Source organism: Microcebus murinus, chromosome X, assembly GCF_040939455.1.
Source record: "Microcebus murinus isolate Inina chromosome X, M.murinus_Inina_mat1.0, whole genome shotgun sequence".
NCBI classification, from domain to species: domain Eukaryota; kingdom Metazoa; phylum Chordata; class Mammalia; order Primates; family Cheirogaleidae; genus Microcebus; species Microcebus murinus.
In genome coordinates this window covers 112107627-112179715 of record NC_134136.1, presented here as the reverse complement: position 1 = coordinate 112179715, position 72089 = coordinate 112107627, and the positions used below count along the sequence as shown (strand labels likewise).

The 72089-nt window shown below is 37.2% G+C and overlaps 2 protein-coding genes across 2 annotated transcripts; one reads left to right on the top strand and one right to left on the bottom strand.

Moving 5' to 3' along the window:
• The first annotated feature begins 16078 nt into the window (after positions 1-16078).
• Positions 16079-25711, top strand: DYNLT3 (dynein light chain Tctex-type 3). The gene is made up of 5 exons (XM_012736665.3): positions 16079-16198; positions 18369-18410; positions 22739-22862; positions 23532-23609; positions 23894-25711. Exons 1-5 carry the CDS (start codon positions 16169-16171, stop codon positions 23968-23970), a joined length of 351 nt encoding a protein of 116 aa, XP_012592119.1. The 5' UTR covers positions 16079-16168; the 3' UTR covers positions 23971-25711.
• Positions 25712-39402: 13691 nt separating this feature from the next.
• CYBB (cytochrome b-245 beta chain) lies at positions 39403-70957 on the bottom strand. The gene is made up of 13 exons (XM_012736664.3): positions 70832-70957; positions 67572-67667; positions 66128-66238; positions 60096-60180; positions 58327-58472; positions 55991-56181; positions 53187-53316; positions 50917-51009; positions 48121-48374; positions 47051-47213; positions 45859-46005; positions 43589-43713; positions 39403-42461 (listed from the first exon to the last, which is right to left on the bottom strand). The coding sequence occupies exons 1-13, from the start codon at positions 70874-70876 to the stop codon at positions 42335-42337; spliced, it is 1713 nt and encodes a 570-aa protein (XP_012592118.1). The 5' UTR covers positions 70877-70957; the 3' UTR covers positions 39403-42334.
• Between the last annotated feature and the right edge of the window lie 1132 nt (positions 70958-72089).

Here is a 72089-nt window from a genome sequence, read left to right as displayed (position 1 = left end):
ATTTTTTTTTTATCTGCGAAGGAAGGAAATAGAATTTTGAGTCTTGATATTTATTTAAAGTTTGCAATATGTGGATGAGGTAGGACATGTATTGGGCATAATACAAATAGAATTTTTAGTCAAATAAATGATTCAAAAACTATAAACTTTTCTAGAAATGGCAGGGACAAAGAGGGACCAAAACACACAAAAAATTAACTCTTCCAAACCTTAGTGGAAAACATTCTTATTATGATTAGATAATTATATTGTGTGAACAAGCAAGACAGTCCAGAGACATAAATGTAATTTCACCTTTATCTTCATGAATAAATACTAAATCATAACAAAGATGTATGACAGAGACAGGGGCAGGGGAAAAAAAGAAAGAATATAAGGTAGATATCTCATATAGTAATAGAATCTATGATAGTCTGGAAGAAAGGGATCAACCTATATGGAAAAGCCTTCTTTCTTATTTTTCTCTGGTGCCTGCTTACTTCCCCCTTACCTAATATGCACACTAGGCTTTGTACACAGCTGTCCCCCTATTCACACGTACTCATCACTTCGTATATCAAAAAGCCAGGAAAAAATATCAAGTCAAAATTATAGAACCTGATAGAATCATTTTTCCCCAGCTGACACCGATAAAAAGCTTTTTGTACTTCTCTCCTGGCTACAGTGCCCAGTGTGATATTAAAAGAGACACCAAGTAGGAGAGGATCCTCCTTGCAGCTTAGATTTTGGCTTCAAAAATATTTCATTTTCAATAATCAGAATTTCTGACCCTCACTCTTTCTCTTTCTCACTTCTAGAATCTTCACCCTAGTAATTCTCTGACCCCATTTGGACCTGGAATTCAATGATCCTACCATGTTTTCACTGTCCATAACTATTTACCCAGCTTAGAATCAATGATCTATCAGCCCAATCCCTCCTGTGAAAATGCCTTCAAAGCCCATGATCCTCAATCAAAATCACCTGGAAAAATCCCAAGCCCAGTTAACCTTACATATATTGTATTTGTGTATTGTCTGCCTTCCCTAGTAGATAATAAACTCCATAGAGATAGGGAAATTATCCTATTCAAATTCATCTTCTAATGCAGGATTTCTCAAACTTCCACATTATTGGCATTGTGTGCCTAATAATTTTTATTGTGGGGGACTGTCTTGTGCATTGTAGAAAGTTTAGCAGCATCCATGGCCTCTACTAAGCCAACAATACTCACCTTATTTATGACAATCAAAAAATATCTCCAGGCATTGCCAAATGTTCCCAAGGTGGAGGTTGGGTTGGGGGCAAAATCTGCCCTGGTTGAGAACCAGTTTTCTAACACAATGTTCGGCTATAATGGGTACTAAGTAAATGTTTGTTGAATAAATAAATGCATGGCCAATCCATAGGACACACAAAAGTTCCTAAGAAGCAACAGAATTTATTGTTCTAACTTCCAGCAGAACTGTGTGGATGCTAAAAAATATGTACAGATGAATGTGAGAGTAGAATGATAGATAATTGAGACTTAGAAGGCTAAGGGGGTAGCAGGTCTGATGAGAAATTACTTAATGGGTACAATATATGTTATTCATATATTCATATATATATATTTATATATGATGGATACCCTAAAGCCCTAACTTTACCACTATGTAGTCTATGCATGTAACAAAATTGTACTTGAATACCATATATTTTATACAAAATTGTGCTTGTACCATAAATGTATTCTCTGCCCCATTGTTGATCCATGTTCATCCCAAGTAAGGTAATTTAAGCCTTACCAACAAATGTGAATTTACCTTGTTTTAATGAGATCTGGGGGTGGAAAAAAATATTTTGTACCAAGGATTCTCAGCCCTAATTGTGTGTTGTAATCACCCACCTGAGGAAGCTTTTGAAAAACTACTGATGCCAGGACTTTCTCCAGACCAATTAAAACAGAATCTCAGGGGTGGGGTCTAGCATAGATATTTTTAAAAACCTCAGCCTGTGATTTCTATTTGCAGTCAGGGTTAAAATCCTGTTCTTTTCAATTCTCCAAAGACTAATTCCATAGCATAGCAATCCTCATGGTCAGAACATTTCTCCTCACACATATACATTAGTGATCAGTGCTTGGAAAGGGAAGAAAGCATATCTCAGCATAGAAACTTCCTGCTCCATTTATATTTTCTATTCCCTGCCCCATTGTTGATCTATGTTCATCACAAGTAAGGTAATTTAAAAAGTAGTGTTCTACTTTTGATAATTAGTTCTGGTAATGAGAAAAATTGTATTATCTTGCAACTTTCTTTTGTAATAATGGCTTGTGTTATAGAAGAAAACTCATTCTGTCGTACAGGGACCAGTCATTACAAAGGCCTTGAAATAGTGATGTGTGAGAATCTTGACTACAGTGGCTTACATCCTAGAAATAAAAGAATTATAGAATCAAGTGCCTGGAAAAGAGACTATAGGAAAGCAGGGTTAGCATTTTAATTTATATAATTTTATTTGTGTAAATTATGGAATACAAGTGCAATTTTGTTACATGCATAGATTGCACAGTGGTCAAGTTAGGGCTTTAGGGTATCCATTACACAAATAACGTTGTACATTGTACCCATTAAGTAATTTTTCATCATCTCTGCCACTATCTCACCTTTCTGATTCTCCAATGTCTATCACTCCACTCTCTATGTTCATGTGTACTTATTTTTAGCACTCACTTATGAGTGAGGACATGCAATATTTGACTTTTTGGGTCTGGCTTGTTTCTTGACCTCCAGTTTTATCCATGTTGTGGCAAAAGACATGATTTAATTTTTTTATGAATGAATAAAATTCATTCATAAATAAAATATGTTCTATTGTACATATATACTATATTTTCTTTTTCCAACTATCCATTGATGGACACTTAGTTCAATTCCATATCTTTGCCATTGTGAATAGTGATGCGATAAACATATAAATGCAAGCATTGTTTTGATATATTGATTTCTTTTCCTTTGGGTAGATACCAAGTACTGGCATTGCTGGATGGAATGATAGTTCTACTTTTAGCTCTTGGAGAAATCTCCATGCTGTTTTCCATAGAGGTTGTAATAATTTACATTTCCACCAACAGTGTATAAGAGTTCCCTTTTCTTTGTATCCTCACCAACACCTGTTAATTTCTTTTTTTTTTTTATTTTTTTATTTTTTTTTTATTTGTTTTTCTAGATTAAAAATGTCAGATGAATGTTTTTTTTTTTAATAATAACCATTCTGACTGGGGTTAGATGATATCTCATTGTGGTTTTAATTTGCATTTCTCTGATGATTAGTGATGTTGAGTATTTTTTTCACATACTTGTTGGCTGTTTATGTGCACTTTTTTGAAAAATGTCTGTTCATGTACTTTACCCACTTTTTAATGGGATTATTTGGTTTTTCTGTTGTGGTTTTTGAGTTCTTAGTATATTCTGGATTTAGTAGCCTGTCAAATGAATAGTTTGCAAGTATTTTCTCCTATTCAGCAGGTTGTTTGTTCAGTGTGTCGATCATTATTTTTGTCCCATGCAGAAGCTTTTTAGTTTAATATCAAATCTAAGAGTTTTTGGTAGATTCTTTAGGATTTTCCAGATGTAAGATCATGTCATCAGCAAATGGATAATTTCGCTTCCTCTTTTCCAATTTTGATACCTTTTATTCTTTATCTTTCCTGATTGTGCTGGCTAGGACTTTCGAGTACTATGTTGACTAGGAGTGGTGAAATTGGGTATTCTTGTCTGATTCCAGTTCTTAGAGGAAATGTTTTCAATATTTCCCCATTCAGTATGATGTTGAGGGTACGTTTGTCACATATGGCATTTATTATTTTGAAGAATGTTACTTCTATGCCTAGTTTCTTCTTTTTGTTTGTTTGTTTGTTTGTTTTTTGAGACAGAGTCTCGCTTTGTTGCCCAGGCTAGAGTGAGTGCTGTGGCATCAACCTAGCTCACAGCAACCTCAAACTCCTGGGCTCAAGCAATCCTCCTGCCTCGGCCTCCCAGAGTGCTAGGATTACAGGCGTGAGCCACCGTGCCTGATCTATGCCTAGTTTCTTGACAGTTTTAATCATAAAGCGATGCTAAATTTTATCAAATGTTTTTTCTAAATCTATTGAGATGATCATATGGTTTTTCTCCCTTATTATGTTGATGTGATATATCATGTTTATTTATTTGCATATGATAAACCATCTTTGCATTGATATGTTAAAGACCATATAATCATGGTGTATTATTTTTTTGATGTGATGTTGGGTTTAATTTGCTAATATTTTGTTGAGAATTTTTGTATCTGTATTCATCAGGATATTGGTTTATAGTTTTCTTTTTTGTCTGGTTTTCGTATTAAGGTAATACTGGCCTCATATAATGTGTTAGGGAGAATTTCCTCCTCTTTCAGTTTTTGGAAGAGTCTCAGGAACTTTGGTATTCATTCTTCCTTGAAAGTTTTGTAGAATTTGGCAGTGAAGCTTTTTGGTCCTGGGCTTTTGTTTTTTTGGGAGATTTTTAATTACTGATTTAATTTTGCTACTCATTATTGGTCAGTTCACGTTTTCTATTTCTTCCTGGTTCAATCTTGAGAAGTTGTTTGTTTCTAGGAATTTATCCATTTCCTCTAGGTTTTCCTGTTTATTAGCATGTAGTTGTTCATAATAATCTTTGACTAATCTTTTGTAATTCTGTGGTATCAGTATGATTTGTTTATTTGAGTCTTCTCTCTTCCTGGTTGGTCTAGCTAGCAGTTTATTAATTTTGTTTATCTCTTTAAAGAACAAACTTTTCATTTTGCTAATCCTTTGTTATTATTATTATTATTATTATTTTTAGTCTCTATCTAATTTAGTTCCGCTTTGACCATTACCTCTTTTCTTCTGGTAATTTAGGATTTGGTTTGCTCTGGCTTTTCTAATTATTGAGAAGCATCATTAGATTGTTAATTTGTGATCTTTCTACTTTTTTGATGTAGGCATTCAACACTATAAACATCCTACTTAGCACTGCTTTTATTGTATCCTAAAGATTTTGGTATCTTGTGTTTCCATTTTCATTTGTTTCAAAACATTTTTACATTTCCTTCTTTATTTCTTTGTTGACCCAATGGTTGGTTGTTCAGGAGCATGTTGGTCAATTTCCATTCATTTATTTAGTTGCCCATGTTCTTTTTGACATTGATTTTTGGTGTTATTCCACTGTGGTCTAAGAAGATGCTAGATATGATTTTGTTTTTTAAAAATTTGTTGCAACTTGTTTTGTGGCATAACATATGATCTACCTTGGAGTATGTTCCATGTGCTGATGAAAAGAATATATATTCTGCAATTGTTGGGTAGAATACTCTGTAAATGTCAGTGAAGTCCATTTGGTTTAAAGTCAAATTTATATCTAATGTTTCTTTGTTGATTTTCTATCTAGAAGATCTGTTTAAAGCTGCTGTGAGTAGGGTGTTAAAGTCCCACATTGCTATTGAGTAGCTGTCTGTCTCTTTTTTCTTTAGGTCTAGTACTATTTGTTTCATGAATTTGGAATTGTTATATCCTATTTCTGAATTGATCACTTTATCATTACATAATGACCTTTTTTGTCTTTTTTTTTACTATTTTTTACTTAAACTCTATTTTATCTGATGTAATATAGGAACTCCTGCTCACTTTTGGTTTCTGTTTGAATGGAATATCTTTTTTTATCCTTTTACTTTTGGTCTCTGTGTCTATTTACAGGTGAGGAGAGATTTTTTTTTTTTTTTTGTAGGTAGCATATAGTTGAGTCATGTTTTTTTTTATTTTTATTTATTCAACCAGCCTATATTTTTTAATTAAAAAGTTATTCCATTTACATTAAGGTTATCCTTGATATAAGAGGGCTTATGCCTGTCTTTTTATTAATTGTTTTCTAGTTGTTCTGTAAATTATTTGTTTCTTTTTCTCTGACTGTCTTTGTGGATTGGTGGAATTCTGTATTGGTGCCATTTTATTTGTTTCTCTTCCTCCTTTGTGTTACTGCTTTACCAATAAGTTTTATATTTTTGTGTGTTTTCATGATGGTGAATTTTTTCTTATTGCTTCTGAATTTAGGATTCTTTTGAGTATTTCTTGTAGGGCTGGATTAGTGGTGATGAATTTCCTCAGCATTTGCTTGTCTAAGACAGACTTTATTTGTCCTTTATTTATAAAGGTTATTCTTACCAGACATATAATTCTTTTCTGACAGTTTTTTTCTTTAAGCACTTTGAATATATCTTCCCATTATCTTGTGGCCTGTAAGATTTCTGCTCAGAAGTTTGCTGTTAGTCTTATGGAATTTCCTTTATTGATGACCAGATGTTTTTCTCTTGCTGATTTTATAATTAGTTCTTTCACTTTGACTTTAGAAGGTCTGATTATAATATACTATGATGAAATCCTTTCTGCATTGTATTTGCCTTGGATTCCTGAGCCTCCTACAGAGGTTGTCTATATGTCTTGCTAGACTTGTGATATTTTCTTCTATTATTTCCTTAAATAGTTTTTATAAGACTTTTGATCTTTCTTGATCCTTGGGAATGCCAAAAATTCATAAGTTCTTAAGTGTCTCAAGGGCTTTGTTCATTTATTATTTTTTTACTTTTTCTTTCTTTATTTTCTTTATTTTTATCTGACTGAATTTCAAAAGACTTTGCTTTAGATTCTAAAATTCTTTCTTCTGCTTGATTCAATGTATTATTAAAACTTTCAAATGTATTTTGTATTTCCTTCAATGAATTTTTTGGTTCCAGAATTTCTGTTTGTTTGTTTTTTCCTAAAAAAAGATATTTATCTCCTTGGTAAATTTCTCATTCATATCCTGAATTGATTTTTTGAGATCTTTGTATTGGTTGTTATATTTCTCTTGGATTTCATGGAGCTTCATTAAAATCAATATTTTGAATTCTTTATTTAGGATTTTTAGGATTTCTTTCTTGTTAGGATCTATTGTTGTAGATTTATTATGTTCCTTTGAGGGTATCATATTACCTTGTTTTTTGGTGTTTCATCTGTCTTTACATTGATCTCTGCACATCTGGTATAACAGTCACTTCTTATTTTGGAAATTTCTTTCCTGGGAAGAAACTTTCCTGAAGGTGTGGCTATGATGTTCATTGGGTAGGATCCTTTGTCTTTGCTTTTGTGTGCATGCAGTAGTGAATACTCGGTATGATTTTTTTAGCTATAAATAGCATCAGTGTTATCTGTGGTTTCCTTGGTGTGTTAATGTGCAGTTATTGGTGGAGGCTGTGGTGAAGTTGTGCTGGGAACTGAGATGTCTGGTGGGGCCATCTTCAGGTTTCAGTGCTGGTTGTAGTGGGCTTTGTCTAACCTTGTGTGCTGGGACAGAGTATGCTGGCGCCTGTGTTGGTAGTTCCAGTAAGGCCAATTCTTGGGCCTCTGGGTGGCTATCTCAGGTATCAATTTTGGTAGTGGTGTACCTGGCAGATGAGTGGGCTTTCAAGCTCTTGGGCATCCAGCTTGGTGTGGGCAATGGCAGTATCATTGGTAGTGGTATGCTCTTCTGATCCTCAAACACTGTGCACTTGTGTTGGCAGTGGTTGCAATGGAGGCTGTGTGGGCCAGCCTCCAGGCCATTAGGTGGCACTTAAAGGTAGGAGCCAGCTGAGGTGGTAGAAATAGGGTGTATATGTCTGACCTCTGTCCCCTGGAAAAAGTGCTAGGGGTCCTAGGAAGTGCATTGAGTTAGGGAACTTCCAGAACTCTGGATTTCACATTCTGTATCAGAGGATGGAGGAAAGCTGTGCAGAGCCAAGCCAGGCAAGCTTGCATTCAGTCTGTCCAATGGCATGTGCATGTACCAGCTATGATAAAGGGCAGGAAAATTCTCAGGTCCCTGGAGAATACTTGGTTGAGGGGCAACAACTGCCGCCCTAAGGTCCTGCAACTGGCAAACTTGAGCAGGTCCCAGTGGCTGCAGACCTGGCTAGTGGGTGGGATATTTGCCTCCCTCTCACACTCCAGTCCCAGTAGGGTTCCGTCCCCCCTCCCAGCTTTCCTAGCACATTTGGCTGTGCCTAAACTGTAACTCAGCCCTAGGCTGTAGGAGCCCAACCCAGTTCAATACCAAGTTTCCAAGGCAACTCTTGTCCTGTTCAGGTTTCGGGGGAGTTGCCAGCTTTCAGCACTGGCAGCTGCAGCCCATGCCATGCTCGCTTCTCAGTCCAGTTTGTGGAAGCTCACTCCCTGCTCACACTCTAGCATCACAAGCAGCAGCCCAAATTTCCCTAATGCCGAGGACTGGCGCCATTGGTTCCTAGGACCACGCACAGTCTGTCAAAAGCCAGAAAGGATGTGGGGCCCAGGGTGTATTGCCTCCCTGAAGCAATTTCTTCCCACAGACTCTGGCTGCTCCTGACGTCAGAATCGGGCTTGGGAGAATTAAAAAGTGCTCTCCCATAGCTTGGATTGTACAACTCCCCAGAGGGAAATTGCACCTAAGGAAGACTCTCACTCACCCTCTCCCATATTAGGGATTCGTCCCAGTTACCAGCCAATCCCAGCCATGCAGGCTGCCTGTTGTTCTTCTCCTTCCTAGATTTTAGTGTTTACTTTTCTGTTTAATTCTCATGTTCCCTTTTGGATAATGTATACATTGTGTAATTGTCTGCACACTATTTTGGTTCTTCTAAGTGGATGAGGTATGCCTGAAATGCCTCTAGTCAGCTATCTTAAACAAAAAGAGTTAACATTTTAAATTAGAGTGTTCCATTAATATTTAAATAACATATCATGGTCTGCTAGAGACAACATTAATTCCTGTGATTTTAAGTGTCTTATTCAAGTACACAAAGATAATCATTCCCAGAGTGGTCCTTGTAACTTGATAAAAAAAAACCAAACTCTGATTCTCAAAGATGAATAGTTCTGAAGCAAAATAAATACTTTCTACTTTCCAGTTCTAGCAAACGTTTCTTATGGGAGTATGTGTTTCTCTATGGTTTGAAACTGAAGGACTGTCAGCTACAAAACAGATATAATAATATGTCACCATATTAAAATCAATGTTCATAAAAATAATGCTGATTAAATTCCTCAAGCAAGATAATCTATTTCATGTAAAGTTATGTTTGTACTTCAAAAGAATATTTGTTTTGCAATTGTGTTCAGAGCTCTACACATATAAATTAGATAAAATGTATTAATCATGATGTTCAAATTTCCTATATTCTTTCTGTTGTATTTTTGCTAGCTTGTGTCATTTATTGTGAAAAGAACATTAAAATCTTCCATACAACTGTGAATTTGTTTCATCTTTTAATTGCATTAATTTTTACCTCTAACATTTTGAAGCAATTTAAGTGAAAGAAATTTGGGGCTGTTATGTCTATCTAGTGATTTGACTATTTTTTGTCATTTTGAAACTTATCTCTTTCCTCTAGTAATTGCTTTGCCTTAGATCCTACTTTACCTGTATTAATATATATCTCTCTATATATGCCAGCTCTGGATAATGTTTCATGGTATATATTTTTTTTATCCTTTTACTGTAAACTTTTCTGCATCCTTGATATTTTTATGTGACTTTTTAAATTAACATATGGGTGGGGTATGTTTTGTTCTGTTTTTGTCTTATAAGTGGAACATATGATTTATTTATATTTATGATATGTTTGGATTTAAATCTATCATTCTATTATTTTTACCTATTTGTCCCACTTTTACAATGTTCCTTTTTCCTCTCTTTCCTTATCTTCTTTTGGGTATATTGAGTAATTTTAAAATTCTCTCTCACTGCACTGTTAGCTTGGTAGTTATAGACTTTTTAATAAAACTTTTCCTTTAGCTTTTTTCCTATATAAGATGAATCCTACATTTATCAAAGTATAATATTAATTGGAGCTTTTACCCACTCTTTGGACAATGAAAGGACTTTTGAACACTTTAACTCTATTTATCCTCCTCTCTATTTAAATGCTATTGTTATACTGCATTTTAATTTACCATACATTTTAAACTCCGTAAGATGTCATTATCATTGTTTTAGGTAGTTCATAAGCATTAAATGTACCACCTTTAATTATACTTCATTTCCTTAGATATAACCCAAATTTCTATCTAGAATCATTTGTCTTTCGCTACAAGAATAAATTTTAATATCTCTTGAGGTGTACTTCTGCTAGTAACTAATTTTCTCCACTTTTATATGTCTAAAATTTTGTTATTCATCTTAATTTTTTTTTGAGACAGAGTCTTGTTCTGTCACCTCAGGTAGAGTGCAGTGGCACCGTCATAGCTCACTGTAACCTCAAAACTTCTGGGCTCAAGCAATCCTCCTGCCTCAGCCTCCTGAGAGCTGGGACTACAGGCGGGCCACCATGCCTGGCTAAGTTTTTATATTTTTAGTAGAGATGGGGTCTGACTTTTGCTCAAGCCAGTCTTGAACACCTGAGCTCAAGCAATCCTCTCAGCTCAGCTGCCCAGAGTGCTAAGATTATAGTTGTGAGCCACCACACCTGCCCTCTTAATTTGGGGGGATATTTTGCTGGCTAGACATTTTAAGTTCAGAATATTTTCTTTCAGTATTTTGAAGGTGTCAAAATATATAGACTAGAATACACACTTTCACCACTCCCATTCAACATGGTACTGAAAGTCCTAGTCAGAGTAATCAAACAAGAGAGAGAAATCAAAAGACATTCAAATAGGAAAAAAGGAAGTAAAATTGTCCCTCTTTGCAGATGACATAATCTTATATATAGAAAAACCTAAAGATTCCACCTAAAACACTCTTAGACTGATAAATGAATTCAATAAAGTTGCACGATATAAAATCAACATACTAAAATTATTCCTCATTTCTATATACCCATAATGAACTAGTTAAAAAATAAATCAAGAAAACAACCCCATTTACACTAGAATAGCTACCAAAAAAACCTTAGGAATAAATTTAACCAAGGAGGTGAAAGAAACAATCAGCAGAGTGAAGAGACAATCTGTAGACTGAAAGAAAATATTTGCAAACTATCGATCCAACAATGGCCTAATATCTAGAACATAAAAGGAATTCAAATGATTCAATAGCAAAATAAATAAATAAATAAACCCCCCCAAACAAACAAAAATTTTAAAAAATAATCTCATTAAAAAGGGGGGAAAAGGATCTGAGTAGGCATTTCTCAAAAATGCAGGCATGCAAATGGCCAACAAGTATATGAAAAAATGCGCAACATCACTAATCATAATGGAAATGCAAATCCAAATCATAATGAGACATCTTATCCCAATGAGAATGGCTATTATAAAAAAGATGAGGAATACCAGATGTTGGCAATGATATGGGGAAAAGGAAACTCTTCTACACTGTTATTGGCAATGTAAATTAGTACAGCCACTATAGAAAACAGTATGGATGTTTCTCACAAAAGTAAAAATAGAAATGCTATATGATCCGGCAATACCATTACTAAGTATTTATCCTCAAAAAAGGAAATCACTGTATCACTACGAGGAGTCAGATGTTAATGTTCTTGTTTCACTTTTGAAGATAATTTGTCTTCCTTCTTGAATTATTTATTGTATTTTGAGGGTTTCATCTGCTTCCTATAGAGATTCTGATTAACTAAATTCTTTATCAATTTTGGAAGCTCTTCAGCTATTATTTGATCAAATATTGCTTTTGTCCATTCTTTTTCATCTCCTTCTGGAAACTCAACTGTGTATGTTAAACTTTCTCACGGTGTTTCTTTGTCTCTGTCCTTTCTTCTGTATTTTACATGCTTTTATATCTCTGTGTTTCACTTTTAATATTATCTTCTGACCATTTTTTTTAACTTAACTAACTAAATTTGCAGCTTTGTCTGAACTACAATAGAACCCATCCATTAAGGTTTTTATAAATTTTGATTATTATACTTTCCACTTCTAGAAATTTGACTTGGACATTTTTTATATTTTCCAGTTCTTTCATAAAATTCTCAATAATGTCTTTTATCTCCTTGAATATAGTCAGAATAGTTACTTTAAAGTCTATTTCTGGTAACTTCCATTTAGGTCCCTGGGTGAACTGCTTTCATTGTCCTTTGATTTATGATAATATTGTTTTAGTTTTTTGTTGTTTTTTTATTTTTATTTTTTAGATCATCTCAGCTTCAGAGATAATGTTGTTTTATCTCTTCATGTGCCTAGTTTTGTTTTATTGTGCACTTGATGTACATGAAAAATTATACGTTTAATTTAAAGCCTAAGGTAACATTTTCCTCCTTCAGAAACAATTTACATTTGCTTCTGGAAGTTGACTAGAGCCATTAGCAATGCCAGACCATCTTAATTCAATTTTAGGGGTTGAAGTGATTTAAAACTGTGCTTCAGTCCCTGCAAGATCAAGTTTTGCTGCTTTACTCATAGAGCTACCCAAAGTATGATTGTTTACCAGAATTATCCTCCTTGTGGGCCATGGAATCTATTTTACCCCTTGGCCCATAAGCAAAAAGCTTAGAATCTTCTCACCCCTAGGTAAAATGCCATGCCCATCCTAGTTTTCATTCTTTTAGGTCTTAGATCCATAATTCTTCCTTACCTTGTTAAAGATCCACTTCCTTTGAGCAAATGTTTATTATGTATTTTTTAATCTTTCTAATTGTCAGTGAAAGGGATGGTCCTGATTACTTAGTCCACTATTACAGAAGACAGAACTTCATTTCGAAAGTGTTTTTCTCGTTCTCCACACCTCCCCAGACTGCCCTCAGCCCTCCCCGGGCCCAGCCCTGCTGTCCAGAGCACCCCTGGGCCGGGGAGAGGAGACAGGGAGGGAGGGAACGAGGTGATGTTGGGTTTTTCATTCAATAAACTGGTGGTTTCTTACAAAAAAAAAAATATATATATATATATTTTAAATAATTTGTGAAATGGATCTAAATGTGTTTTATGAGCTTCTTCTGTGGGGAGCATTTCTCAACAACATAATCTATTAAGAGTTTGGAGAAATGCTTATTAAAAACTCTTGAATGGGAATTTCCTGTAGCTATTTAAAACATAAGGCCGGATATAAAATGTTATATTCCTGGAATCCAGACCGAGGGTATTATTATAATATTTTAAAAGATTTTTATTTGGAAGTAGTCACAAATTCAATTGTAACACCCTTTCTATTTTATTTTTTCCTTACAATTGTATAATACAAAGAATATATTTTTAACTAAACCCCGTAAAGATACCCACAAAGCCTCTCCAGTTTACCTCAATGTACCACAAAAATATTATCTTGGATATGGGCCATGATTTGAAAAAGGAATGACCTACCAACATTTATTTCATATACACTTTTTCTTGTTAGCAAAACTTACTTTTCACTATAAAAGATGAAAACATCAAACATGTTTTTCCAGATGTTTTGCCAAGGGGAGAATCACGTGGCCCAATCTTGGCCAATGAGGCCTGAGGAGAAGACTCCTGGGGACTTGAAAGGTTTGCCTTCCGAAGAAAAAATTGACCAACCCAAGGAAACATTCATCTTCTTCATTGGGTGTGGTATCTTTGTTCCTTGTAATACTAGAACTGATGTGGCCATGTATGATCATGAGGCTAAATATTGCTGATGTGTTGAGGATAGTGGCATGGGAAGATAAATAGCACAGAGGTCCCCCAAATTTATTCAGCAACTAAACTAATCTGGAACATCTCTACTTCTGTATGTCTGGTTATACAAGTAAATAAATGCTCTTAGAATTTCGGCTCATCATATTTGAGTCTTCTGTTTCTTGCAACCAAAGGACCCTAACTAATAGTGAAACTTTAGTGGTTTTAAAATATAGACCTCAAATTATTTGACACTTCTCCCGTTGAGAAGGTGGGTCTTATGTCCCTTCCTTTTGAGTCTGAGTGGGCTATGACTGCTTCAATGATTAGAGTATGGTAGAAAGGATGCTGTTTGATTTGTCAGACTACGTCATAAAAGGTGATATGGTTTCTGCCATGGTAATTGGAGCACTTACCCTTGGAGCTTCAAGTTGCAATATGCCTGACTACCTACACTTGCCATGATGGTAATAAGCCAACCCACTTGGTGGAGCCATGTGTTGGTTCTCCAGTTGGCAGTGTTAATATTTGATTCATCCCAGCCCACACACCAGACATGTGAATTAACAAGACTTCAGATGATTCTGGCCCCCACTATCGAGTTCCCCCTCATCTCTGAATCTTCCCAGTTGAGGCCCCAAACATCATGGAGCAAATACAAGTTATTTCTCTTGTGCCCCGTTCAAATTTCTAACCAACAGAATCCATGAGCCTGATATACTAAAATAAATAAGCTGCTAGATTCTGGGGTAATTTATTATACAGGGATGGCAACTGGAACAACATTTCTTCATCTTTCTTTATATTTATCACGAGTTACCACATAACATAAACTTGAGATGTGATAATGTGGCCCTTGCAGCTTTAAGTTTAGCTAACTTAAGGTTTTAACTCACCTAGACATAGAAACAATTCTTTAGCGAAGTAAGATTAGTGTTCACAAAGACACTACTAATCCTCCTCATAAACAGAATGTTGGAATTGCTCATGGAATAATAACTTTGGTAAAAAAAAAATCTTCAACTAGCATATGCTTTCTTTATGAATTATAATCACAACTTTTCTTCAGTAATGTTTCATGACTCACAACTTAGGAGAACCAATAACAAACTTCATATTAATATTATCAAGTAAACAGCCCTATTTGTTTCTGTCTAAGCTCACAAAATGAGAGCAGGGAATGGAGGGGTCTGAAGTTCAGAAGTCCAGAGGTCCATTGACACGTATGTGCCCTTTACAAGTTACTTCACCTCTCTCAGCTCCAGTTTTATTTGTAATATAAGAGCTCTGGGATAGAAGACTAATGAACCTTCCAAATTTGATGTTAGAGAGCAAAATAGAAAAGTAGTATGGTAGGCTGAATAACATCCTCCCCCAAAGATGTCCACATCTGAATCCCCAGAACCTGTGAATATGTTACCTTCCCTAGCAAAAGGCACTTTGCAGATGTGATTAAGGATCTTGAGAGAGAGACAGGAGGATGAGAGTCATACAGAGGAGACATGAGGATAGAAGCAGTGGTCAGAGAGGAGAGAAGACACTGCTGGCTATGAAACTGGAGGAAGCAGTCATGAGCCAAGGAATGCAGGCAGGCATCAAGGAAACGGATTTTCCCCTAGAGCTTCCAGAAGGGATTCAGCACTATGGACCCATTTTAGACTTCTGACCTCCAGAACTGTAAAAGAATAACTTTGTGCTGCTTGAAGCCACTAAATCTGTGGTAATGTGTTACAACAATATGACACTCATACACTGATTGAAATCTTGGGTTCTGCTATCACACTACTTGAGTTCAAGTCCATCTTACTGGATATATGATCTTGGGTAAGTTATTTAGATTCTCTGTACCTCAGTTTCATCTTGAAAAATAGGGATGATAGATTACTTCTGGATTACTGTGGGGTTTTGAGGAAATCTTAGGATTATTTGGAATTAGTAATTTTTAAATAAATGTAGCCACTGTTCTCTTGTTGAGATTTATAACTTATTTGTTCCTTCTCTCTCATAAGTCGTATATTTCTTCCTACATAGTCATAGAGGAAGAGGGATGAAGGAGCATCTACTTTAGGAGTTGTGTATACAACATCTCATTTGGTCCTTACAACCAATTGTGAAATGGATGTGATTATAAGTTTTCATATGACAAAACTGAAACTGTGGGAGGTGCATTTTTCCAAAGTCATAGCTAGTAAGTGGACAAATCAAAGTGGCTTGTTCCCATTGCATTAACTACACTTATTGCTGGATGATGATGAATGAACAAATATGTACAAATAGCCACAGCAATATGCACTCAACTATTAGTGTGGAGTCTAAACCCACCGACACTAGGTCACCCTATCTGATCCACACTGGCACGATTCCCAGCTCTTTTAACATTCCTTCTTTGTTTTCAGAAAGGTTGGAAGAAGCAAGGAAGAAGTGCCTGGCCTACAGTGACGCCAGGCGTCGCCCAGGGCCCGCCTCGCGTTGCCAGGAAGGTGACGCAAGGCACTGCGACACAAAGGCGGGGACTACTTGTGGAAAGGCCCCGGGCCATAAGCGGGGCGGGGCTTCCCTGGAGACCAGTGCGCGGCCGCGGAGTTAGACACGCGCGTCGCTCCGCCCCCGGGGAGAGCCGGCGCCGCCATGGAGGAGTACCATCGCCACTGCGAAGAGGTACCGCCCCTTGATGGCCTGGGAGCGGCCCCCCGCCCCCGCCTGCCTTGGCTCAGGGTCTCAGCTGGGTGATGTCCCTGTGGGGGGCGGACCATAGAGTTGGGGTACTACATCCTCCTCTTTCCGCGGGGCTGCAAATCCGCCCCGCACGTCCCGGTCCCCGCACCCGGACGTCCTGAGGATGGTCTGAAAGTCTGGGTGGCAGGGGTGGACAGGAGAGCGTGAAAGGCGGTTGGTAGAGGCCGGGTTGGGTGGAGGCGAGGCCTGAGTTGGGGTGCCCGAGGCGTGGGGGGATGACAGGCACCGCCCGTCTGCTGGGCGGGCCTCAAAACCGGTCTTGACTCTGCTTCCTCCGCCCCTTGGCGTCCCTAGAGCAGGTGCCGCCTCGTTGCGTTCGCTGCTTAGGGCATGGGTGGCATTGCCATTCTCGCTCCCGGGAGCTCTTGCCTGGGTGAGCTAAAAGGAAGTGCTTTGTGGATTATGAGCCCCTGCTTACTGATTCAGGCTTCCCTGATCCCTACCAGAATCCCGTGATGTCAGTTGTCCTGTTACTGATGGCGACTCTGACTTTTCATGACGGCTAAGTGACTTGCCCCAAGTTAAAACTTACAGGAATGACAGATGCCCAGTTTGAACCCAGGCCTCTGACTACACAGCTACAGTTCTTACTTCACTTTAACCACTAGGAGAATGAGGCCTGTTGGATCCCAGCATAACTTGTGACAGCTTGAATAGACAAAGACATTTCCTATACAGTGGTGGCCACTGGTGAATGAAGCAGGAAAATAAAAGTAGGCACATGGTGGAGATGCAGCATATGATATATTATTTAGTTCCCAGAAGGGGTTCTGCTCTAGTGGGACAGTTTAGGATTTGGGCTTCTGCAGAAACTAAAATCACATTTAAATAAATTAATTCTGTGATATAGGGAGTGTAGGTATTTACAAGTCAATGATAAAGTGTTCTAATTTTAGAAATAAGGACTTGAGGCATAAGAAATTCCATGACTGGCTTCTGCTCAGGCATATCCCCCAACAAGTGCTCCTCACCTGACTCCTAAGAGGGCTCTTTCCTGCAGTTCTTCCTAAATACATATATTTATGAAGAAAAGAACTAAAAGTATGTATGTTGCCATGGCCACCCGGTGCATCCAGATTATTAGGTGACTTTCCAAATTGAAGTGAAAAGGGCAGTATCTCATTCATAGACCAATTTTGAAAGTAGACAAGAACCCATTTTTAAGGCAAATTGATTACTTGTAATAGGGTCCTCCTATCTAGCTATAATATTGTATCTTTTAGCAAATTTCTGCTTAGTCATCTCTTCCTCCTCCTCTTCCCAGCCTCTAGTATTCTTTCTTTTATTTTTTGCTTCCATGAGATCAACTTGTTCGAAGTAAAGTTAAGTTGTATAGTGGTTTTCACAAAAATGCTGATGTCATGAAGCACCTAAAAATGTCTCCATGGCAACATATCATGTATTACCTGAAGTATCTTAGTTTAGATTTCAGTCCTATCATGTAACCTAGTTCTGTACACTAGGACACTTGGATGTCATTGATAGTTACTGTTAATTTAGGATTCTAACAAGCTACTCCAAAGAAAAGACTAAGTTGTCAAACCAATTTATAGTATTACAGCGATACTAATTTTGAATGATCAGGTATTTTTATAATCTTTGATTTAGAAAAGCCACATTTTTGCCTAGCATAATTTAAAAACAAAATTGAAAATAATCTATTAAGCATTCTTTTCTTACAGACCACTTTATTCTTCCGCTTAGCTAAAACCATTTCTTACATACTGATAACACATATATCTTTATGGCTACTTCCTGTTTGTTTCCTGAGCTTTATAATATAATGATTCTTAATGTATGATGTCCATCAGAATTGCCAGTATAAAGCACTTTTTTAAAAGATGTAGTTTCTCAGGCTCTGCACCAAACCTAATGAATCAGAATCTCCAGGAGGTCGGTAGGGAGTGTATTCTGTACTGTTACATGTTTGGGGTAGGATTGGCAGCCTTGGTAGACCTAGTGCCTCTTGTCACTATGGTCTCCTATCACTAACACCTGTCTAAGCCAGCCTAGGATTTTCTGTGTAGTGTCATATCTACAAATAAAGGGAAGTATGTATTGAAAACAGCTTTACCTTTTGTTTTCCCTTTAGGTTGGCTTCAATGCTGAGGAAGCTCACAATATCGTCAAAGACGTAAGTGGTATATTTTGTTTATCAAGAAACTTGCTGCATTGATGGAAACTAAAAAAACAACAACAAAAAAAAACTTGTTTTGACTTTCAGTACAAAGTTAGAAAAAATAGTGTTAAAACAAGAAGATTTTAAATATGTGTCTACTAACTCTTTATATGGATGTTTCCATGTTTTGTTGTATGCTGTCAGGCATCTTGAGGCTTACTCTGAAAGAGATGCTTAAGGACTTTCTTGGTGTAGAAAATGGGTTTGCTGTTTTCTAAAATTGATTCTTTTGAATAAAAGAACTTTGATTCCAGTAGGCCAAACATTATTTTAAATGTTAATGGTATAAAAGTATGTGTTTATATGTGTGTGTCTCTACATATATACACTTTTTATAATGTAAAGTGTATGTGTAACATATATGCATATTATATCAAAAAGATGAAAGACCCTAGATATGTCTACCTTTAGACATTGTATGCTATTTTTGCCCAATATAATTGGAAAAATAATCACTTGACATCTTTTAGACACCAATATGATAGTAAATCAAAATCTTAAGAAAAATATTTGAAACATGAAATCTGGTCCTCCTGTTAGGAAAAATAGAAAAGAAGTTCTCTTTGGTAGTTAATTCTGGCAGAGAAACTTTCATTATTCTAGTGATATCACATACAGACTACTGTAGGTAAGGTATTTATGGACACTTTAATAATCCTGAGTCATCTTTAACTTTGCCAAATCCCAGACAAAGACTGAGCTGGCCCAGAAGGTAGGCTTGTATTGTGAGTATGGCTGCTGGAGCTTATGTCTTAGCAGGCCCTGGTTGCATTTAATCTGAGTTGGATCAGCTCCACCCTCTGGTCATTGTCCACGTCATCATTGCATCCTGAGACAGTACCTCACCTGCCTGAATGCTCTGGGGCACCAGCTCACCCAGAGCTCACCCAGGGCTCACCCAGGGCTGGTCTTGTACAACTAGGATTAATTCAAGGTCTGAGAGGGCTAGACAGGCACCTTGAAAAACATGCCAGATTTTAATAGTTCATGTATTATATAGTTCATATTATATAGTTCATGTATTATATAGTTCATATATTAATCATGTATTATATACATCTATGTAGCTCAGGAATAGTTAATTATTAAAAATAGAATGCAAATGTTTTTAATACTTGGACAATGTAAAAGCACAAACCAGAGAAACTGGGAGGTAGAAGAAGCAATGGAAACAATGAGAAGGGCAGAGTGATAACAATCTCATTTTTCAAAGTAGAAAGTCAGGAGAAACTGTCCTTAGTTGATGAAGCATGACAGAAAGGATGCTAGGGTCTTTGGGGGTCCCTTTAAATAGTACCTTCTTCCTTACCGAAGTTCTGAACCAAATGAAAAGACAAGTCATTAGAAAGAGAACAAAATACCACCTTTACTAATGATAAAAAGTAAGTTGGCAATTATATCTTGTTTTGTGAACTCCCACTCAGTTCTCAGTTTAGACCTTGGAAAAGGCATACAAAGGAAAGTTTGAGTCAGCAGAGAGAAACACTTACCCAGGCTTATACCTTTCACTGGTTTGGGTGAAGAGGGAAGAGGAAACCAAAACCCAAGTCCAAGACATTTGGGAAGTTGGCTCTCCCAAATGAGAATGTTGTAGCAATGGTGTCACCCACCAACCAGATAACTCACTCCACCTCCATGGGGAGGAATAACCAGTGGGACAAGAGGAAAGGAATGTTAGGAAGAAATCCTCTGTGTGGAAGGAAGCATTAGGAGTGGAAAAGAAACATGTTCCTAACAGTGCAAATATAATGATAAATTAAAATAGTGAATTCATTATTTTGACAGAAGTCATGATAGGAAGGTGGCACATGGTCTGAGGGAACCAAATCTTCATCTGTCATAGCAGGAGTTCTATAGATGTCTATAATTTATAATTCAAGAAATAGTGATATAAACATTTTTTTGAGATATGTAAGTAACCCTTAGAAGAAATAAGCACAAACAATTGTACACTGAAGGATTTCCCCTGGGAAATGGGGCTGGGATGTGAAAATAAAGAGTAGGGAGGAGACTTTTGCTTTTCATTGTAAGTTCTTCTGTTTGGATTTTTAAAACCATGTGCTTGTGTTACTTTGATGCGAAATTAAAAGAACCATGCTTCTTAAACTGGGATTTACACAGTTGACAGTGGCTAGGTGTGCTAGAAGCCACTGTATGCCTTTTAAAGCATCAATTTTACTTGAATATTTTCAATAAGGAGTTAAGTAATATAAGTAATTTAACTGAAAACATTTTTAATTAAAAACTCTGATAATAGTATGTAGTCAAAAGCAAGCGTCTCTTGATTTTTTATATGAAATATGAGACTTCAGAGATACATCAGGTTTGCCACGTGTTACTTGCAGCTGTATGTCTGTCTTCTTCTCTTCTCCTTTCTTCCTATGACCCAACTCTCTTCTGTCATCAAAACATTTCCACTGAGGCATTGGAAAGGCTTGAGTGTGAGTGATATTTTAAAACTTTCCAGTACTTCCTAGATGATCATATAATTTCAGCAATTATTTTTGTTTTACTTATCTCTTACTGATCTGATTTTCTTTCCTTTGATTCTTTGCTCTGAGCCCCTATGCTAATATAATATTTTTCCTGCTGAACTCTTAGAGCCACTCATTTATCAATAATATGCATACATTTTATTTAATGTTAATGATAGAATTTGTCTCCCAAAACATCCTCAAAGAAACAGTGAGTTAAAAATGAAATTAACTTGGAACTTAGTCTAAAGTATATTTGATTTAGGATACCCAGATAGTATATCAACTTCAATATTGCTTCAACAACATACATTTATGGAGTACCTGCTTTATGATCAGGTCCTGAGTTTGGCCCTGAGAATACAGAGCTGTTTAAGGACTTCACTGTCTAGTGGGCCTCTGGGTTAATAGTAATTAATTAGGCTAAATGTTAATTAATAGTAATTAGCAGGGCTATTTACAGTGGCACTCACACCCCATGGTGTTTTCTGCTGTTTAGAGCAGAACTTGGAGTGATCCTGTTAAATAACCTGAAAGAAAAGTGAGTGCTCTTACTTTCTCATTAAGGAAAGGTGATCTCTAGAGAGGAAGAGATTTGTCCAAAAGTCATCAGCTTAGTAATGGTAAAACCAAAATTAAAATCCTATTCTCCCAACCCTTAGGCCACTGCCCCTCTTATTCTGTCATCTTATTGAACTTTCTAAGAGAATAATTTGAGCCACACTACTTTCATCAGCCTCTCTAAATTATTTAATTTCTCGTTTTTACATTTTATCATTAGTGAACATTTTATACTATCTAGCTTAAGATTCCATATTTGTGTCTTTATAAATCTTGACTATAGTCTAACTGTAGTAAATGAAAGTTGTATGTGTGTGTGTTATTAAGCTAGATTCTAAAATGAATTGAATGAGTGCTTTATGATTCAATCTCTATCACTAGAATATAAAATAATAGCAGCGATAATGACAATAATAATAATAGTTAACATTATTTGTGTGCTTACTCTGTGCTAGTCGCTGCATTTGAGCACTTGGAGATTCATTATCTCATTTCATCCCCATGACAACCTGATAATATGATGCTGTTATCTCTAAGGGTTAAGAAAATAGGGGGTTGAAGGGGTTAAATCACCTGCTAAAGGTCACACAGTGAGTAGGTGGCAGAGCAGGCCTTAAAACCTAGGATTTTGATACTAAAGCCAGTGCTCTTAATCAGGTGTTGGAAGCGGATGCAAGTAAGCACTATAAGGAATTATTTGACTTTCTTTTTCCAGAGCATCTTTACTTTCAGTAGCAGGTGTGCTAGTTGTATTATAGCTAAACAATTACATGGCATGTATAAGAATTATTATGCACCCTGTGTTTCTAGCATCTGAGCCTTAGTTCAAATCCAAGCTATTTCAAAGCCACTCTTTAACCAATTGATATCACCTTCTTTTGTTCCCTCCCCATCGTAATCCTTTTATGACATAACTTATCACCTATGATTCAGCTTCCTTGTGTTTATAGATATTAGAATTCTTTTAACAGCTTATCTGCTAGATTATTAAATTCTTTACAAAGAAGCCATGGCATAGTTATCTTTATATGGCCCATAGTATCTGGCAGAGTGAGAGATAATGCCTGCGGACACTCTTTGAAAACTCTTAAGCAATTAGAGACGGTGCATAATCAATATTTACCAGATGTATATTTTCTAAGATGCCTTATTGAGTTGTGAATGTGTTTTACGTTTTGAATAAAATTTTACTGCAATTTGTGTAAAACTTGTTCTTTTTGGCTAATTCACTGTCCTCTGCCTTTTTAGTGTGTAGATGGGGTTTTAGGTGGTGAAGATTATAATCATAACAACATCAACCAGTGGACAGCAAGCATAGTGGAACAATCTTTAACCCATTTGGTTAAGCTGGGGAAAGCTTACAAATATATTGGTAAGTATCAGTGTCTTTCTTCACTAGTTTACTCACCTTTGTTTTTGTGATTTTCCCTGAATTTTGAGAATGTATATGATGATAGACATTTAGGTTGGGTACTATTAATAAGGGTATGAAGGACTTCTTTTCTTATTCATTGAACGATAATATATATATATATATATATATTAATACCTAAAAGATGAAGATCTTTCATACTCAAAAGCAGTTTGAGCCACTTGTCTTTGGTAGTATCATCCTTTGCATGCGCATCAGTTCTCTCTTTGTCTCTTCCTACTTGAGACCACCTTACTCTGACTGTGTGTCTTTCAGTAGTCCTATGCCTTTTTAGCTATAAGACCATGAAATTCTACACAGTAACTGTGGAATATTTTCTGCATTTCTGTATCTGAATTCTGCCCATGGTTCAAAGCACACATTTTGACCAAGATTTTTCCTGCAATACAATCACCAATGGTTATGGCAATGGTCAACAAACTCACTGGATACAGTGGGCTCAAAATCATAATGGCAGATAATCAAGATGAGAGACTTTTTTTTTCAATCCATTTGCTGAATGCTTTGTTTTCCATTATTTTTTTTCACAGCTTTTAGATCTCTAAACTTAAACACTTTGACCTTGGCTCTCTCTTTGTAAGTGCCCTCACTCTGTGACTTTATTTGTAGTGACCTGTGCAGTGGTCCAGAAGAGTGCATATGGCTTTCACACAGCCAGCTCGTGCTTTTGGGATACTACAGCTGATGGTAAGAGACTTTAATCTGATTCACACAAAATCTAACTTTTAGCGAGGTCACACAGTGTACTTTTTATCAAATGCTTGTTTAGATCTAATTAAATTCTAAAAAGACTTTATCAAGAGAATTACTGTGTATCTAGTAACAAGTATGCTCTCAGGCCAGTATGAAATATGGAGATTTAATAGGTTGAAGGAAATAAGATGTTAAAACCTTTGAAAATGTTGTACATATGTCCTGACAATTTTAATGTTTTGCTGGTATTTCAAAGTCTTTTTTTGCTGTGTTTTCAGGAACCTGTACTGTAAGATGGGAGAACCGGACCATGAACTGCGTTGTCAATGTTTTTGCCATTGCTATTGTTCTATAACTGACTAAAAAATTTGGGCTAAAGCCATTAAATTAAAAATTTGTCAGTGTATCCTTTCGAAAAAGAGTAATAGTTACTTATTAATGTGCTAGGTGACAAGTGTGCAATATGCTTCAAAGCTATCAACAAAAACTGAATATTATAAACAAGTAATCTCATAGTAAGTTGGAAGATTATCTCATATTCTATACAGCATAATTTAAATAGGAAAAATTGAATGTTAGAAAAAATAAATGCAGCAATTTGGCATGAAATGAAATACAATCATATTAATATTTATACCAGCTTTTCACTAACATTATGTACCTAAGGCTATGGGGAAATCCATTCAGACAATAAAATTCTGTTTCAGCTAGAGAAGTTACTAGGGATAAATATATGAATGAAAAAGCTACAGGGATAAATATGGAGAGAATGATAAGAATTAGCTAACATCTTTTAGGGTTTTTTTTATTTCTTCCCCTCACTTAGTTGTACCTAATATTTAGTGGAAAGTAACTTTGTTCCTTTATTTTCTATCAACTAGTACTACAGTAGCAACCATGGTTAACTTGTTCACTTTTTCTGAGAATTGGTAAATTGATTTTGTTATTTCAAATTTTTGGATTTACACTTGAGGATGAATTAGGTAACCCAAATTTCCTAGTTAAACAAAATTAGTTACAGTGTATGATGAACACGATGTGACTCAAACAGCTGCCTTACAGTTCACTCATGCCATGTGGAACAAACATTTATTGAATGCCTATTATAAGCATATTTATCTACTAAGCATTACAGTTACCAATGTGCTGTTCAAATGCTAAGTTCCTTTTAGCAACTGTTCAGTTGAAAAAATAACAATTATATTTGGGGGAAGAGAAAAAGGCTTGTTTTACAAAGTTGGAAAAAAAGCGAATCTGGCTATGTATGTAAAAGTAAGCAAAATGAAAAGCACTTAATGCTGACAGACTTATAGATATAATTTTAAGAGTTGCTCCTAGCAAGTTTAAAAATGCATAAAATATGCAACTCTTAGTTAAAGGCCTTATTACCATTCTTAAGTATACAAGTAGTAAATTTTTTCATTGCTTTAGTTACAACCATCTGTAAATAATTTTAAATACTTATTTTGTGGGGTTTAAGTTGAGTGGAACAAAGTATAGATTAAAAGTATACAATCATTAGTAGGTTATCTAATATCTCAGGGCTTGTGAAATGTAATTAAATTTATTAAGAAAATAAAAGATGAAAAATTAGGGTACACAGCTGGCTACCAAATGCAAAGTCAATCTGCTATTAAACCTTGAAAACAAAATCAATTTTGCATATTACCGCTAACACTAATACATGTAGAGAGTGGAATGATAATTCATTGAATTTGGGGGGAGAAAAAAGCTTAGTATTAGTACTGACAGTATTAAGGGAGTATTCTTGTAGGAATACTATATGCATGTTTGATATTTACTGAATAACGATCATCATTCAGTGTTTAAGAAGAATCTTAAAGGATAAAATTTACTGAGGTGATCTACATTTTTGGCACATCAAAAATTCATTACCTTTATGTTACTTTATGCTGCTGGCTTTTGTGCCCTTGAAGGTTATAATAGTGACCAAAATATCTGTGCAGTAAAGACTTATTTTTTATTATTGTTGTTGAAGCCTGATTTTAAAAAAGATAATCAAATCATACCTCGTGAACTTGCTATCTGCTCTGTTTCTAGTTAAAATATAATAAATATTATCTTCCTGTGCTGTACTCTTGCTTCTGACTGATCATTCAATAGTTAAAGAAATGGCATTCTGCTTACTCTTAGAAATTCCAAATAGGGGGAAGAGAAATGGATATGGGACCACATAGATATATTGTACAGAATAAATACCATTAAAATAGCAACCAAAATCCAGTATTCACCATTAAAACATAATTAATAGCTTCTATTTTATGCCTTTTATGATTTTAACATAAAATTTTATTTTAATATAACACAAAATTTTATTTTAAGAAGTCAGTGTAAAAATATCTTCTGTAACTATTTATTAGCTTTTAATGATTATTTTTGACAAGGAAATTTATCCTATTTGTCAACTTGCAATTGAGTTGTTGCTGTTATTTTTTTTTTAATGAAGGACTTTAAGCATGTAAAATTAGAGTATTCAAATGTAAGTACTAACTCAGATTTTTGTAAAGTTGTAATTTTATGTTTGTAAAGTACCAGCATGCTGCCTAAATGGTGGCAACATCTCATTACGATTTCTCTAGTAAAATGTACTTTACTGTTCTTCTTTTCAAGTAGGGTGTTAACTAATTATGAATCACTGAATGTATTTTCACCACCTACATTCATCATCACATTTTAAAATTAATCCTAGGATGTTTAGGATTATTTTTCAAAGTTTAAGTAAAAATAGTTATCTATTCTTGATAACAGTTTTTTTAAAGTGGAAGAAAAATTTGTGACTTTTTATGGCAAAGGAAGTCTTTGTTATTACAGCAGATACCAAAGCAAAGTTTGTGAGATGAATTGAAAATGAATTGCTAGGATCTATGCAAGGGGAATTTGTTTTATAATGCAGAAGGTGGGCTATATTTGTGACCAAAGAGGATTATAGGTTCAATGTTGAGTAATTCTATAACGTTGACCTTTGCATATTAATTACATTTTTAATAAAAGGATCTTAAACATTCATCCCTTACAAGATTTAATGACCATCAACAATATGCATTAACCTCAGTAGTTCAGGAGGTTCTAGCCTGTAATTCTCACTGTGGTCCCCCTGAATGTCACTCTACATCATTCCTGGATATGTAGGATGTATCTACAATTCAGGTCTAGATAGAAATGGTCCCAATTGCTTCATGAAGAGTGTCTCTTCTCAAAATTATTTCTGAGGGTCTCAGGGTTAAAGCTGGGACTTTGTACAAACACTTGCAGGACCACTGGTATGGTACGTACCATGTTTCCCCAAAAATAAGACAGGAGCTTATATTTATTTTTCCTCAAGAAGACACCCTAGGGCTTATTTTCAGGGGATGTGTTCTTTTCCCCTCAAAGCCTCAGCCTTGCAGCACGCACAGGATGACTGGGACCTGACAGGGGGAGCCAACCTTGTTGGTGGGGCTGCCCGCACCCTTCTGGTCACCTCTGGGATAGTAGTTGTCACAATGGGGCAGATGAAAAGGGCTGCTCGTCTTCTTTACCACTCCAAGACTAAAGGCATGGGTTGTGCAGATACTCTGCGTAACCACAGCCATCACTAGGTCTTATTTTCGGGGTAGGGCTTATATTGTGCAAATGCTTAGAAATCCTGCTAGGGCTTATTTTATGGGTAGGTCTTATTTTCAGGGAAACACAGTATCTTCTCTATAGGAGACAAAACATGGGCAACCACCCTTCACAGCTCCCCCTAAACAGGTCATGGAATTTGGTGCCTGGGCTTATCCAATAATAAATATTCAACTTACTTTACGGTAAAATGCATACCTTCTTATTTGATTGAATGCCTCATATTTTTAGATACATTTTCATGGGTGCCATTGTCTTAGTCTATTTGGGCATAAAAGCACAACAATCACAGATCACACACACTGGGCCTATTCTTTTTAGCATGCTTGGGATATCATACCTGCCCTGCTCTTTACATAAAATTATGGGTTTTTTTTTTTGTGTGTGTGTGTGTGGAGGGGTGTTGGAACATGTGCTTGGCATAGACCTTGCAAGAGGGTTTCTTCTAGAAGACTGTTCTGAACCACAGCAATTTTTTGTGGAAGTAGAAAGAAAATGTATTAATGTAAGACATATCATGGAGTTGGAATCCCCTGGAACTCATGACTGGTAGGTCTAGGCATCCAGGCAGAGAATAAAACTAAAGATGTCATAGGGTTTGGTTTCTTGTTTGTTGAGCTGAATAAGGTTGTTGAAGTGTCTAAAACCATAAGGAGCACCATTTATTTTTTTCAGCTTCATCGATGGCCATAACTTTGCCTCTCTGCTGCCAAAAGGAGCACTTAGCATGGTATAAGAAGGCCTGCATTCTAGTCTTGGCTCTACCTCCAATTAGCTATGTGATTTTGGAATAATCATTTCAACTTTCTAAGCTTTATATATACTTAATTGATCTATAAAATGAAGGAGACAGATTATGTCATTTTTAGCTTTAATATCATGGAGTAAAAAAACCCAAACCAAGTCAAACAGATATGTATATACCTGTTACAGATCTAACAGATATTCTGTGCTAAATTGACACTTTGCATCTGCCCAGGAGCTCTTCTGGTACTCTTTTCTTCATAATACATGCTGTAAGCCTTTATAGAACTAAAATGGCACTAATAGAAAATCCATTCTTTAAGACTAGCACTAAAAAGCAGGAAAGCAAGAAAGCAGGTGCATGCAGAAATCTTGGTCAAAGCTGGCCATTGTCCTGAAGCCAAAGACACAGAACAAGAATGATCAGTAGCTTAGGCCAGAAGCCTGTGCAACATTGGGTTGTATTCTTCTCCAAATCAGCACACTGGACATATCTTATGAGCAAGCCAAATTCTACATTTGACATTTGAAAATTTTCCAATATTTTGCTTTTGAGGGTTCAGGGCAGCGTCAGAGGAGGGACTTCAGAATCCTCTTCTGTATACTATCTCTTTGGCCAGTGCTTCCCCAATGTAGGACACAGACCACCTACTGTGTGGAGAGCTTAAGTGCTAGCTAAAGTGAAAGTGCCCAGGCTCCATCCTCGGTGTGCTGAATCAGAGTCAGAGGGTAAGTTGAGGAAGAATTGGAATTCTCCATTTTTTTGACCTTCTCTAGTAAGTTGCATGCATTTTCAAAGTTTAGGAAAGAGGATTAAATAAAGATTCTCACACTGCATACAACCCCCCCCCTCCAGAAAAAAAAAAAAAAACAAAGGAAGAAAGAAAGAAAACCATTTGCTTAGGGAGTCAACTGTGGTCAGGACGCACTTGAGGGATAAGGTTTCCAGTCACACAAACTGAGGAGTAAAATGTATGTTGTTAGGCAGAAATAAGAAGCGCACAGTGAATAATCCAAGAAGGATATGGATGCCTCCAGCAGGTGAAAGTCTGAAGTGGGAAAGTTAGGAATGCCCAGACTCATAGACAGGAAGGGAATGGAATGAGAAAGGCTCGTCATAAAGCTGGAGAATCCCAGAATTGGAGAACACTTTGAGGCTGCCTATGCCAACCTCCCAGCCACAACAGAAATCCATTATACAAACACACTTGGCAGATGGCTACCAGAGGAGCTTACCTGGGGCCTAGACGAGGGGGTGTATTTTACAACAAAACATAGCTGTCAGGATAATGTCTTCTTTTCAACTGGTCCCTTTTGATGGGGATGATGAACTCAGGGTCAAGAAGTATGGGCAGGTTTCGTGGAGGAGAAACCTTGAGAGATCTTTATCCTAAGAAAACACACACATGCATTGCACACACACTTATGGTTGGTACAGGCTTTTAACCACTTCGGTACGGCACTCACCGGCCGCGGAACCTTGCCCACAGCCGGCACTCACAGTCCGCACGATGCTTTGTGCTGTGCATTGACTATGAATCCGTTTTGCTTTTGTGTGGTGAGGAAAGCTTTAAAGCACTGAAAGCTTGTTCTACTTTACAGGCAGCTTTACTTGTAATGTAAATCAGAATAGGTAACATATACATAATATGTTTTTATTACATTATTTTTAAATGCTCACAATTTTATTTTGATAAATGAAAAATTAGAAAAGTTATATCACAGCTGTCGGCTAAAGTCGCTGTGCGCGTTCATCTGTGGCTATCGACTATAGTCGACGCTGGTCCCGAAGTGGTTAAAGATATTACCTTGAAATTGTTTTGCTTTCTCATCTTCAAGGAATTTATCTCCCCATGCAGTTTAGCTGTGCTGCCACCAGGGGACAGAAGGATGCCATTGATTGTGCACTGAAGTATAAACTTAGAGGTTTGTGCTCTCCCTAAGATTCAAAATGATCTCTGCTCATTTCGACCTCCTACCCAAGATGCATAGTCACAGATCTCCAGCTTTTCCTATAAAACAAATGCTTTTGTTAAAGTGGTTAAAACACGTCAAACTTTAAACTCATCTCACTGGAACCACATTTCCTAGGCCTCTGAGAAAGAGCAGCAGTCTCTGGTTTGTAGCAACTCTGTTCCTCAGAGAAATCACCAGAATTCTAATTTCTCTTGTTTCTTTCAAGGTCTCCCAGCTGTGCCTTACTTGGATTCTTCAGTGGACATTCCAAGGACTCTTCTGCCCAAACTCCCCAGACCCAGTCTCCTTCCCTGGTCTCTTTCCACATGCAATACAGAGCTACGTCAGTAATTGATGCAGTAAATATTTACTTCGTGTTTATTACATACCAGAACTATTCCAGGCTCTGGGGAAACAAATAAGCAAAACTTTTCTGTCATAAAGCTTACGGTCCAGTGGAAAGGCAAACAATAGGCAGATATGTGCAGATAGTATTTAATAATAAATGCTATAGAGAAGTAATAAGAAAAAATAATGCAGGGGAGGGAGACAGGGAGTGATTCAAGGACAGGATAGTGGCAGGGCTTCTATTTCAGATGGGATTGCCAGAGCAGACCCTTCTAATAAAGATGGCATTTCAGATGTGACGTGAAGGAGGTAAGGGAGCAAGCCACATGTTCTAGGTAGGGGGAACCACAAATGTAAAGATCTTGAGGTGGGGCCAATCTTATACGTTTGAGGGACGGCAAGGTGGTCAATGTGGCTGGAGCTCAGTGAGAAAGGCAGAGAGTGATGGGAAATAAGACCAAATTAGTAACAAGGGACTCAATTATGTGAGATGATGCAACTCTGATGATTTGAGTAGAGGAATGACATGGCCACTGTGGGTACTGTGAGAAGTATGGGACAAAGGGTCAGGTTCTGGTAATGGTTTGAAGGGAAAGTTGACAGGATTTGATAATGAATCGCACATGGTATATGAGAGAAGGAAGAATCAGGGATAGGCTAAGGCTTTGGCCTAAGCAAATGGAGTTTCCATTTACTGGGATGGTAAAGATTATGGGGCAGGCAGTGAAGTATGAAGAAAAATAGAAGTGTCTGTTGGGTCCCGAAAACCAAATGAAGAAAGCTTTGCAAGGAGAAGGGAGTGATCAACTGTGTCCTGCACTAATGAGGTAGATGATCCCTTCAGGCTGAAGCTTTGGCTGCAGTTGCTACCTGACATCAGAGGGCTTTTCTGTCATATCAGACACTTGCTGGGTTGAGAAAGTGTCCTTCTTTCCCAAGTGTTAAAGACAAATCCACATGACCTCAAAACACAATGGTCCTCTATGTTCTGTTCTTGGTTCCCAGTTTATTTGGCCTCCACTAGATAACAAATAACTAAACTCTCATCCTGCATCAGGAGACAAAGGGACATGCCACCCAGTGCTACATTCAAAAGGCTCCTCTCTATGACACACCATTCAGCTGCTAGAGTGAGTCTGTAAGAAAAATCCAGCTTTCTCCATTTGAAGTGGCTCTTTTCCACCTAGGATGCTGCTTGAGATTGAACATATACCTCAGCAACTCTGCTCCTTTCATGGCCATTAAACTCTCACATCCAATCTATGCAGATAATCCTAGACATTCCAGGACTCACAGTGGCCCTAGACCAGGAAGCCATACTGCATTGTATTTAAGGATCATGCGTTTAAGTATTTTGTTGAGTAAATGGAATTACTAAAATAGATGCATGTTATTCTCACCCAACTTTTAGCTGTTTATTTAATATCATAATGCTTTTATATTACTGTCACTAATTAAAGGTTTCTAGGTTCAAAGTAAACATTTTCTTCCAAGGTCAGCTTTTGAGATAAACTCCTACTCCTTCCTCCCCATCCCAGTGAGTTTTAGCATCTCCATGCATTTGCCATGACGCTTCATCGTTATTCAATAAAGGTATAGTGTAAGTTTTGGGGGAAACACACTGTCCAGATTCAATTCCCAACTTCTTTGTTTCCTAGATGCATGACATTGGGAAAATTGGTCAATGTCTTTATGCCTCAATTTCCTCCCCTGGAAAGTAGAGATAATAATTGTTGTGAAGATTAAATGAGATGAAGCATGTAAACAGTATTTTTTTAATGTGGATACAGTCACACATATAACTATATGACTGTATTAGACACATTCCAGAGTGTGGGTGCACTATAATTTCTTATCGATGAGCAATTTAGAATATTTCCAATGCTGCATTAAATATTCATGCATACATCTAGCATAGTTGCAAAGCTGCCTCCAAAATGAGGCATATACAATGTATGACTCCATTTTTCTCCAACAAAATTTAATTTCTCTTTTAAGCACATCTATCATGTAGAAGAAAAATTCAAAACAGACTTTTTAAGATTATGGCCAACAGTGACCCATGGAATTTTGGGTGACTTCCAGATTCTTACACAAGTCAAGAGAGGTTGGGCCCTTGGACATAGTGTCATCTGTCCATTTTCCCTATCCGATCTGGAGTCTTTCAACTACTTCTGTGACACATCTGGGCATATGAAATTATTTTTATGAAATTTCCCACAGTCATAGCTACACAAACAGATGGCATATCCTTTTTCTTCCTCAAGTCTTGTCAGTACTCTTCCCCTTCTATTGTGTCTTTAATTTTATATTTTCAAGGTTGATAACTTTACGTTCTATTTTTAAATCATAGCTAAGTCTTCTGTGATTTGTCTATTAATTAATTCAAAATGATAAAACTTATGAACATTTACATTATTATGACAAATATATTTCACTTTGATCTAAGTTGTGTGTTAGGTTTATTTTTCCTTCTCCATGACTATACCCCTCAAAGGGAATATTCCTAGAGTAATGTTTCAATATATTCTTTTTTGGTAACTCTCGCCAAATGCTACTACCATATGCTCAAGTTTTTCCAAATTTTCTGTCACTTTACTTATTTCATCAAGTTTCTTTATTTTGTGGAGATCTTGTTGAAGCACACTCCTTTCCTGCTTCTATCTGAAATAACTGCTTTGAAAGCCAACTGCACAGCTGTAATTCTGAAACTTTCTTTCTCTGCTTTCTTAGGTTATGGACATTACTTTCTGGATCTGATATCCTCATTTGTTTCATATGACTTCCTCATTTTTCAAAAATACAGCTTCAAGTGACTTCTCAAGAGTTATAGAAGGTAAATTTTAATTTACCCTCTTTCCTTCTTGGTCCGAGCCCATCTGTGTGGGGTTGCCCCTCTTCTTCCAGGCTTGGGTGAAATGTCCCAACACAGAGCACAGGATCTAGTTCTTGACCTGTCACTGAGGCTGGATTATGTAATCAAGGAGTGTCTGTGTGTGTGTGTATGTGGTGGGGAGGCATATATTCTCATGAAGTGAATCTTGATCAGTGAAAAACAGGTAAAAGTGCACTGGAAAAATAAATCACAACCTCTTTCTCTCTTTCTTAGACCATTTGGAGGTACAATTCCCTTTGAAGCACCTCCAGAAAAGACCCATGCAGTTAACAACACAGTGCTGAGTATGGATTTGGGGAGTTCATTGTTAATTGGTGGCTGTGCAGTGATGCTTCATATCTTTCTTTGCCTCACTTCCCTGATTTCTCACTCTCACCACCCTAAGCTTATATCTACCGATCAAAGTATCAGCACTTTGGCTAAACTAGCTGAGCATAAAATTTGAAGTTGAATATAGTTCCCAGCAAAACTTTGAGGACCTTGGTCTATGGTCTTCTAGTTTCCAATGTTGGTAGAACTAGTTTGATTCACTTTGCTTTAATTTTTCCTTTCTGGAGGCTATTGCAAATATGCTTTAACCTTGATGTTCTGAAATCTTGTCATATTATGTCAAATTATATTATGTCTCGATGTGGAAATTTATTTTCAATGTGCTGGTTACTCAGTGGACTCTATCAGTATGATGACTTATATTATTTAGTCCAGATAAAGTATCATAATTTCTGACAATTTTCTCTCACCTACTATCTCTATACTCTCTTTCTGGAACTTCCATTGGTTGGATGACGTACTTTACTCTTTTCAGCCCCATGTATCACTGTTCCTCTCCTTGGTATCTGGTATTTACATGCCCCTAACTTCCTTGGAATTTTTCACAGTAGGTAGATCTTCCTGAGCTTTATACCCTTCCTGACATACTTCTGGTTTTGATTTCCTTCATCCCAATTCATGATTTACCACTTTTGCATCAATTATCCAGCTTCTAAGAATATGTTAAAAGTGTTTATTCCTTGATGGTGCTCTTATATTCTCTTTGCATGGGTTATCTCATTATTTTTTAAATGCCACTTAAGAGTCTTTGAAGAGAAAAAAGAAAGAATTCATCATCTTGAACTGGAATTGCTTGAATTTTTATTATATAGTTGAATCTGTCTTTTCTACGCGACTTGTCTCTTTCATGGCTGCTTAACTGGGCTGTATTTTTTCTTAACATTAGGCATGCTTTAGATCCATTCAGCCAGGTTAATGTTTACTTAGAGAAGAGCTCCTGGTTCTTTGCTGTCTCAAAGCAGTAAACACCACCTGCAGCAGACCCTCATCTGGCAGATTAAAACTTCCTCATTTCTAAAAATAACTAATTGGGTTTTTAAATACCACTAAGAAAGTAGAAAGTAAAGCAGTTGTTACTATATTCTGTATTTTTCATTTTCAGCAGAAGATTTAAGGAATTACTTTAGAAGAATACAATTTTATTTTTCTTCTTTTAATGCCTCAAATAGGATATAAATTTGATTTCTCTTCCCCCCCTCTTTTTAAAACAATCTAGTTCTTTATTTTATCTTTCAATTAACTTGTAAACCATTTTACTTTTTAATGAAACAATCCATACAATTTCTTTCCTCCTTCCCTCTGAAATGTGGAGGCTCCTGCACTGGAAATTGAGACATGCTAATAATACTTAAGCCATCTGAGAACACCATGGAATGAGTTATTCTCAATTGCTGCAGTTTCCTAATACCTGAAAATTTACCCTTTAAACTTAGGCAAAATTCTTAAGCATTTCGCATGAATATTTTAGCTGACTTAACTCTTTTGTAAATGGACTGTTAAGAACATCATTGCTATTACACATGTTAGTGTGCCAAATTTCAAACTCTAATTAATATTCTTACTTCTTTAGGTTCTAGCCAGCACAATGACCAGAGGAAAAGCTCACTATGCATAACATTTTTTGAATAAATGTGTTAGTGAATAAATGAGGAAATACAATACAATGGTGATCTTAGGTTCTCTTGAGGTATATGGAGCTCTTTTCCCCTTAACTGGCTGGCCCCAGGCTGCCATGCTTATGAGTCTTTGAGTCTGCCTTGCAGTGTCACTTCTCAGATGTCACTTGTTACCATTGTCAACAATGTGTTTGAGGTCAAGATAACTAAGCTGGTTGTGGCAAGTACACAAAAGCTCCGAGTGAATTTCTGACTGCCTTTGCTACAGTTTGTTGTACTTGTTTGTGGTTGTGAGTTCTATTTTAGTTGCACACACACTTCCTTATACCCTTATCCACAGTTCTTACTATTATTTCAGATATGTTTCTACACAGATGGAACAATGTACTAATTATTGGAGTAGAATTGAAATAAATTACCTGTACTTTCTGGATGGCAACACCTTTGATCTAAGCTGAGGAACTTTTGTACTTTCCAAACATGTATGACTCTGCATAAGTCATGAAAAATTAGGGCATGTAGTCTTTTCCTCATAGAGAAGCTAATACAGTCTTTATGGTAATCTACACAAAAGTTTGTCATGTGGTGAAAGTAAGACTATAATCACCCACAGCTCTCACCCTGGACCCCTCCACCCCTTTCAACAATTTTTGAGACCATTTGTATCAGTAGCTTTGTTGTATAACAAACTACCCTAAAGTTAGTGCCTTTAAACAACAACCATTTAATATTTCTCATGCATCTACAGGTCATCTGGATGTTTCTGTCAATGTGAGCTGGGCTCACTTATGCATCCGTAGTCAGCTGTTGGTGGACTGGGCAGTTTTGTTAATCTTGGGCTTTCTCTCACATGTCTGAGATCTTGACTGGGACTATTAGACTGTCTCTGCTCCTAATCCACAGATCTGCCCCTTGAGTGGACTAACCTGAGCATACCATCATGGAAAAGTAGAGGAGCAAAAAAGAGAACAGAAGAATGCCAGATTTCTTGAAGCCTAGACTCTGGAACTCACATATCGATTCTTCTGCATTCTATTGGTTAGTGCATGTTACAAGTATAGCCCCATTCAAGGAGTGAGCAAATGGACTCCTCATCATATTGGAAGAAACTTCAAAGTCATATTGCCGAGGACATGTAAACACGGAGAAGTAAAATATTTGGGCTAATTTGCAACCAATTTAAGCATTATTTACTTTTTTTTAAAGCAAGGAAAAATAGCCATTCTATTCATTTTAATATTCCCTATCTTGTTTTTTCCTTACAATAATGCTGATATCATCTATTTGCTACACTCACCCAACCCAGTCTCATCTCCTCATCCTTTGATACACAGTATCTTAAAGAGAAAGCAGATTTCTCAAAATGTATTTTTAAATAGAACTACCATTTGATCCAGCAATTCCACTACTAGGCATCTATCCAAAGGAAAAAAAAAGACATTCTATAAAAAAGACATCTGCACTCTAATGTTTATAGCTGCACAACTTACAATTGCAAAATTGTAGAAACAACCCAAATGCCCATCAGTACATGAGTGGATTCATAAAATGTGGTATATGTATGCCATGGAATACTACTCAATTACAAAAACAATGGTGATGTAGCACCTCTTATAGTTTCCTGGATAGAGATTGAGCCCACCCTTCAAAGTGAGGTATCACAAGGATGGAAAAACATGCACCACATGTACTCACCATCAAACTGGTGCTAACTGATCAACACTAAGGTGCTCACATGGTAGTAATACTCACTGGGTGCTGGCTGGATAGGGGGGTGGGGGGTAGAGTGGGGAGGTGGGTAAACCCACAGCTAATGGAGATGGGGCCCACCATATGGGGGAAGGACACACTTGTGGCCCTAGCTTGAGCGAGGCTAATGCATTTCATGTAACAAAAATGTACCCCCATAATATCCTGAATTTTTTAAAAAATGTATTTTTATGTATACCAAGTAGAAAGTAAAGTTTGTTAATTATTTCCTATAAAGGAAAAAAGTGCAAAAACTCAAATATTCTTAAAGTCTGTTTTATAACTGACTTTCTTTGTGAGTTGACATAGTCAAACTTGCTGTTGTTTTGATCTCAATAAAGCCATAGGCATATTTTCCCTGGAAGAATGAAACACTGAGTAATAAATACAGCAGGAAGTTGACATCACAGGTGTCTGAGTGTGATGTTTTAGCCAGAGGTGATGCAGAGCCCCCAAATGGAAAACAGGATGATCAGATAGCTCTGCTGGACTTCAGTAGCTTGGCCTGAAATAACTACTATCTCAATAGTGTGCCCTGGTGATTTTCAGCCAATACAGCACATTAGCTGTTCCAAGGAGATATTTAGGTAGCATGATTTTTTTTTTTTTTTTCTTATCAACCAGCACCAGGATCTCTAAGATTTGTTCTGAAATCTCTTGGGAAGAAAAAAGGTGATTCATTCCTTATGCCCTGACTTGCCCCCACCTGACCAGAAAAAGTGGTGTTTAACTTTTTCCATGAGCATGGGTGGGTTAATAATTTTGTTATTACTTAATTGGGAATTGCATTACTGAAAAGAGGAAGTGATGTTTAGCAATCGAGTGATCTAACATAATGGTAAACTTGCTGATTACTTAATAGTCTAATGTAATTTTAAGATTTATGAAGATCTGTTGACCTTAATTCTTTATATAAATCAGGTTTGCTGTCTTTGGAGCAGTCTTCCTTGAAGGATGAAGTTTTAGAATGTAATGCTCTGGGTTATTAATATTTTCAAAAGTCAGACAGACATAATCTTCTTGTCATCAGTTCTCAGAGTAAGATCCAGAGAATAAACTCGCAGTGTCTTCTGCTCATGTGCAACCTTTCCTAGTACTTCTTTTTATCCACAAAACAGTACCTGTCAAGAGTTTCTTTCTTCTTATAGTTTATAGTATCCCAATTCCTTGAAAATTACTAATCTATTAGCAATAATTATTAACTGGAATATCCAATTCCTTAGACTACCACCACAGTGAGATAAGAAAGACTACAGTCTTAAAAAATTTCAGGCCATCTGGTTGATGTTTTTCCACATTTTAGATATCTCTAGTAGTCAGATTTCCTACCCTCTGTCAGCAATTTGTTTTTTGCCTAACAGCATTTACAGTTGAAAAATTCTGTCCTCTTATAATTCAGCTTCTTTCGCATCCAATTTTACTTCGTACACACACATGCATGCACAATATGGACAATAACTGGCCATTCTCTGAAAAACAGAAATAGTTTATAAAGAAAATAAATATAAATGAAAAGGTAGATTTAATAAATCTTATTGAGTCACCCTAGAGCCTTCTTTTCTCCAAGCAAAATAACTGCCTTTCTTGATAGGTTCTATTTTATCTTAATTTAAAAGTAAAAATTAGCATGAATCAGGTTAACCAGTGTTTCTAAACTAAGATACCAAGATACTTAAATGGTATAAACTGGGAGTTTATGCCAGCACTGTTACCCAGCCCTTCTTGGTGTGTAATTTGTACCTAGCACATTGCTTTGAAAATATCTTGGATTACTTCCACCTTGTCTAATCTACTAGGATAGTATAAAGAACATGGAGTTTGTCACCAGAAACATGTGGATCTAATGTTGACATAGTCACTAAGCAATTGTGGGGACCTTTGCTTATCACTCATCCTCTTTCAGACTCAGTTTTCTTATTAATAAAATTGGGATAAAATGACTTACTTGCAGTGTTACTGAGGGATTAACTGAAGTGTATGTAAAATGTTTGGCATAGTGGGCGATGTTTACTAAATGCTAACTATTTCTATTATTATTATTTGTTTTAGGTAATGTCCTTTCCCTCCATGGCAGCACTTGCTGACTCCCAAGAGGAACCTATCACGTCCACACCCCTATGCATTTCCTAAACTGAGGGTGGCATAACTGGCTGACTCATTTAAAACAGTGGGCAATACAGAACCATGAGCATATATGCCCACAGTCTGACTTAATGGCACCTAATTGGGAATTTAGAAAGATTAGTAGAAATGGGGGGGAGGTCATACCTGGTCTTCTCTATCTTTAACATTCTGTCTATGATGTGAAGTGACATTCCCTTGACCCTTATATCAGTGTTGTGAGAATCACCAGGACATTAGCACAGAACATAATCCTCAGTTTTTCCTTCCAAATCCATAAACTGTGCAGTGTGTGGCATGTCATATACAGAAACACAGAGAATCTCAACCCCACGCCAGAAAAGAAAATCTTTGCTTAGCTGAATTCACCCTTTTTAATACCAAAATGAGTAACACAGACACAGAGAGAGCTTATTAATTTTAATAGTTGAGCAGAGTTTTAACAGTTCTTCCTAGGAATTATCTCCCAGGTGCCACCCAAAACTATTCACATACAATGCCTGCAAGTATTCAAATTTCATAAACACATATTGCAAAAGCGGGAGAACTAGGAAAAGCCTTCATAGCCTTGAGATTAATAACAATGCTTCATCATTCTCTCGGTACCTATTACTAAATGCTAAACACTAAGTACTAAAAATGCTGCGTTGGCAGCTGGCGGCTAGGGGCTGGTGGCTGGCGACTGGTAGCTTGGAATAAAAATAGAGAAGGAAGCTTTTATAGTAACAAGCACATTTACACTCATTTTTCATCTCATAACCAAGATAACACAGGGCAGATCTCTCTATTTTGATAACTAAGTTGGTGTCAAAGATAAAAAGCCCTGGAGAAACATTCTCAAGGCAAGGTTTGGAGCTGATTTTACTCCTGCCACAGGTTAGAAAGGGCCAATATTCTCAGACACCTTATAACTGAGGTTGCTCCTGTCCTGCACATAGGTTGGTGTAAAGAATTGAAACTATAAATGCAGAGCCTGAGTCATAGTAATAACACAATAAATATTTGTTGAATGAATGAACTGATACCTGGAGTGCACACAGACCTGTGAACAGGCTCCACCTAAGTTTCTCTAAGCAGAAACCTCCTGGTACATTTTGGAGAAGTGACATTGACACAGCAGGCCTTATTTGTCAGAACCAACCCTCAGTTCCCTGAGGATCCTGGGAGGCCAAGGAAACAGTGGTATGACAAGGAACAACTGAGTTCTTACTTAGTTCATCCCAATCCCCCAATTATGACCTCTTAGCATCAAAATTTGTGACCCGATTTCAAAAGATTCAATACCATATGTAATCAAAATAAGATGGACATGTTTATGCCTCATTCAATTATACTCAGTACACACAAAACTTTAAGATATTTGGGGTAGGAATTGACCTAAGTGAGACCCCATTCCCCTCCCTTTCCTTTTTGTCTTTTTTGCTTTCTCTTACTCTCCGCTTCTGTTCTCTTCTCCTCCTTTCCATTTCCTCCTAGCCCAGTCTCCTGCCCTCCTCCCTTCTCTTTCTTCCTCATTACCAAAGTTGAAGATTTCTTAAAACTCTGTGTCTTCAGGGGGTGGGGCAAATAAAGCCATTTTTTTAGTTCCCAGAAATGGGAGCGGTTCAAAGAAAAAAAAAATTACTCCTATCCACACTAACAGTGATATAGAGACTCTCTTTTGATATCATAGATATCCAGAACATTCTATTGGGAGTAAATTCAATCTCTACTCAGTAAATTAGATATTTTAGTTTTCAGGATGTCAACTTCAGGATGATGATGATATAATAAAAATAAACTATTAGCTACACACATAAGATCCATTTTGTGTGTGTGTGGAAGTAAAACAAGGGGTGGAAGCTATTTAAAGGAAATGAGCATATCAAATACATATTTGTCACAATTCTTAAGTTCAGAATTCACAAGGGCTGGCTGGTATAGAATGTCTCAGGCAGGAAATCAGTCTGCGTTTATTTCACAGCACAGAGAGCAGGACTAGAGGAGCCAACCAGAGTAACAGCAGGAGATCAATTCTTTGCCTCCATCCTTCTTTTCTCCATGCTTCAAATAAGAACCTGAGGGTCCCTCCAGTCATCCTATTGGTTAGTATCCTTAGCCTGTCTTTGACCCTGGGGAGAATCAAGTTCCTTTGGTCCACAAGAGTAGCTGAAGTTATTTCCTTAGATAATTCTGTTTAAGGCTTCAAATTCATTCTAGCCCGGCACTGAATGGTTCTAAATATCATCTTATTCATTCATTCAACAAACTTTCCTTAAATACCCACTCTGCAGAGTACCATGATAAATGCTGAATATTACATTAAATCTAATCAGACTAGTATTCTTTTGTAGGAAAAATCTCTCATCCAGTTAGGCTGCAGTATTGGTAAACTGGAGCATGCTCAGATGTCAATACAGTCACTACCAAGTTACCAAGTGTTCAATCACTCTCAGTATGAATTATCTCCTATCTGGAAAATTTCCTTCAGTATAATACTGATGACAAAATGACACAAAATGGAAAATGAACAGCCACTCCTTGGCTTACTCCTTCTTTCGGGGAGTATGAAATCCCATTTTGAAGCAGTTTGTCATTGTGGAAAGACTATCAAACCTGGAGTCAGGTGGCCTAGATCTGGTCTCAGCTTCATAATCTTGGGAAAGTTACTGAACCGTTTTGAGCCCTTCTTTTTTATACCAAAAATGAGTCCGGGCCGGGCGCTGTGGCTCACGCCTGTAATCCTAGCTCTTGGGAGGCCGAGGCGGGCGGATTGCTCAAGGTCAGGAGTTCAAAACCAGCCTGAGCAAGAGCGAGACCCCGTCTCTACTATAAATAGAAAGAAATTAATTGGCCAACTGATATATATATATAAAAAATTAGCCGGGCATAGTGGCGCATGCCTGTAGTCCCAGCTACTCGGGAGGCTGAGGCAGAAGGATCACTGGAGCCCAGGAGTTTGAGGTTGCTGTGAGCTAGGCTGACGCCACGGCACTCACTCTAGCCTGGACAACAAAGCGAGACTCTGTCTCAAAAAAAAAAAAAAAAAAAAAAAAAAAAAAAAAAAAAATGAGTCCAGAAATCTTTGCCTTACCTTCCTCTGACATTACTGAGAGGAAAAATGAAATGTATATAAAAGTGCTCTGAAAACCACAGAGCTCCATACAAACGTAATTTATCACTATCAAACAATTTGACATTCCCTTCAGGGAAAGCTATTACATTATAGTTTCTTTTTCTCTCTCTTTTCCCCTGTTGTTTTTTTTTTCCTTTTTTTAGCAAGGAGAACTTATCAACTAGCATTATTTGGGCATTTGGCAGCATAATGCACATTGATTTGTTATGGAAGAGACGATTTAGAAGTTTTCCTTGTTGAAAATGAAGTGAACTCCACGAGGGCCAGACTCGGAGTTGGAGATGCACTGTTTACTGAGGGTTTCAGCCAAGGCTTCGGGTCCACAGAGGAACACTCCTATTCTGGTACTTTTGGGGAAAAAAAAAAAAAAGACAGTTTCAGGCTTTGGGATGAGATAGACTACAAAGCAGGTGGGGAATTTCCTATCAATATGAAGCCCCAGGGCAGAGTTCCCTTTGCGTCTTTGTCTTTTCCACAAATGTCAAGGAGTTCGGATCACTCTGGTGGAGTGTGGTTCTGCCCCGTTTGTGGGGGCAGCTAGATAATTCAAAAGGTAGCTGAATTCCCTGGAAGAAAGGAATCCACGCAAGGTTTTTAGAAACTTCTACCACAGAGAAAATGGTGGTGAGTTCATGAATCTGTGGGCTACTTCCCTTCCGGGCCCTATGCCCCCATGCCCTCTCTGGCATCTTGAAATCAGGAGCAAACCTGCTTTAGATACACCAACTCTGCTACCAGTTTGGTGTGGCTTCATTCCTCTGAATTTTGGAGTCTAAAGTTTTGCTGTTTAAGGTGTGGTTTCAGATCAGTAGCCTTGGCATTAGTCCTTTAAGAATGTAGATTCCCTGGCCTCATCCCAAACCTACTAAATCAATATCTGCATTTTAAAAAGATCTCCAGGTGATTTGTATGCTCATGAGAGTGTAAGAAGCAATGGTCTAAAGGGTCTGTTTATGGTGATCTCTCATGTTTCTCATGTGTTCTTGAAATATAGGGGATCCCCTTCAAGGTTTTATAGTGAGTAAAGCTTTGGTGAAAGCAGAAAGGGACTTGGGACATCTGTCAACTTATGATCTTAGATCCAGAAGATATAACTGAAAATGAGGAAAGTGTCTTTTTAATAATAAGTATAAAACATTTGAATCTTTAAAAGAAGTAGATATATTAATGAAATTTAGGAGACTAAAGAAAAGAACTAAATTATGGCCCTACTTGGGATGAGCAGGTAGAGAAAGTATGACGTAGGGACCTGGGAATCTTTATTTTTTACAACTCTCTAGGTAATTTTGGTATGATTTAAAGATCCCTCTTAAAATTAGAGATATCTAGACCCTTCCATTTGGGCATGAATTCAACCTTTATATAGTAATATGGGTATTTGAGTTTCTAGAATATACAAGTCTAGCCATGATTGGGAGCTGCTGCTTTAGGCAAATCACAAGCCTCAAGAACACCATGGTGGGGACCTGCTTACTTAGGGTGTTGACTTGCAATTGTCTTGAACTCATTATCCCAGTTGGGCCGGCCATACAAAGTCTTTTGTTTCAGGCCTGTGATCACATCTTTCTCCTCGTCATGGTGCACAGCAAAGTGATTGGCCTGCAGGAAAGGACATGAATTCAGAAAAAGGAGACATTCTGTAAAAGCACATACAGATGTATTTACATAATTCACAGATCAAGCTCTTACTACCCCTTCTAAACTGAGGCACCCTGCTGAAGGCTAAAAGGTAAACAAAGATGAACAAACTGGGTCTCCCTCAAGCAATTTACAATCTAGAAAGAGAGTCCCTAAGTATAAATATAAATAACCCTGTATGTAGAACACCATGTGATGAGTGCCATGGAAGAGGCATAAACATTCTAATAAGAACAAAGAAAGGAGGTGGAGTGAGAGAATAGGGGAAGATTTAGGGCCGCAGCATTTGAGTTAGGCATTGAAGGGTGGGTGGTGTCTCACTGTTTTTCTCTCTACTCTACATTTGACTTTCTCTTTTCGCCCTTATATGCTCCCACCCTTTGAGAGAATCACTAAGAACTGAAACAATTACAGACTAAAATGCACTAATATTTTAGTAACAGGAGGCACTAAATGAGGCCTAAAGCTAGTCCATGTGTATGGATGTGGGTGTGATGTGTATACAGTCATAAGTTGTTTTTCTGCTATTATTCTGGGGCGGGAGCTCACCTCGAACAACAGGTATTTTTCATAAACGTAGTAAATTCAAATTATTTCTTTAAAAGTAAATCAGATTTTAAATTCACTGGATGGATGATGGGGATAGAGGAGGTTAAACAAGGTGGCCACTCTGGTTTAATAATCTTTTCTTGCAAAGAAAAATATTAATAATTATTTCTTCAATGCAAATATATTGCCCATTTGAAAAACTGTGCCTGGCTTTTTAAAATAACAAACTATAAAATAATTTATATGTTATATAAATTATATATTATATATTTTTTCCCTGGGTTTCATTTTTCTTTTTTTGAGACAGAGTCTTGCTTTGTCACCCTTGGTAGTGTGCAATGGCATCATCGTAGCTCACTACAGCCTCAAATTCCTAGGGTCAGGCGATCCTCCTGCCTCAGCCTTCTGAGTAGCTGGGACTACAGGTGCGCACCACTATGCCAGGCTAATTTTTCTATTTTTAGTAGATGTGGGGGTCTTGCTTTTGCTCAGGCTGGTCTTGAACTCCTGAGCTCAAGCAATCCTCCCTCCTTGGCCTCTCAGAGTGCTAGGATTACAGGCATAAGCCACCATGCCCAGCCCTGAGTTTCATTTTTAACAAAGCATTTTTGGTTTTTTTTCCATTTTGTTTTTAAATTGCAGAAGTGGCGTCTTGAAGCCACTTTTTCCGTAGCAGCAATTCTTATGGTCATGTGTCCTTGGATCTACATTGCCTACTTTTCTAAGACTTGGAGAATCTATGATAAACAACATGTCAAAACCCAAATGAAAAATCAGGCTTCATAGTGACAGGGTGCATGTGAAAGATGCCCAGGGTTGAGGAGCCAATGCCCATATACAGCCAGCTGTTATGGTTTGGATGTGTCCCCTCCAAAATGTAGGTGTTGCCAATATGATTAATATTAAGAGGTGGGGCCTGCCAATATGATTAATATTAAGAGGTGGGGCCTTTAAAAGGTGATTAGGACATAAGGGCTCATCCTTCGTGAATGGGATTAAGGCCTTTATTTATAAAGAAGCTTCACGCAGCATTCAGCAAGCTGTCTTCTACCATATGAGATCACAGCATTTCTACCCTCCAGAGAATGTAGTCCTCACTGAACAAACAAACCTATTAGCATGTTGATCTTGGACTTCTCAGCCTCCAGAACTGTGAGAAAATAAATTTCTGTTCTTTATAAATTACCCAGTCTCAGGCATATGGAGAGAGAGAGAGAGAGAGAGAGAGAGAGAGAGAGAGAGAGAGAGGTGATTTTCCCCCCATAACCTGGTGGATCATCTTGTCTACCTTGTTGAGACCCCTAGTGGAAGCATTGCTCTGATAATGTCAAAGTCATGGCTTTTATTTCTTCATAGGCTTCTTAGCTTTGAATATACTCTCAATAGTCTAAACATCAGTAGGGATACTGAATAAGAGTGAATGGGCTAGATCACCCTAATCTATTAACCACTCTTAAAAAAAAAAAAAGAGTACACAAGACACACCAGTAACTAAGGGCAAATGAGTAAGCCCTGGACACTCTGGGAAGGATGTGAGGCTTTGAATCTCGTCCTCACCTGAGATTCATCCCAGCCAGTGAGATAGATGTTGTAGCTGAGGAAATCTGCATTGTTTCTCTCTTGCATCTGGGTCTCCAGCAGCTGCAGCAGGTCTGCAAACCACTCAAAGGCATGTGTGTCCCGGCATAGCCAGTAGAAGTAGATCTGAAAGAGGGATGGATGGTGAAGTAGATTATATTTGGATAGGCCCTATCAGCATGAACATGTGGATTTCCACTGTCCCCAGAACTTTTTCCTGATGCTCAGAATGCCTAGAAACATAGATTTTCATTTCATAGGCTGGACATTTCACAGGCTAGTTCACATAAACCTTCTCTGGTCTTCATACTGACAGGGCAGTAAATAAATAACTTGGCCTCAGACATACAAAGCTTAAGAAAAATCTATTGGCTCACCAACTTTCCCACTGGATCTGCTCTTACTCTCCCAGAATCCCTGACTTCCATTGGCCTTCCTCTCAGAAAGGCCAGGTCACTGGAATCTAGACTAACAGTGACTGCCATAGGACTTCTTCCCTGCCTGCTCCTGCCAGACATTCATGAGTTCCTGAAAAGAAAAATAGTTCTACTCACACCTCCTCCACATAGAAAAGAGGTAAAGGTAAAGGGAGAATGCAAAAAAAAAAAAAAAAAAAGTATTGGGGGCTAGAAATTGAATCAATCTCAATATCTAACACAGGATGATAGAAAAATTATTTTATGTCCTCTCAATGGAACATGAAAGAATCATTAAAAATCATCATTATAAAGCCTGTGACAACACTGGAAAACACTTTCTATAATATTTTTTAAAAATCAGGATATGAGATTATACATACTCAATATTTACAACTTTCTAAAACTATATAATCATGGGAAAATATTAGAAAAGAATGTACAAAAAGGATAGCTATTAGGTTGGAGTCATGAATACTATATTTTTTTCCCTAACTTTCTTTCTTTTGAATTTCCAGTAAAATCATACAAATATAGTATATTCCATTCACTAATAGGCTTGCTTATATAGAAGCATATTGAACTTATCAAATAGTCCTTTGAAGAAAAACCTTCCTCTCCCGAACCACCCAAAGCTTTTCTTCACTTCCCATGGTCTGGTCTCTGCCAGCCTCAGCCCTGAAGGTGCTCTCAGGCCTCACTCAGCAGAGTGTAGTTACTGCTCCTCCAGACCCTCCAAAAATGAAGAAACTTACCTTTCTGAGCCTCAGATTGGTGGCATTATTGCAATACTTGTACCAGACTGACTTGAGAATGGATGCGAAGGGTGTGACTCCAATCCCTGCTCCCACTAACATCACCACCTCATAGCTGAACACATCTTCACTGGCTGTGCCAAACGGCCCATCAACCGCTATCCTGAAGGGAAATGGGGAAGAGATAGTTACAGAGTCATGCTGCTCTTCAGGTGAGATGGGACACCCATTATTTTTGGGGATGTGTAATATGTCAATTCAAACTGGATCAATTTATCTCTGGGGTACTTTCTTCTATGAGCTAGCTTTCAAGTGACCAACTTAGTGCCAACATCGGGGTTGAAAGTAAGAAAAGGAATTTTTGGCTGAAAACATTTGGTAACTCAGCCCATGTATTTTTTCATCTCTCCAGCTGCTTTCAAGGACAACACCCACAACCTCCCACACCTACACAACCACATCTGCACCCACACCCAAATACTCATACACACATGTCTGTATCTCTTTCCGGGACATTCCACACTAGAAATTCCTGCTCACATTTAGCAATGAAGTGAGAATTTCTACATCATAACATCTTGTAGCTTTAATATCCCTACTTTTCATTTGTCTATTCATTGAATTATTCAACAAGCTATCAAATTTTTATTCAGCACCTAACTGACTGACCCAGTGATGGGCATGTGGGGAAGAAGAGACAAAGGAAATAATGTATGGCATTTACCCTCAAATAAATTATGCCAATTAAAATGTAAGTAAATATGTGTGATACACTACAATTTTGTTTGTTAGGGAAGTTAATATAACTTGGCCTTGATTCTTACATATTTAAAGGAATTTGCGATTATTCTTTACTAATATTTGATTCAAATGTTTTATATTTCACATAAGGATTATAAAAATATGCATAAACACACCACACACATGAAATGAGGAACACAGAAATAGCTACCTATATTCTTAGAACCTGTGTGTTTTGTCAGAAACTTGTGAAATACAGGGGGAAAGAAACTATTTAGTGTCATTTTTCCTGAACTCATGCACCTTTGCAATATGCACATTGTACTCACTTAGGTAGTTTCCAGGCATCTTGAAACTCCTGCTTATCACAGCCACAAGCATTGAACAGCCCCTCTGTCCAGTCCCCAACGATGCGGATATGGATGCTAAAGAAGTCTTCCTCAGGGGCAGAGGTCAGTGTGAAAGGGTGCCACTCCAGCTTGGACACCTTGGGGCACTTGACAAAAATATATTGTCCCACCTCCATCTTGAAGCCCTTCTTCTTCATTTGTAGCTCAATAGTTTTGAAAGGATGAGTGACCACCTATGGAACAAAAAATGTGTCTGGAAATGCCACTTTTCCTGAACTCTTGCCTTTTTGGTGTCCATATGGATAAAAAGTTGAACTAAGATGCCCCACCCAGATCTCCACTTCACGGCCAACACAGCAGTTCCTCCAGCAGATGTGTCTGTCACTGGGAATTACCCTGGGCTGTAGCCCATGACCATTGATGGGCTGATGAAGGAATACAAAGGCCTAGTCCCTTCTCTTTAATTTGGCACAACTCAGAGGGGCCATCCCAACTCTAGTACTCCCTGTAGGATCATCTGAGGCCACAGTGGCAAACACATTGTGGTCAGCTTTTCTCTCTTCCCAATCCTGCTTTTCTTACTTCCTTTCCAGGTTCATCTCCTGAGAAACATGTCCCTGGAAACCTTATACATGAAGTTCTGTCTCAGAGTCTTTACCAAGGAATCCAACCTAATATATTAACCAATTTTGATTTTTTTTTCTCTCAGAAGTCAAGGAAGGTACCAAAAAAAAAAAAAGTGATGGTTTCTTGCTCATCCTTCCTATCTCCCCAGGGAATGAGAGAGGGCCTTAGCAACTAGATAGAAGAAAAAGGAGATCCTATTGGCTAGTTATGTAGTAACATCCCCCAAACCAAGCCCAACTGGGGGTTTGTCTTTGTCCTGAATCATCCCTGAAAACTGCCTGATTCCATGCATTTGTTGTACACTTCTCTCTCATCCATCTCTCCCCAAGCCAGATCCTACCCACTGATTGCCATTCTCATTGTCCATGTAAACAAATGTTCATAGCAGCTTTATTGATTACAGCAAAAATAAACAACAACAAAAGCAAAACAAAACAGGAGACAATCCAAATGTCTCATCAACTAATGAGTGGATAAACATTTAATTGAACACAAAAAGACCAACACAGAAAGTAATATACTGTTTCTTTATTGATTACGAACATGTCTAGAAGAACTTTATATGTATAACTAAAGATAGACCAAGGGACATCAAAAGAAAGAAAAATCAACAGAAACAAAATAGCAGCTTCCTAAGGTTTATTGATATTGCTGTGTTTTTGTTTTTTGTTTTTTTTGTTTTGTTTTTTTTGCCAGCAGGGAGTTGTGGAAGAGTGGGAAATTCCTTTAATAAGCAATTATTAAACATTTCCAAAACTTATGATTTAAATGCATCTTATATGATAAAGCTATAGCCAACTTCCCTTCTGCTCTAAAATAAAGAGTTGTAAAGCTTCATTTTGAAAACAGAAAATGAAAATTACATTGAAAATTCTTTTACCATGTTGCAATTTCGTGTGGTGAAAACAATTTTTACCACATTGCAATTTTGCCACCACAGGCACAAATGGGATTTAACTAAATAAGAAGTACTAGCACACAGCATTCTCACTGGAATACTTTCAAATAACATCTTGTTTGTTATATTAGCTTATATGAGAAGAAAATGAATACCTATTTTCTTCACACTTTGTATGTTGAAAGGAAATACTTGTCTGGTTCAGTAGTCTCTAGTCTAATAAGGGAAATTTTGTAGCAGCTCTTTTTGCTGATCTATGAGATTTTTCTTATAATACAATATAATATCATAAAAGAAGAACTATTTTGGCTTCCTATATTTCAAGACTTTCAATGCCAGCTGAACTAACTTCACCATAACCCTCCATAATGCCAAATGAGGAAAGCTAGGGTGGAGGACAGGAAGACTTTGCATGTTTTGCAAAAACAACCCATAGTAGGCTTTTGGCAAGTACTTTTTGAACTGAGTTGAATTGAATTAAATTGTATTTGATAAAAATATTCTTGCCTGGTGTTCTCTGAAATTATAACAAGAAGTTTCCATTTATATTTATTTAGTTGGATATTTATTTATTTTGTGATGAGAAACAGCTTAGAGAAGAGTTGGGGGAAAGCTACTCTAGATTTGGAGTTAGGACTGAATTTGAGATGTAGCTTAGTTACTAACTTGGTTGAGACTTTGAGCACTTCAACTCTGATATTCTATGATTGCATGTAAAACACAGAAAAGGAGGTAAAGTCGACCTAGAAAACTATCTCAACCTCAATCAGACCTATCCTTGGCTCCCTGGTTCTTTGGGCATCTGAATATTTTAAGACTCAATTTATGCCCTTTTGAATTCACCTCTTTTCCTTTTCCATTCTTAATTAACCACACAATGTGTCTATGCTCTTTCCCCCATAAACACTCACTCACACACACACATACACACACACACACACACACACACACAGAGAGAGAGAGAGAGAGAGAGAGAGAGAGAGAGAGAGAAATATTCACACACACACAAGTCATGTGGCTTCATTTTAACACAGAAAATGGTAACTTCTATTTTCCCCTGTTAAAGGTCCAACCATTTGATTATCAAGCTAAGTACATTGAAATAAACTATAGGTCTTCTCTCTGCCCTAAGTTTAATCAAAAGAAACTGAGTAAACGATCACTCAGACCAATGATATAGAGAACTTGGGTAGAGTCGTCCATTTTATAGTTAAATACTGAATACTAGTAATTCCTAAACCATCCAATACCTTGGTGATGACCACTTTCTGTTGAGATCGCCAAAACCGGACCAACCTCTCACAAAGATACAGGAACATGGGGCCCACTATCCATTTCCAAGTCTGTAATCAGAGCAAAAATGAAAATGAGATGTGTTAAGGGGTGACAGCTAATAAAAGATTCAGAGGAAGAAAATATTTTAGAAGTCAAGTTAATCTTGGTAGACTAATTTACATATTTGACATTAGAGAAGAAAATTTCTTCTATGATATGATGTATGAATATATCTGAAATTAATATAATTTTTGAACCAGAAAAATGCAGTATTTTTAGTCGCATTACGGAACTGTATCTGCAGCATGAAACTTTCCCAAGAGGAACTGTTCATAAGCATGGGATTTCCTCTCAGTGTCACAACTGCAGTTGCAATAACCCTACAACAGAGCAAGATTGGTTTCAGAATTAACATTTCTCTAAAGGATAGCATTTCAGCAACACAATATTTTTAATGCAACATTGCAATTGCTTTTTCTCAGCCATGTAGTCTGAGTTTATCTTTTGCAAGATGCCAAATTTTGTGCAAGAGTTTGGCTGTTTCTCCAATATTCTGGTAAATTTTGGGAGCTATGCAATGTACTTGCTGAATGGGGACAAACGGAAAGATTTTCACATTTCTCTAGATAACCCTGTGGTCAGAATATGCAGTGCCTCAGAACCCTGAAATTACTCTGTAGCATTGTTGGCTATACAAAAGCATATGTAGGCCAAATAGATCCATCTTGGGACTCAACCAGTTGGGTTCCTAGTTTAATACCAAAAGTAGCAAAGAATTTTAGATGGCAATATCATCTCAACAATGACTCTGTAGAATGGATTCCAAGGAGAAGAAAAAATAAGAAAGTGCTTCCCATAGTCTTACTTATGATCTTTCTACTAAACTAATTTTTTAGGAAACTGTTAGAAGTTGACAGCACCTGAATGGCCCCATTTCCAGCCAAAGTTGAAAAATATCCCAGAGATCAGGAATGTTCTGTTGCTGGATTTTGTTTTCATGGAATAGGTATTTAAAACAGTTTCACGTCATCTGTTTCCTGGATACCAACATGAGGCCCCAGTGAATGGAACCAGATTTGGATATTGCCTCCAATATACCCAGAAACCCAGAAACTCTTTTGAGATAGATCCCTGTCACAGTAGGAGTACTCTGAGTTCAGCTGTCATCTAAGAATGTGTGATTCCTAGCCCACAAAGAGGATTGGCAATACAGTTGCCTCTTTATCCTTCCTATTGATGCTTGCATGTACTGGGGATGGTACACTGATGTTTCTGGTTACCTTCATTAATGGGCAAGGATGATTAAAGATTTTAAGTCCTCAGATAGCACACCATGTCTAGAGGAAGAGTATGCCCATGCTAAAAGAGTAGGAAAGAAGAAAGGAAAAAATGGGATGGGAAATTTGCCTCTATGTTATACTGTAATTAAGGAAAAAATAGTAATCTTCTTCAGAAGCCCTATATATGTTGATTTTTGTCTAGTTTTATACCAATGGCTAGCACAATAACCACTAAAGTATACTTTCTGCCAATGGAGGAAAAGATATAAAGATTACAGCGTCACCTTCTCATTCTATGGAGCAGTGATATTGAGAATATACAAAATGGAGCCCTTCAGGCTCCCTATAGAAGAAGGGAAATATTTCATTATATTTTTCCTTGGTCACCCTTGCCTCATTCCTGCCTCCCCTCCAATGCCATTGAGTGTTGGTATGAACCTGACTGTGCTGCCTCCTTTATGTCTCATAGACAGGCCCTCCTGGTGCCTAAAGGCAGCCATATGTGCCACCTTATCAATTCCCTCCCCAGCTCCAAAAATCTTATAGAAAGTTTTACTTCCTGGTATCTAAAGAGGCTGAAGAGGCTCATAGCTCCTTATAAGTGATTTATTTGAGCTATCCAACTTAGCTCAAGGTGGAATCCCTAAATGTCTCTCTGAATATCATTAACTGGTGTTATCGTGGCCTTTACATCCAGAAGAAAGGATATGGAGCCTCTTGAATGCAAATAGCACTTTTAAAAATATTGCTTTTCCAAGTTTTATATCAGGACATTGATAGCAGACCAATGCAAAGCTTATTTTTCAAGAAACAATTCTGGTCAATAGGTACAGCAGAGAAAAGCAGAGTTGGGTGTTCCATGACATCTGTGATGAATAACTCTATGACATCTGTACATGATTCTTAGACACAGTTTGAAGATTTTCAGTAATGAAGCTGTAATAGCAACAGTGAATTGTACATACCATAGGAGGGTTCCCAGAAAACTGCGGAATTGGGCATTGGCTTATTTTCCCCCAGTCTTCAATTGTTTCATTACAAACGGATACATGGTGCTGCTTCATACTCTCGTCAGTCTGCCCACGTACAATTCGTCTGGAAGAAAAATGTAAGTCTAGAGTTGGACCAATTATTAATGAGAAATTAAGGTTTTTTTTTTAGAATCTGGATATATTTGAAGTACTTACACTTTTCACTTAAAAGTAAAATCTTATGCTCTCTGAATAGATTAGAAGAATGGAAGAAAATGTGTGATCTTCAGCAACAGAAAAGAAAAAAATATATATACAATAGCAGAAAGAATATTTACATGTAATGTTATGGAACATTAAGTCTTGGATCATCAATACGTGTTCTCTTCAAAGGAGAATTCATGCTTCTGTCTCCAGTGTCATTTTCATTTACAAACAAAAAAAGCAGAAAAACTGCAAATCTAACAGGGCGACTGCTAGCCCATACAAGGCCTTTGTGCAAATTAGAAAAGGGTGCCACCTCTGTGAAGACAGTCTTACACTCCAAGGGCTTGGCCAGCACAGCATGGGCTAATTTTATCCTCCTTGGCCAGGCACCCTTGTATGGGGGACAACCCAGAGAGTCATACGCAGTAGCTCTGAAACTTAGCAGAAGTGATTTATTTGTGGGTTCAAAAGTTGTACAAATTAAGCCAAAAGGTTAAAATCAGTTTAAGAAGACATAAATTTATGGGGATTATGATATTCTTCATGTCCCTGACTTCAAGGAGCATAAATGATAGGGTCTTCAGAATATATAAGAAGAAATACAGAAGGCCCTTTGTAAAAGTTTATTTTGGAGACCTAAAATTTATTGTGCCATTTGGTGTATTCTGAGAATGTTTCAATTCAAGGTCATTAACCACCACCCCTTACTATCCCTAGGTCTTGGGGAAGAGAATTACCATGTACTGAGTACCTATTATTTGCCATGCTTGGGAAAAGGCACCATTCACAAATTATCTCAGTCCTCATAACAAGCCTGAAAGGTAAGTATTATTATCCCCATTTTACATGAGAGTAATAATTTAAAACAGAGTGTTTTCGTGAAAACAATCCTGTTTTGAGCCAGACAGCCGTGGGTTCAAGTCCCAGTTCTACCCTTTACCAGTTTGATGGCCTCAGACAAATTACTTAACTTCTTTTAAGCCTAAATTTCTTCAGCTATAAAATAGGCATAATAGTACCTCATTAAAGGTTTATTTTAATAATAAATTGGCATAATGTATAAAAAAATGTCAGATACAAAGAGTCCAATAAATAACTATTAAAATTCCAAATGCCCAAGTTCTCATGGGAAGTAAATGATAGAAAAATAATCTGATTTTTCTCCTTCTCGTCTCAGTGCTAAGACCAGGAGTCCAGAAGCCTGGTCCCAGTTCAGCTGTTTCATAGCCATGAGACTGTGAGCAATCAACTAACCAGAGTAAATAGAAGATTTTCCTCAAATGGACAATGGGGTAAATACATCTCCTCTATCTGCTCCTAAGCAGGATGAATATCTGTGAAACTATACAAATGGAAAGTGGTAGGATTACTAAACTAGGGAGAGGAAGAAATTCCTTCTCTTCTCTAGGCTTCTCTGAAACAGCTGCATTATGACTAAGTCCCATTTAAAGATACTCAATTGCTTTAGGAGAGTCAAGAGATTCTTGGTCTCCACTGATTTCTTGGTGCTTAGAAAGAGTTTATCAGGGTCAGAGTCAGCAAGTAGATTAAAAATGAACACAGTAATTGCCCAATGCTACTTCTGCCCACACTTCTCCTTTTCACACCCACATCTTGGCCACCTCTGGGCCAACTGGGCTCTGAGCAGACTGAGCCTTGAGCTTCTACTTCCTCCATCCCTAGTTTCCTGGAGCCCTAATACCCATCAGGGAACTTCCCAGGCCTGCCTTTGTGTGTATGTGGTGTGAAAGAGTAGAAAAAGGAAACCTGGTATTAAAGAGGATTTCCAATAAGGCAAACTCTCCCAACCACACACCCAGGCACTGTGTGTCTTTAAGAGAGCATTTATCACACTCTGCTTTAGACTTTCTGGGCTCCAATCCCAGCTAGGCCACGTACCAGCTGAGGCGGTTGGGCTACATATTTTAATCTTTTTAGCTTTAGGTTCCTTGTCTACAATTACTATATCCAGGTAAAAGGGATAGTGAAAACATGTATACATTTTGGGAAGTAAAAGAAACATTTCATATCAAGCCCTTAGCACAGACCCTTAGTAGAAGTTAACTACTACCTTTATTATTATATTATAATATTTGAAGGCAATACCCATGTATTTTTCCTGCTAGTATTTCCCACAGTGCCTGAGATAGGTGCTTATACTCAGTAGGCAACTAATAAATGATTGTGGGCTTAAATCAAAATTTATTGAACTGTAGCAACCCCTGATTAATCATGAACCCCTCTAGTTTAGTCTAATTTACTAGTGATTAAGCCACAGGAGACATCATTGCAGATATCCAGGACTCTTCCAGTGCTCTCAACATATTTTATGCACTTGCAGAGATACTCCGACTTTGGTATATTTTACAAGCTTGATACAAATACCTACACTACGAATAGCAATTAGATGGATGCAAGAAACTAAAGTGCTGCTGAGTGGTTCCAATCAAGCTGAACACTCTGTCCTCTTACATTCCCTTAGCAGACAAGCTGACCACACACAGGCAAGAAGGTCACTATGCCTCTAATAAAGCATCATGCCTAGAATTTGAGGGACATATAGTCCCTGGCTTCAGATTTTAAACACTCACTCAGCTCCATGGATAGCAAGACCGATGAAGAAGATCACAAAGAGATGATGCGTGTACCAAAACACTTCAAAGTAAGACCTCCGGATTGTTTTGGTAGAGGAGGTGATGATTAATATGAGGCACAATGTGATGACAACTCCAGTGATGCCTGCCAACCGAGTCACAGCCACATACAAGCCTCCTTCAGGATTCTGTAAAATATAAGCACACACACACATACACACACAAACACACACACACGCATAAACACACATGCACATTACTATGAATTCTCAAATGCATAACTACCTATTTATTTATTTAAGTTTCCAGTGTATAGAGCAATAGGTATTTTATTTCCCCTTTGGATAATCCTATTTATCTCTCACAGAGACATATAGACTTGGAATAGATATTTCTGAACTTTAAAATGTCTTACATTGTTGAGGTTTCACAGAAAATATGAATTGATATACTTAAATAGTTAGTCCTAATTGAGTACCAAATAAAGGCAATCAGTTGACTACAGGATGTCCTAAAAGTGTCTGAAGCTCTTTGGTTTTGAAATAGCCACAGTGCTTAGTTTGCAAATATATTCTAGAAATGCCAAATATCTTCGGCTGGGTTCCCCAGAAGCAGATCCTGAGATGAGGGTTCATGGGCAAGTGACTTAGAAAAGATGTGCTCCAAAAGAAACTGGTAAGGGGAATGAGGAATAGACAGGAAAGAGGGACAAGTCAAGCAGGAGGTTGATCTCAGGAAAAGGATAGCTTCAGCCTGATTCTGTAGGGGAACTCTCAAGGGGAAGTTATACCTCAGAGTTTACCTTGACTCAAGGAAAGGAATCTGGGCTTTCATGGCCTGTACCCATCCAGTTATTGACTAAGGGCTGCCCAGGGAGAGGTAACCATTCAGGCCCTCCCAGATCTCTAAGCCTGTGTGCAAAGGGACTCTAGTAACTCCAGGGCAGTCCTCTGAGGAGGAAATACACCTACAGGTCATTGAAAATAAAAGCACTCAGAAAGGTGTGGGAGCACAGATACAGTAAAAGAGATCCAGGAAGATCTGGGAAGAGCATGGAAATGTCAGTTTATCTACTTGTGTTCACATTGCCACCCTCATATATATCATTGGACAAGTAATGATCAATGTAAAAGAAAAATTATCCAAGATATTGTAGAAAAATAATTTCTGTTTTGTTTGATGCTGTTTAATTCTGTCTTTAGGTAGATCATGTAAGTCATTTTCATGTCAGTCTAAAGATAATAAATTTTGTAAAATTAAAAATCTTTTCTTGTGATTTTTTTCTAAACACAAGAAAACATGCTTGGAATTCAATGTATAATAATGTGCTTTAGCCATCTTCCCAAGCCATTGGGCACATGAAGATGACCTGGAGCTTCTCTCTCTGAGTGTAGCAAGTTTCAACAACTGCTGAGAGCAAAGACATTCTTGCTCTTGGATACTCTCTTGGCTGCCCCTGGAGAACTGCTGAGTTACTCCCAATGCACCACGCTTCTCAAGGAATGACAATTAGCAGGCATACACTATCCCTCAGGTGCCGTAAGGTAAAAAAGGACAAAAACATCGCTGACAGCCATCAGCTGGTGGCTGAACTGACACTAACGCCTAGGTCAGGTGTTTCCTACTTCACATAAATAATTTCAACACCAACATCAGATGAGGTCACTCTGTGAGTGTGATGGAAGGAGATCAAAATAAGACCACTGTGAATTCATATCTGAGCCCAGACAAAAACATGGATGACTACTGCTTCTTCGCCTATTATAGATTTAGCCCTGTTCTGTTCCTTCTGCCTCCTAGAAAAATTATTACAATACATAATCTGAGAACTATCTCTATTCCTGACCATAACTTATCCAGAGCAAATCTGTGCATTCTTAAACCCTTCCCAAAACCATCTAACACAAGCCTAAATCCTATGACAAGTCCCTAATAACACCCTTCTGAGGTGTCCCAGACACACCTCAAGGTGTGAGTTTTCTCTTGCTGTAGCAAGAAATAAACCCAACTTTGTTTGACTAGACATGTGTTCCTGGCTTTCTTTGACTGGTGGGCATAGCCACTAGTAAGCCTGAGTTACTCCAGGCTCCACGTAAACACATTCTTATAGAGAGCTCAAAGACCTGGAAGACTTCTAGAGACCCTCCACACATGTGGTCAAGAGAATGGGAGATATTTTTTCTATACTCACATTCTTATAACCTACAGACATGTCCCTCTGATGGCTAGCCAAGTTTTGTTGTTCTGGCCAAGTAGAGTTCTTCACTCACTGGAAGCTAGTCCTCAATTTTAATGGCATAGAAAATATCTGAATTAGAAAATGAGAGGCTTACCTTGATTTTATCTCGAACAAAATTGAGATAACTTTCATTCTTCCCATCTCCAAGTTTAGATAGTGCTACTGAATAAGGATCAGAATTTCCGACTCGGGCATTCACACACCACTCCACATTAAATAGATGTGCAATGGTGTGAATTGCTAAAGAGGGCAGAGAAGAGAAACAAAAAGGGTGAAGGGTATGCACAAATTAATTGTAAGATGGGTTTCTGGCCACAGCCTCTGACTCTATGATAAGTCACAGGGAGACGCAGGGATGGCCCAAGACTCTTCTAAACAAGAAGTGGGTCTCCAGAACCAGAGAGACAAGGCAATTCTACTAGGTAAAACTTTTCTTTAGTTGTATGATTGTGGGAAAATGACTTGCCTCTCTGGTCTTGGTTTCCTCATTTGTAAAATGAAGGTATTAAGCTACATGCTCCTAAATATCTAACCAAGTTCTGAGATTCTACAAAATAGCCTTAGTCTCTGAAGGTGTTTGGATGTGTTCTTATTGTCTCTCTCCCCCTAATATATTGGTGCTGAAATATATTGCAAGAAAACTCTCATGTAATGCCTAGTGGCTAGTCAATTTGCCTGACTCTGAAATTATCTCCAGAGAGAGATGACAGATTTGATTGAATTAATACAAACCTATAGCCATAAGTATGAATCTCCCTCAAAAAATTACATTTTTATTTAGCAAACACATAGGATTTACTAGGTGCCAAGCACCTAATAAATAAGTGCTTTACAATTACTTACTCCTTACATTGACTGAACAATGTAGATACTATTAACATCAGCTCATCTTACAGATTAGGAAACTGGGGCATAGATTGCTTTAAAACCTTTCCTAAGGCCACCAAGCTAGGAAGTAGCAAAGGTAGGAATAAAATCCAGGAAATTTGGTACAGAAGTCTGTGCTCTTAACCAGTACACTATGCTAGTTTCTGAAAGATTTTATCATATATTTCTTTTGAACTATTTAATTTGCCACTGTTTGAAAAGCCTGCCTGATCTACTAGTAGAAGAAAAATGCCTGCAATCTAAGCTATTTTACTCAGGCTAGGGACAGATTCCTTAAGGGCAGAGTAAAAGTCTGTTTTGTTCATCACTGTACATGTCTATTGTCTGGCCCATGAATTATTTATAAAGTGAATTAGTGGAGATTGGATAAGGGTCCAAGATACATCCCTTCTTACACTGACACTACCACTCTGATAATTATAATAACATATAATATACATATATATGTGTATATTATATATATACACATATAGTAATGACATAATAACAATAACAGTAATAATAATGGAGGTGTTTAGCTGATAAGGGCTGTCTTAAGGGATTTTCAATTTATGGACTGTGGCTCCTATAGGTTTACTGCAAAAAATCCATAAATCCACATATGCAACCAAGCACCTTTGTAGGATGAATGAAAGCTCTCATATGTGGACTAACAAACATTTTTTTTGATATTAAAAGGGATGGAAAAGGATGAAAATGCCAGGATCAACATTGCTTATGGCATACTTCATTTTTAAAGGAAGATCCTAAGATAAAAATGTTAAGGCCTAAAGGAAGAAATCCTAATCTTGAGATGAAAGAAAGAGTGGTAAATACTTTTTTGAACAGAACTCATTCAAAATATACAACTTATTCAACCAGCAGTTATTCTATCTTTAAATGATGATTGAGTTCTTACAAAAAGGTACCTAAGAATAGAGGCAACTCTCTAGTTACAAGTTTTCTTTGCAATCCCAAATGTCTTAATAAACTTACCAGTGTGAAATGCAATCATCCATGCCACCATTTTATGAAAGGTGAGGTTTCTGTCCAGTTGTCTTCGAACTCTTGTTGAACAGCACTTTGGATTAAGGGGGGAAAATGTTAACAAGAAGGATTTCTATGTGCCACACATTTGATATGTATCATTTAATTTAATTCTCATTACCACCTAGGGAGGGCAGGCTGTTTGGATCCTGAGAGTAGATTTTTGAAATTGTAGAAATACTAGTAAGGAAGACACTGCAAACTCCAGAAAAAAGGAAAAAAAGAATTAGGCTTTACTGAGCGTATTCTGTAAACCAGGTAGTTTACCCATAATCATTATCTCATTTAACATAATGAGGTAAGTCTTATTGTCTTCATTTTGCAGATAAAGAAAACTAAAGCTAAAATTGCACATTGGCTGAGATCTGAGTCTATTTGCCTATAATAGGTTCATGCCCTTTTCTACCAAACCAAATGTGAGAATATAGTCACTATTATTCTAAATGCCCAAGAACCTGAGACAAGGATTTCAGTATAAGTACTCTTTCTGGAAGGTGATCACAGAAAATGAGGGTAGAAGTGAGACCAGAATAAGAAAGTAACCAATTAAGGGTGTATTATCATATCAGCTACCACTCTCATATCATATCATATCATATCATATCATATCATATCATATCATATCAGTGGGCACAATCACACCAGGGAACTCTGGGAGGCTTTGTAGACTTGTTCCAGAGGGGTGTGTGTGTGTGTGTGTGTGTGTGTGTGTGTGTGTGTGTGTGTGTGTGTTTGATTTGTTTTTTGGTTTTCACCTAAGGGGAAGGAAGCTTGGGTGCTCAACCACCCACTTCCATCCATTGTTAGCTGAGGGCTGCTCCCAAGGCATCAATTCCTTGGGATTTCAGGCTTACCCCAGGACAGGGCTGAAAGAAAATCCTCAGGCAGAGAATGACTGGTGCTTGCAAAAGGCACCTGACCCATGTATTGGAAAACTGTCAGTGCATAGGAACTATGCTGGAGCTCCAACAGCATCAGCTACAACTAAGTGTCCACCAGTGGAGCTGAGCACTGACTCAGACCCTCAAAATAAGGATTTCCTGTTTGAAATAACTTATTCTATATTTCTGTTGGTGAAAAATTGACTGTCCCTGTTTTCTTATATAGCTTTATTGTGTTTTATGTTTATTTCAAGTCTGGAAGTTGTTTTTCTACTTTGTTCTTTGCAATTTTAAGGAAATATCTTTTTCCTCTTTCCCAATTGCCACGTTTCTAAGAGTCCTTGTGGTAGGCAGATTTCTAGGGTGATTCACAATGACTTTATATAATCTCCTTCCCTTGAGTTTGGGTGGGACCTGGGACTATGATGAGCTATCACTCCTGTGATTTTGTTACATTGTATGGCAAAAGGGATTTTGCAGAGGTAATTAAAGTCCCAAATTGACTTTAAGAGGGAGATTATCTGGGTGAGCCTGACCCAATCCCATGAGCTCTTTAAATATGGATCTAGAAAACAGAGATAAAAGAAGTCAGAGATTTCAAATGCAAGGAAGATTTTATGCACTGTTGCTGATTTAAGATAGATGGGACACATGGCAGGAAATGTAGGGGCCTCTACATCTAAGAGTGGCCCTTGGATGATCACTAGCAAGAAAAGAGGGACCCCAGTTCTACAACTGTAATGAACTGAATTCTGTCAATTTAAGAATGAACACAAAAGAAGATTTTTACCCAAAGTATCTAGAATAGAATTTGGTTCCGTAGACACCTTGATTTCAGTGTTGTGATACCTGAGCAGAGAACCCAGCCACAAGGTACTGGACTTCTGACCTACAGACATGTAACCTAATAAGTGGGGGTTGTTTTAAGCCATTGAGTTTGTGGTAATTTGTTACATAGCAATAGATAACTAAAATAGTCCTTCACTACTCCAGTAGTGAAACTAGACTGAAATCCAAAGAATCAGAAAATGGGAATTAGTATAGTTGGAAAGCAGTACAGAATTACATTTGAGAGCAAGTTTTGTCTTCAGACATACCTGTGTTGAGTCCCAGCCCTCTCACCTAGCTGTGTGACATTAAATAATGTACTCAGTCTCCAGTTTCCTCACCTGAATAATTATCATTGTTCTTCCCTCTATCTCTGTTGCATAGATTCATTGAAAGGTATTCAGTAAATATTTGATGATATTTTTTATTATTATTTAACTTTTCAGTGGGGCTCCCCAGCTAGTGGGTAAGCTTCCTGTATGATGAGAAGTATGTCATGTGCTTTCAAAATCCTTTCATCATTATTTGTTTGAATAAATGCATTACATTTTCACTGCCCTAGAACCTAAGATGATTCCTCTAAAGCTATAGAGATGTATTCATCCCCATATCTATGCTTACCACATTGTTTTCTTTTCTACTTCCCCAAAAAATCCTTTTGAAATTTCTTTTTGGAGGGGAAATTCACTGGCTCCTCCATGCTGAATTTGAAGAAAAAGAATATGGTTTTGTTGAGGTCCCTACACTGTCTTCCTGGTATTATCATTCTCATCATAATCATCACCATGGGTCATCAAAAATGTGAAATAATAGATGTTGATGCCCCTTAACAGCTTTAGCCACAAACCCTTAAAGAAAAATAAACTGGATATCAGAACAGTGGAGAGATATGCTTGGGAAATATAATGTCCATTCAGTAATAGTCTGTTTTATCATAATAGGTAATTTTAAAAATTAGTTAATGTGAAGCACATACATTTTATTAAAAGGAAAAACAGGGACTACTAGTCACTAATGGGCCAGTAGAATAGATCCCACCAGAGCACCAATCCCTGATTTTTCCCAGCTACCCTCTTTGGTGTGGTCAGAAATGGCAAACACTCCAAAGAGAAGCCACAAATTATGCTGATACTGGGCTTTCAAGAATACAATCTCCTCACTACTTCCTGAAAAGGGGGCAAGAAGACTAGCTGGTGGGGTGGAAAGGAGGGTCCTTACTGCCTGTGACTGCTTAGACCATTTTTGTTTCTCTTCATCATGCACATACCATTTATATGCTTTGAATCACTTCTGAATTATCACCATCCATCTATCAATTACCCAAGCTGCCATCATGGCCTATAGCTTCCTCACTGAACTACCTCTTTGCTTTCTGCCACTGACCTCTAAAGGGAAGTTTCTCTTACTATCGCCTAAAGTCTTGCCTGATTTCAATAAACTACCATTCTAATGCAAGGGAGATTATTGAGTCACCTTGGCAGATTTCTATGCTCTATTGAAACTGTGAGTGAAAAAAAGAATTAACAAAAAAGAGAAGTAGAACCAAAAAGAAGTGCATATTTATGGGGCTTAACAGAAACTGAAAAGCTCTATTTTTCGTACATTTGATCTCATTACATGCATATTAATGTATCTGAATTAGATATTTATATGCAACTTGGGAGAAATTGCAAAAGACAACTTTGAATCTACAGAACTAAGGCAAAAAAGTTGACAGTAATATCCACACCTGGTGGCAGTGGAATATGTCATAAATATGAATAACATCACTTCGTTTGCATAGTACTGTATATAATTTTGAAATTCCATGTTTATTCTCTATCTCCTCTATAAGATTCTAAGCTCCTTACACTCATCATGGCCCATGCATATCTTACTCTTTACTCACCATGTGTCCTTAGGACTTAGCATATAGATGGCACTCAACAAATATCTGTTGACTGACAACTTACTAATTGACAGACTTTTACAATGGCATATTCATTCTTACATATGGATTATTTGACCTGTTTTTCAGCTAAAACACAACTATGAGACCCAAAGCCCAAGAGATTTGTGCTAAAGCACATGGTTAGAAATAGAGCCATGTTGAGGACCTTTGATCCTCAGATTACATAAGGTAGCAGATAAGACCTCACTCTCTCACCTTCTTGTTTCTTTCTGATCTTAAGACTAGGACTGCCATATGGTTAGAAATGAGTTTCTGTATGGCAATTTGGGATTGTTAAGGCGTCCTCGGGGACTTCCATATGCTGAGCTCCACCCTCAACAGCATAGGCTGAGAGCCTTTATCCCTACCTTTCTTGGGGTGGTGGGAAGGGAAACCCTGGGGCTTTCTTTTTTCAGGTAATCAGAAGGATTAAAAAGCAAATTATGAATCATTGAAACTGCTAGATACTGAATGGGAGTTCTCTGGCTGTTTAGTTTACATAACGTCCTACTAACGAGTCCTTAAAGTTACAACATCCTTGTCATTTCTAGCCTAGGTTCTTCAGCAAACTCAAACACTCATACATGATGGATTTCTAAAACCATAATACTGTAACGGGACAGCGTCAAGAAGTTTCAGCGGCACAAAGAAAAGTGATTGGGGGTACAGTGACTTGGGTTTGAATGCCAACACTCCCATCTAATTTTGTTCTCATCTTACTGGCTTGATGTGCACATTTCTTGAGATAAATTCTAGGAAGCTTCAATGAGTGGCAGCTATTATCATTCCCAACATTAGTCACAGCACACTCACTCCTTTTAATCCCAATTGTAAAAGAAGTTACAATTGAAAAGTTCACATTTCAGGTTGGGAATCCCTCAAGAAAGGATGCGTCCTGTCTGTAAAAAGATGTGACTTGCTGCTAGTTTTAAAAAAATACATTCTTTTACATAACGATCTCTCTGGTTACAGAGCTGCGCTTTTCGATGCAATTTGAAGAGCAGCCTTATTTCATCCCTGTCTTTAGAGATTCTCATGAAGATCTTCCATCTCAAGCCACAGGGTGCCTAAAAGCTGCCATTACAACATGTGCTACTCATGGGACACAGCAGCTCAACTGCAATGCAATCTGGCTTTGTGGGGTAACCAGAATTTCTTAACGGGCTGTGCTGTTGAAAACACCACCAGTTTCTCAGCATTTACTTCCTCTAAATAAAGAGTATTTGAATGCGTGTAGAAAGAATAAAAAGCAAATGTATCTCCTTAAAAACAAAAAGCTATGGTGCATGGGCTTCATTTAGCAAATGTTCATTAAGTTCCTATCATACAATAAATATTGTACTTCTTGGCTTTCAAGAATACAATTTCCTCATCATTTCCCGTGCTTTTGCCCATGCCATTTTCTCCATATAGAATGCCTTTCTCTCTCATTTATAACTTTTACATGCTTATTTATCCTTATATGGGCATGTCTAAGGCCACTTTCTCTAAGAAACCTTTTTTCATTCCCTGCCCCACCTGATATAATTTCTCTTTCCTTTGATTCCTCATAGCTCTTTATTTGTTTTGTGGGACCCATCATATTTTGCTTTGTAGCATATTCATTTGAGTACGTGTGTAGATTGTAAGTTCTTTGTTTCTCATCTTTGTATAACAATACCAATAAGAAATTTGTATATCATTTTAAGGGTCACAAAGGTTCTTCCTACCTACTTAATCTTCCTCCCCTTCTAGCATAGTGCATTTAGGGGCTTACTAAATTGTTAGTGATAGTGAAAGGACCCCTGGGCATTTAGAAAGCTCAGCACTCCTCAATTCCATGAAGCCAACGCTTAGTCACATTCAATATAGTGTGACTTTTTGCTCATTGATTCCATCTGCTTGGGATGTTTTCCACAAAAGATATTTTCTCTGACTTAAAATTTTTTGAGTGATACTGAAAAATTAATTCCCAAATGCCACACATGTCAGGCTCATAAAGCCCTGTTTCTATGCATATATATATATATATATATATATATATATATATATATATATTGTGTGTGTGTGTGTGTGTGTGTGTGTGTGCATGTGCATGCATGTGTGCTTACTTCATTGTCTCTATCAAGGTATAGGTGGGTTTTTTTTCTTGTTAATTTCTTTTCCAGGTTAAGTGGCTGTCCTATGGAGCTTCATCCACAAATAGTATAGAAACAAGCTAGAGAATAGGACATGGCTTGCCTCAAGAATATTCTACAAAAGCTGAAGCCCTCGTAAATTATCAGCTGCTTTTCCTAAAAAAATGGCACTGTTCTTGATAACCTTTGAAAATGTGAAGAACTCAGTGAAACATTTGGTCTTACCGCACTGGAACCCCTGAGGAAGGAAAGCAGATTTCGACAGACTGGCAGCAGGATCAGCATGCAGTTGAAATTCAGGCAGGCTGCAGGGGCCCTGGCCAATGCCAGCGCTGACTAGAAGAGGCAGGATAGGGAGCAGAATGACTCTTGTGAGCACAGAATGTTTCCCATCCCCACTTCCCCAGGGTTCCCAGCATGAGGGCCACATACCAGAGATATCAAGTGATCTGGACAGGAAGGTCCTTTAGAGCCAAGGGTTTTCCTTTAGGGCCTGCTAGGACCCTTTGTTTCAATCTGAAACTGGCCGTTTACCCCAACCCAATATTTTATTATTAAAATTTTCAAACATAAAGTGAAGTTGAAAGAAATTTACAATGAAGACCTATTTATCCATCTCCAAGATTGGACCTTTTACATCTTACTATGCTTGCTTTATCACAAGCATCCTGGATACAGGAATGTCTATCTATCTATTCCTGTATCCATCTATCAACTGATCTTATTTTTTTGATGCATTTCAAAGTAATTTGCAGAGATCAGTTCAGGTCCCCCTAAATATTTAAGTGTATATATCATTAACTAGAGTTCAGTACCCAAACTGGACCTTTTAAATATTTTAAAGAAGGGTTTTTTTAGCACTTAGACTGACCTTAACAACTTAAATTGGTATGGTATAATGCTTTGGCATCATAATTATTAGCTTTGTCAACATCTAAAGAAGTTGCATATTTGGAGGGGGAAAGCATTAATGTAAATAAGTTAAGAACAATTATAATAATGTAGTATAAGTACATATTATAATTATTTATACATATGATTTATAATGCATATTATAATTAATATTAAGTGATTAATTCATAGTTTCAGCATAATGTAACAAATGATGTTCTCTGAGGGAAAGAGGTCTGACAGTTCAAGGAAACTGAGAGCACTAATGGACCCAAGGAAACTCCAGGGCCTTCACTCTGCTAGCCTAGTCAACAGATATGGCCCTTGAGCAAATTCCATATGTAGAGACAGGCTAATTTTCTGAAAATCATTGTATAATATGTCATTAGGAGTAAGGTTCTACATGCACAAAAGTGATAGGAACCTGATGACTTAGAAAATATGGAAAGTCCCACTTGTCCCACATGTGTCACCCCTGGATAGATCGTTCCAACCTTCCATTTCAGAGTCAGTATTGGATTTCTCTTTTAAGCCAAATAATGGCATAAGGACCTTGGGCAAGGAGAGATGCAAGGACCCTCTGCCACATTTTTGTTTGTCCTACACTGGAAGGCCTTAAAAAACTCTTGCCCAGGAAGTTTCAATGTAGGGAGTGAGGCTGATGGTGCTATTTGAGTTAGTCGGAACATTTATTTAAATGCTAAAGGGAATATGAACATGAATGTTTGATTAGAAATATGAGCCAGCCAATGTTGCATGGAATGGAACTTATACTTACCCCAAGAAGTTTTCGAGTGTAAAAGAATTTAGGTGGCTTATCATAAACCTGGTAGTAGTGGACAAAGAGGAAGACGTTCATTCCCAGCCATACCAGCTGCACAAACAGAAAGAGTTGCATGAGGTTTTTGCATTTCAGTAGTAGATTCCATTCTGGATTAAAGTTAAGTGAGGATCAGGACTTCCCCAAGTCCAGCCTTTGACAAAGGTGGTGACAAAGCTGGGTGTAATCAGCTTAGAGTCAGCTCTTCTCTACAACAATGTCACTACACTTGCCTGTAATTAACCTTTCCCTGTTTTATTCCCCATGATTGTTTTACTACCTGGCCAGTATGCCAGGTTATTATCAGTCTATCTCTCCTCCTTTTTTCTCCTCTTTTTTTCTTAACCTTAGATTGATAGATGATGGCAGGTGACTCTTCTTAAAATGAGAAGGGAAAGCAATATATTACTACTGCCATCACCCAACTAGTAGGACATTGTGTTCTGCTCTCATAGGTGCAAATCACCTCCCACCACCACACAGTAACCCAACTAGTGGAGTCTCATCAGCCAAATGTCAGGACTTACATTCTACTTGGTAAGTTTTACTTAACTTTTGAAGGAGGGGATATTGAGCGCGAGCAAGAGGCATGGAATTTAAAAGAAAAAGAGCTTTCTGGACTGTGACAGCTTATTTCATCCCAAGCACTGACTGTATCAAGTGGTGACACTGCTTAGTCCTCTATCTTCAGTGCCATAGTGATCTTTTATTAACTGTGTTTTGAAGCTATCAAATGTCCATAGACACTCCAGAACATTCTCTCTTTACAAAGAAAAATGTGATAAAGCAAATTCTCTATTTCCTGACCTTGTTATTCTTTCTTACTCTGTCTTTCCAAGCTGTGTCTTTACTTTCAAGTAAATGAGTATATAATTTAGAAGAAGGTCATTTCCTGGGAAAATTGTAGTGGGAGCTAAAAGTATAATTTGAACTTGTTTTCTAAAGGAATATCTGTTCTTAAAATTGTGATAAGAAATCAAAGTTTACAGCTTTAAGTTTTCAGAAGAATTCCATATTGCAATAGAATGTTGATTTGGCATAAAATATGCTTTTAGAACAAAATATTTGTTTTTTCTTTTTTATTTGTACCACTAATTTGGCATGCGTGGAAGAATGAAAATGGATCCCTATCTTTTACCATATACAATAAGCAAATCAAGATGGATTAAAAACTTAAATGTAAGACCTGATACTATAAAAATACTAGAAGAAAACCTAGGCAATATTCTTCTGGATATTGGCCTTGGCAAAGAATTCATAACTATGGCCCCAAATGCACAGGCAACAAAAACAAAAATAGACAAGTTGGACTTAATTAAGCTGAAAAGCTTCTGCACAGCAAAAGAAATAATAAACAGAGTAAGCATACAACCTGTAGAATGGGAGGAAATATTTTCAAACTATCCATCCAATAGGAGATTAATATCTAGAAATTACAAAAAACCCAAACAACTCAACAGCAGAAAAAAAATAATAATAATTCTTTTGAAAAATGAGCAAAGGACATGAATAGACATTTTTCAAAAGAAGACATACAAATGACCAAAAAGCATATGAAAAAAATGCTAAACATCAAATCATCATAGAAATGAAAATTTCAATCATATGAAATATCATCTTACACCAGTCAGAATAGTTATTATTAAAAAGACAAAAACTAAAAGATACTGGCGAAAATGCAGAGAAAAGCGAATGCTTATACACTATTGGTGGAAATGTAAATTAGTACAACCTCTATGGCAAACACTATGAATATTTCTCAAAGAACTAAAAATAAAACTACCATTTGATCCAACAATCCCACCACTGAGTAGCTATCTATAGGAAAGGAAATCATTATATCAAAAAGATAGCATGCACTTGTACGTTTATTGCAGCACTGTTCATAATAGCAAAGATATGGAATCACATGTGTCCATCAACAGATGATTGGATAGAGAAAATGTGGTATATATACACAATGAAATACTATTCAACCATAGTATTCATAAAAGAGAATAAAATCATGTCATTTGCAGCAACAGAGAAGGATCTGGGAGGCATCATCTTAAGTCAAACCACTCAGAAAAAGAAAAACAAATACCACATGTTCTCACTTATAAGTGAGAAGTAATTAATGTGTAGACACGGACATAGGAGTGTGGAATGATTGACAGTGGCAACTCAGAAGATGGGGGGATGGGAGAGTTTGGATGATGAGAAATTACTTAATGGGTACATTAAGTAATTACTTAATGGTACGTTACTTGGGTGATGGATACACTAAAATCCATGTAACAAAATTACACTGGTACACCATAAATTATACAAAGTAAAAAAAACCCTCAAAGACAATATATTTCATGATAAATTCTTGCAAAAGTTCCATTCATAAGTGTTCTTTTAAACATATGTACAAAGCTTCCATTGGCTATTTAGAAAGGCTATTTATAAATCACATCTCTATCTGCCCAATTTGTCCATGATTGCTTCACTGTGACCATTTTAAGAGAACAGTTGATCTTCATTATGTTAAAAAGTATAAAAATCAATATATCCATTTTAAAAATTAGTCATATCTTTACTTATAAAAATTATTTCTTAAGATAGACTATATTGATTTCTATATATAATACATACACACTACATGTATAAGTCTAGATAACTTATTTTATTTCCTTTCTCTTGAATTTTCATAAACCTCATAAATAATTCAAGTTTAGACCTCTGAGAAAAGAAGGTACTTGGTTTTTAAAATAAATTGGAGAACTTTAATTATTTTAGGGGTAGTTACTGAAATAAAGGCCAATTTCCAACATCAATCAGTACTTTGCTTGTTATTTGAAAATGGCATAAAATTTCAACTGGCCATTTTAAGTAGTATAAACATATAAAAAATAAAGAAATTTGTCTCTGAGTAAACATTAATAAACAACTCAGAATCAGGGATCAGTAGCATGAAATATCTTCTGCTTCCTCTGTGAAATAAGTGCTGGCTGACCTGGTGCTCCTAGAAACTCAGAAATAAGCTACAAGAAGTGAACTCCCCAGATACTTTCTTTCCATTAAGGAATTTGGAAAAAATAGACTCAGTCTGCTTACAGGTAGATATATATTCACACAGTGAACCAGCTAAAACACAATCTCCCAAACAAACATAAAGGCTTTGCTCTATCTTAGTTCCCAAGAAAACCCAAACAAGTCAGAGAATTCATAATTTATCCCTTGTTGTTACTTACAATGACAAAAATGGAGATCCCCTCATTCACAGCCCAGTTCCCCATGGTGACAGAGGTTCAATGTGTTGTGTCTGAGTTTCTTCTGTATTATGCTTCTTCTACCAATGAGGAAATGAAAATAACAGCCTTGGGGCAATCTGTTTCCTTTTCTATTATCAGAAATTAGCTAATCATTGGTCAACTGAAAAGTTTGTATCCATAAAAAACTTAAATCTTTAAACTTCAAAAAAGGTCTATAATGATCCAACACAACAAAACACAGTAGGAAATGAGCCCAATCTCTGCAACTAAGAGATAAATAACAGCACAGTTTGTGTGATGTATTTTACATAGTGAATTAAATTTTTGACTAACCAATTATCTGTTAGCAATTTTGAAGTCACTCACCTAGCCATGACATGGTGCTGGTTAAAACACATTAAACAGGTGTGATATCTTCTAATAGGCTGAAGCAGCATTTATAGCGTTGCTGAGAAAAGCATTAACAATAGTGATGGTTAATAGTTCTGAGATGCTATGTGCCAATTTTATATGCTTATATATGTGTGTGTGTGTACATATACATATAAATGTGAGTTAAAACATGCATATATTAATATAAATATAGTCATGCACCCTACAATGATGTTTTGGCCAATGATGAACCGCATATAAGACGGTGGTCCCATAAGATCATAATGGAGCTGAAAAATTTCTACTGCCAAGTGACGTCACAGCACAACACATTACTTGTGTGTTTGTGATGATGTTGGTGTCAACAAACCTACTGCATTGCCAGTCATATAAAAGTATAGCAATACAATTATGTGCAGTACATAATACTTGATAATAAATATAAATGACTATGTTACCGGTTTATGCATTTATTATACTATCTATATACCATACTTTTATTGTTATTTTAGAGCATACACCTTCTACTTATAAAAAAAAAATGTTTAACTGTAAAACAGCCTCAGGCAGGTCCTTTAGGAAGTGTTCCAGAAGAAGGCATTGTTATGATAGGAAATGACAGCTCCATGAGTGTTACTGCCCCTGAAGACCTTCCAGTGGGATAAGACGTAGAGGTGGAAGACAGTAGTACTGATGATCCTGACCTTTGTAGCCCTAGGCTAATGTGTGTGTTTGTGTCTTAGTCTATAACAAAAAAGTTTAAAAAGTAAAAAAAAAAATTAAAAAATGAAATATAGAAAAAAGCTTATAGACTAAGAATATAAAGAAAAAATATTTTGTACAGCTGTACAATGCGTTTGTGTTT

Coding starts and splice junctions, on each gene's coding strand:
- DYNLT3 (XM_012736665.3), top strand. CDS start 16,169: ATGGAGGAGTACCATCGCCACTGCGAAGAG. Junction 22,863..23,531: donor GAAAGCTTACAAATATATTG/GTAAGTATCAGT, acceptor CTTTATTTGTAG/TGACCTGTGCAGTGGTCCAG. Junction 23,610..23,893: donor TTGGGATACTACAGCTGATG/GTAAGAGACTTT, acceptor CTGTGTTTTCAG/GAACCTGTACTGTAAGATGG.
- CYBB (XM_012736664.3), bottom strand. CDS start 70,876: ATGGGGAACTGGGCTGTGAATGAGGGGATCTCCATTTTTGTCATT. Junction 67,668..70,831: donor GGATCTCCATTTTTGTCATT/GTAAGTAACAAC, acceptor CTGTTTGTGCAG/CTGGTATGGCTGGGAATGAA. Junction 56,182..58,326: donor TTGTTCGAGATAAAATCAAG/GTAAGCCTCTCA, acceptor TATATTTTACAG/AATCCTGAAGGAGGCTTGTA.